This window comes from Emys orbicularis, chromosome 4, assembly GCF_028017835.1.
Source record: "Emys orbicularis isolate rEmyOrb1 chromosome 4, rEmyOrb1.hap1, whole genome shotgun sequence".
Taxonomy (NCBI): Eukaryota; Metazoa; Chordata; order Testudines; family Emydidae; genus Emys; species Emys orbicularis.
Window position 1 is genome coordinate 12,062,757 of NC_088686.1, and position 72,089 is coordinate 12,134,845.

Below are 72,089 nucleotides of genomic sequence, written 5' to 3' on the forward strand. Positions count from 1 at the left end.
AAGGTCTTTTGTTTTTTAAAGGAGAGAATTAATTCTGGTCTTTAAATATTTTTAAAGTTAAATCTAGCCCAGCTTTGCAAATTTTACCAATTCGTTCTGCTGTCTGCAGAACACAGCAATATAAATATTGGTATCACTGTTAAAATGAATTATTGACCATTTTAATACATGTTGCACAGTACATATTAATACAGAAAAATACATGTTATCAGCAATGTAATGTTGACCATGTACTAATCCATTCCACCTGCTCAAATATTAGTGCAAATAATTATATATTTGTAATGCATCATTGCTGTCTAGTTTGACTCTATGCCTCCAGAATAAATGTCTTTTCTGAAGTTGTTTGCTATTATAAGTAAAATGTTATATATTCAGACTCAAATTGACTTTGGATGGATAGGTAAGTAGAATGAGCAGCCTTCAAAAATCCACTTGTCTAAGCCTTAGCAAGTTATTTTAATGAATTGTTTACAATAAAATGAATGTTATAAAAAGGTTTCAGATTAAAGCTCACGTTAACTGGCTTTTCTATGGCTGCACTGTAATATTCAGTATTTTGCTAAGTTCAAAATGACTGCACTAATACTGGCAAGATCATTAGTCTAACCTCGGCTCAATGGAGACCAGCAACGCATTCTCCTCAGTAGGCAACGCCTAACTCATTTTGATTTAGAAACAGTATGATCTTGCCACACTATATATTGACTGACTACACCTTCACCTTCACCTTCAGGTTGGACTACCCACTTTTAGCTGTTGCCATCCTCCTCTGGAGACCACTAAAAAGAACTAATTTCTACAGAACTGCAATTCTTCTAGAGATCACTAAAATACAAAGGCATTTGGAAACAAACGTTTTCTTACAAGCTGCAGAAGCAGGTTTGGGAGTTAATCAAAAGGTGAAATCTACTCCAGTGATTTAAAGCCCAAGAAACTTGACTCTAATGCAAGAGGAGTAAAGAGGGATTGGGAAGTGAAATCCACTCAATAGCAGCATTGCCAACTCTTGCAAATTTACTATTATTTATTAGTATTAGGATAATGCCAACCAAGAGTGAGGAATCATTTACAGAGTAAGAGACAATAGCTCCTGCCGCAAAGAGCTTACAATCTAAACAGGCAAGACAGAGATGGTAGTGGGGAAAAGGGATAAGCAGTGATGGTCTGCAAACGTTAGTCCCACGATTTTTTAATTTATTAAATTCACCTCAGAGAGGTGGATTAACTATGCTGATGGCAGAAGCTCTCCCATCAGCAGAATAGTGTCTTCATTACAGCAGCACAGCTGCACCAGTGTAGCACTATGCATGAAGACAAACCTTTCCAGCGAGGAGAGTGTGTGCTGGACAAATCAGCCTGCAGCTCCACTTCCCGCCTGCAATGCTCAGAAGGGAATTATCCCTGCGAGGTGCAGCCTTACCCACAGGCAGATCAGGAAAGATCATAGCCAAGTGTCGAGTGGTCAGCAGTAACTGAACTCTCAAACTCCCACTCCCTCAGATAAGGTACTTTTGGGGGGGAGGGTTTTCTTGAGGGGGAGAGAGGAAGCGGGGAGGATAGTTGCCTGCTCTTTCTCCTGATATTTGAGGAGGTGAGGGCTATGAAGCTGGTGTCTGTCCCCCAACAGCCTTCATCGGTTCCTCCTGCACTACCGAGTCAACTCAGGGGTCTGATACAGATTGACAAAGCCCTTGCCACAACAGTCCAACGTTATCTCAAAGGTCATCTTTCCTCCAGGAATCCTCCATGGCAGATAAGATCATTCTGCGCACTAGGTTTATTGGCACCCATACACAGACTTGAGGAAGCTGGGGATAGAGCCAGCAGGCCAAACAGGGAACACTTCCAAAGGAGGGCAGGAAGAGCCCTAGCCTCTCGGTAATCAAATAAGATGCACCTCCTTGCCGTTGCATTCCCCACAGAAACAGAATACAATCTAGTGCAGGATGGAAACTGAACATCCACCCAGAGGGGCACCAGTTAGATACAGACGACGTCGAACTGCCTTTGAGGCACCTCTCACTGTATTTGTAAGTTATGTGCAGCACTTAAATAAAACCATGGTAGGTGCTTTATACGCACTTAGAGATAGGTAGAAAAACCAAGTTATTTTACTGATTCCTTGAGACCCACAGTAAACTGACATTTTGCATGTCAGTATCTTGCAGTTCAAACAGTCATGTACCATTCTACAGACCACTGATAGCCTTGAAAAAGAAAACAAGCTTGGCTCTAGAAAAATTTCTTTCACTCCAATTAAACTGCAGATTGCTGGTGTGTTTCCCACTTCTCACAGAATGCAGTATCTCATTTAATAAGGATGGGATCTTGTATAAAGTATTCTGATCACAATCCTGTCTGTTCTCCCATATTGTTGATATATGGGCCCGGTTAAATCATATTTTAGGACTCTAGCATTCCCTTTTCAGGTGCTGGGCTTTTTACTTACAAATTGCTTGTTCTCCAGATCCTTTTAGCTTATGCCATCTTCATGGTCTTTCTACTATCTTCTGTTTCTAACCACCTAGAACTTCCTTTTTTCCCCATCCTCGTCCACCACATCCTCCATTTCCTGATTTTTGTTTTTTCTTTTATATTTGTTGAGTTATATTGTTATGAAGAGCCTGCTTTTTTCTGCCCTCTGCACTTATGCAAATACAATACAATACCAAGTCATGTTAATAAATTGTAGGACTTGTAAAAACACAGCTTATTTTCCAACCTACAATAATTTACTGCAAAACCATTTTAACCAATTGGAGACAGCATAATTACATGCAGATACACATACCTCCTCTTCAACATTCACTTGGCTGCCAGCCTGTTAAAAGCCAATGTTCCAAGAGTGAACATTAGAAAAGTAGTACTTTTAACTCATTACATACACATAAAAAAGCATATTTGTATTTTTGATAGTACTGCTATTATATTCAGAAACTCCTGGAAATATTTTCCTAAATTACATGCTATAAAAGCTATAAACTTCAAAATGTATAAAAATTATAGCTCCCCCGCATCCCAACCCAAAATTTATTTTTACAGTAAACTTCATCGTAATAATAGTCTCTTATATAAAAGGTTTGTGTTATGTTTTTTATTTTGTTGTTTAAAAGTGGGAAGGGAAGGCCCACACTATCGATAAATGTGATCACTAAAATTACTTTTGATTTTTTTTAATAAAGGGGATTTATACAATTGCATATAAAGATAAGAATATGGAAATGGAATGGAATGAAAAAGGCATATGGAGGGAATATTTTTTATTGAGTGTTTACATGTCTAAGTATTCACCTATTGTTATCTCATCATTATTTTAATAGACATAATAGAGAATATTGCACTGAACTTATGCATGGAAAACACCACAGTTAAAGTAAACAATATGGTGAGTACATTTTATATAATTTTAAAATATAATTCAAAACAAGAAATTTACAACACAAGACATTTTGAAGCACTTCTGTAATTTGCAGTCTTAAAATGATGCCTAGTGGTTTTGTTTACTGTTCTGAAGTGTTTACAAATTGACACTTTTTGTACAAAGATTTTATATTGGTTAGTAAAGCCACTATCTTAAAATTGTTGGCTTTAAGTTACAGAGGTAACAGAGAGGTATAATTTGAATTCACATCAGAGCTTTCTAAAAATGGCAACAGTACAAGCATGTGCCTCCTCCAGCATCCAGAACTCTTTGTGATTCTGCCATGGCCAAGGAATAGAGCTATACATCTGGACAAAGCAGCCACAGTTTCCCAGAATGCTTTGGAGGAAAACCTGGCATACTTGATTTCTCTTGTTTACCAATATAATTCTCTGCTCCATATAAAATAAAGGGGAAAAAATCAATTTTGACTGAGCCTGGGAAGTTTTAAAAAATTTGGCAGAGGATAGCTGTAACTGAGAGACAAAGTAGATTTTAGGAAAACCTACTCTGAAGAAGGGAGAGAAAGTTCTGCAGAAAATATGCCAAGCCTGCAGAGTAGAATTAAGACAGAGCGCTACAGATGATCCGCACAGTGATAATGAGTGGAACTTAGAACACGGAAACAATGCAGTTCATACCTGGTTTCCACAGGAGCTCTCTGGCTCTAAAATGTCACCACTTACTACAGAATTTTCAACTGTTGGGAAATATTACCCCAAATATTTCATCATCCCCATTACTTCACTTCAGCTACTGTACCCAACATGGATCCATCTCAGAGGCACCTTGAGTAAGTTCCTATTGTTTAAACACATACAATAATAGTTATCCCCAGCATTAGATATATAAAGGGGAAGAGAAGTTTCTGCACTTTCAACTATTTTATGTTGCTCAGGTATTGAGAATAGTTTAACTTTAGGACAGGAAGTTTCAGCTTTGGATTTTGGCTAGATTGAATACAAATTCTTCCCATCTACAGACGAATGTGTGGGCTATACCTCATCCTTTCACTTCCGTTACAATCTCAATTTGTTTATGTACAGAATAAAAAACAAACAAGTTTCTATTATGTTAAACCGACAACAAGCATCTTCACCTCACAGTAATGAAATCTAAAACAAGGTGGTTGCATTCATTTAGGAACATATTCAAAACTAAAAGTGCCATTATCAGACAGATAATAAACAGAGTGCCATGAGTTCATACGAAGTTGATACATTCCAGTGGGCTCCAACAACAACAACAAAAACCCCTCTCCAATTTAGCTTAGCTTAAAGTTCTATACAATGAATAAATTACATCTTTCTTGGGATAGTGTTTCTGTTACTCCTACATCTCAGAGAAATTCAAAGCTAATTAATTAAAGCAAGAAATTGTATAGCATAGGATAACATTTTGAAAGAATGAAATGATTTAGAAACACCAATCAGCAAAGATAATTTGATTATGATTAGCTGTGCTGAAGTTTAAGTCATTAAAATTGATGAATGTTTTTACACAGTTTTATTCTATGTAATCCATTACCTACGCTATGCTCTGTAGTTAAAGTCTAACAAATGGTATCAGATAATTCAGGATTGAGGACTAAAATACTTTCAATTTATCGCTTGCCTTCCTTCACCAACGTTTTTCCAATGGAAAATTAGTGGCAAGTAGTTTTGCAGAAATTCATATCTGGGGGAACTGTAGTTTAAGGAATATGAATTAAGGATTATATCTGCTCACGTTCTTCAAATAAATTCTGGTTTAAATATGGCTGCTGTTTTGTTCTGAACAGTCATTGTCCCACAAAAATGACAACTGCTGTTTAATAAGAAATTATTCCCTGTGCTTTCTAACACCCCCGGCCTGGCAATGGTACAACGTGTTTGTCTGCACGCTCAGCTGAAGTGGCGAGCAAGGCGAGCAGATCTATAATCAGCTCGCAGCTGAACAAAGGAGTGAAGGATGTTCTTGTCCAGATTAGCAAGTTGTTCTCCTGAGCAGACCTGCTTTAAGTTATCTGGTGCTACAACCAAAAGATTGCAGAGTGCATGCAGGGTGTCAAAAAGCTGTAACACCAATGGAATCTGTTTGAAAGAGAGAGAGAGAGAGAGAGAGAGAAAAAAAAACAGTAAAAATGCTCAAAGTAAGTGTAAGTCTTATAATGAAATAGCTGCTGCAAAGTTCATCTAGAATGTCAGTGCTATTTTCCACACAGGAGACTCATTTGTGTCCTCTGTAAAAAACAGACTAAAGCAATTTTCAAAAGCCAGATTTAATTTTTTAAAATGTATATGAATTTGGGTACTTTTGTTTTAGAACAAATGTGAGATGTGACCATTCAGAGAATTTGAAAATTGTTTGAAAATTGTTCAAAAAACAAACAAAAAAACCCACCCGCAACAAACTACCACTACCACTCACCAATATTATAGTTACACTACTTATGACTGAGGTGGTATTTTTATAATACCCAATTACATGCAATTATAGCTTTCTGGAAGAAGTTACCCGCTTATTTCTTATTTTTGGTAAAGTTCGGTTTTATTTTTGTTATCCCACCATGAAAAAATAGTTTGCACAAAGAATTTTTTCAGATTTTTTGTGTGCTCTAAAATGACATGGCCTTGATTCATTAAAGCTTCAAAATTGCCATGAACTTAACTCTCATTAAGGACAAGTGCTTCTGCTATTTGAAGAAGCTTAGTTTGGAAATAATAAAAATGAGCCAGCTTCATAACACTTTAAAAGCATATAACATAATGAATGATATGGAGACGGCTGGGAGCTTCTGTTTGGTCTCATAAACACAAGAATGAGCGGGTGTTCAGTTAAATTAAATATGGCAAATTCAAATCCAGGAGGAGGAAATTACTTACATGTTGTATGAAAGTAAACTGTGGAACTCATTGCCACAGGAAGTTGTGTCCAAAAAGTTAGCACAATTCAAAAAGGGATGGGATGTTTAGGATAAAAAGAATATCCAGAGTTATAATAGTGGATGGTAACAAATTTTACAAGAGACTAATCCTTAGATGTCTGTGGTCTTAAATCTCTAACTAAAAGGGATTAGGAGGACACCTAATATGCAGGGCAGATTATATTACATCTGTCTAATGCAGGGTTTCTTGCACCTGCCTCTGACTACTATTGAAGACAGAATACTGGACTAGATGGACCACAGGTCTTATCTTGTCTGGCAGTGCGTACATTCCTAACTTATTTCAATGTGCAATCCTACATACACATGGAAACACTCAGTGTGTTTTTGAATTACATTCAAAATAATGCATGTTGGTGTGTAGCAGGCATTTGCTAATCCCTGTTGAAATCCCCACCACCACCTTGACCCACTCCACCTGAATATGTCTGTGAGAAAAAAAGCAGCAAGTCTGAACCTGCAAGAACTGTTTAGAGGCCATTCAAGGTCAGCTGCTTGCAGCACCAATAAGGATTAGTTCTCCAGCAGCTAGAAGGGCTGGAAGCAGACAGAAGCCAATCAAGGCCCAGTAGGCAAGATAAAATGGGCTGACTGCTTCTTCCAAAGGCCAGTTCTGGTTGAAGCTGGAACAAGGAGGAAGGATTTCCCCTGCTTTAACCAAGCCTGGCTTGGTCAGGGACCTAACTCTGACTACACCATTTGGTTAAGCCACCAAAGGACTTTTATGTTTTGGAATTTTAAATCCCAGGTGGCTATTATGATTTATAAAATCAGGACAAGCTTGCTTTGTGAGATGCTCACCTGACTCAGGTAAGCTCATGACACAAAGCAAGTGAATTTAGGAGATAGATATGAGGACTATTCGGAAAAGATGGTCTTGCTGGCGTCATTTATTAAATGTTTAAAGCTGCTGCCATGGTACTCAGGCAATCTAAAGTCTAAAATTTATGGTAGGTTGTGAATAGAAGGCAAAAGTTGTGAAATGTGGCTATATGAAGGACGACATTTTCCAACAAAAATATTGTTTTGCTATCCAGGCATTTTATGTATGCCTCTATAACACCATACATATTAAGTATACATACACTAACCTTAAAGTCTTTGGCACACTTCCTGTATTCAGCCACATCACAAATGGCTAACATGCCTCCCATGCAACTGTAGGAATATTGCTGTAGATGTTCATAAATAAGTCGATGAAAACGAACTCCAAGCTCCATCAGAACTGTGTCCACATTCTTACCATCCATAGACTTTCTAATCTTTTCCACTTGCTTTCTGACATAGCCACATACTTTGACACAGGCCTATAAAAAGATTGCTTGTAAGTTAACTGATTAGAGAGAAGCTTCCCCTCTTAAAAAACATTTGGAAAGCAAAGTCTCAGATTAATGATGAGCAACGTATAGAGCACTGGCTCACACATAATGGTCTGTGGATCACCAGCTGACCATTTGCTGCTGGCGTTCCTCATTTTCAGCAGAAAAATTGCATTGAAAGACATCCATAAATTCATTAAATACTGCCCTAATATTACTTTTCTGGGTAAGCAATTGTTGCCATTGTCCCTGGAAAGACCTGCAAATGGGAAGGCAGATCCATGACAAACTCTCTATTAAGTTTTGGTCCATGTTAATTTAGATGGTATTTTGGGGGAGGGGGAGTTTGTGTTTGTACGGCACCTCGTCCAGTCTGACTGGGGCTGTTGGACACTACTATTATACAACAAAACTGAGAATACGCCCACCAAGTTTAGGGTCCACATTGTGAAGGAGTTTGAGAATCCTTGGCATAGAGTGAAACAAGCCTGAATGTTAATCAGATGTACATGTAATTGGACATACACTATCAAAATGCCAACACTGCTCAAATTATCTTCAAAATGCTACTGTCTATTACTGACAAATCTCTATTTGTTTACTCACATTAGTATACTGAATCAAAACACTGTTTTCATCTTCTGGTTTAAAATCTGTCTTCTTTTGTTCTGCAGCCAAGATGTGCTTCATCTGACCAATCATACAATTCAGTGTCCTTTAAAGTTAAAATATACATGTGTTTTAAAATAAAAGTTTTCATTTACTTGGTTTTAACATTTAAAAATTCTGAAGTGATCCCACAAAAAATATAAGTGATTAGTGCACAGTGAAGTAGAAATCCATTATCCACCACTTCTACAAATTCATGAACATTAAATGAGTTTCACCATTTAATATAAAAAGACGTTCACGCTAAAATGAACTGCAAAGACCAAAAATATTTTTGAAGCTGCTATACAATACAATTTTAGTACACAAGACAAGTCTGATTTTCTGAAGGTGGTAGGGGCATGAGTGTTAGATAGACGCCTTTGAGAAGTCTCTGCTCCAAAGTTCTCTTTATCCTGGAATGCAATACAGTATGTGCTGGCCAGCTGATTTTAAAGGAGAATTGAATTGAAACATAACCCATTTAAAGCCAGCTCTTCAGAATAGCCAGGCACTCTTCTTTGCTGGGGAAAACCAGAAAGACTCTGAAGGGAACTTTCTAGACCTAGTTCAGTAACTTCATAAAGAATAATACACAGTTCAAGTGAAACAGCATCACAAAACACTTGTAACAAGAAAGAATCTGGTCACTTGTCTTGAAAGATCCAGTGCAATTTTACTTGCATCTTCCCCCTAGCAGTTATCCTTCCTGAACATTATCTAAAGTCAGAAATGGTTTATTTTACAGTCAGTCCCAAAGCTGATCCAGGGAGTGCTTGAAGAGCAAAGCAGCTGCAATACATAGAGCTCATTCTCCCAAGTGACTCTCCCTGGAACACTCATTTTTTCAGAACAGATTCTCTCACTGTTTTCTAGGGACCGTAATCAGCAAAAATGAAGCTACATAGCTTGGACTATGAAAGCGCCACATGATTTGAGGGAGGGAAAAATACACCTAATCCCAAAACAGGGAATCAAATTAATTATTTTCCATGCCTATGAAGCTCAGACTCCCATTCTGGCTGTACTTCACTCTACAACCTTGCCCCAGTCAATAACGGAAGAGCAGGGGGATGTAACTCTGATTTCTAACTCCCATTTTTAATATACATGCATGTAAGGCAATCTATATCGATATATAGAACAGCAATGCTAGTTCATTAGGATGGTCCCATGGACTAAAATCAGTTCTGCTAATCATTACCGGGGAAGAAACCATCACTGTGAATACCCTTCAAGGGTCTGCTATCAGACAATGTCAGATTCTGGAGAATATTGAAACCAACAGTGCCTGGGAATCTACCTTTCTTCGTTACCAGACGATGCCCAAGTCCAGCATGATCTGTTCTTGGGGTTCTTTCTGGTATTTTGGTGCTCATGTAGACAAAATGGTGTGCAAGTAACCACATTCTTATATAAGTGATTTGTCTCAAAACTGGTCTCTCTTTTGCAGAGCCACCACAAACATGTAGTTGTCTGCAACACATAGGGGCTTGTGAAAATCCCACCCTAGGTGACTTGGGAACACAGTACCATTGACTTCCAACTGGACTTGTGCTTCTCCATCACTTAGGCACTTTTGAAAATCCCCACACAGCTTTAGAGATTATTTATTGTACACAGAACTTAATTCATCTACTCCGACACTGAGGGCTCAGGCAATCCTGTCTAGGTTTGAACCAGTGGCTCCAGAGAGTCTAAGTATTTCAGACTTGATGTTTAAACTACTACGGCATTTCCAGCAGCAGAGGCTAAAATCTCCATTGTTATCTCTGTACTTTCTCCCATTTTTCCTTTCCTTCCATCGCCACAGCAAAGATTTTTACCAAACCACCCCTCAATTCCTTTGCAATTTACACACTTTGAGACTCTTCCTCACCGATCAGAAGGTAACAGAGCTAGGATACAAGGAGCAATGCTTGTTTTCTCTTGTACGGTTCTGTTCTTTGCTCCTTCAGGATGGAGTGGACACCTAATAATTAATGCTTATATGTCACTTTTCAAGGCAGTACAGACATTAATTTTCAATTCCCATTGGGATGTATTATTTACATTAAGAAGGGGAAACCGAGGCACAGAGGTTAAGCGACTGGTCCAAGGTCAACCAACAAATCATTTGGAGATATGGGAATAATACAAATTTCCTTGGTACAAGTAAACATATACATACTCTGTAAGTAGAGTACTTACATTGTGGCTCTGCTCCCTAACATTAAGCATGACCTCTTACTTGTGTTTTCCCCACTGCAAAATGACAATAATACTTTGCATTTATAATGCTTTTTCCATCCATAAAAATCACACCATTTTATATAGGAGGTAACTGAGGGACGGAGATTAAATGAATCACTCAGGGCTTGTCTATACTTACCGCACTGGTTCGGCGGCAGGCAATCAAACTTCTGGGTTCGATTTATCGCGTCTTGTCTGGACGCGATAAATCGAACCCAGAAGTGCTCGCCGTCGACTCTGGTAATCCTGCTCGGCGCGAGGAGTACGCGGAGTCGACGGGGGAGCCTGCCTGCCGCGTCTGGACCGCGGTAAGTTCGAACTAAGGTACGTCGACTTCAGCTACGTTATTCACGTAGCTGAAGTTGCGTACCTTAGTTCGAATTGGGGGGTTAGTGTAGACCAGGCCTCAGTCTCAGAGCAAGTCAATGTCAAACCCAGAATTACACTCAATTCTCTTGACTCCCAAGATATGCATTACACCACAGTCCCACTCAAACAAGTCAGTTAATCTCTTTCAGTCTATCACAAAGACTGCTCTTTAAATACTTTAAAATTTCAAGTTTCAACATTCTGTATGTGAGCTTTTCCGCCGCAGCCCAAAGCAGGAAGTGTTTTGGGGTTTTTTTTTGTTTGTTTGTTTTTTAGAGAGACAGAGGAAAATTGTGAATTATCTCATTCCCTCAACACAAAAGTAGATGAAAGATTTTGCTCACTCTTCCCAAAAATATTAATTTCAGGTAAAAAAAAATCAAGCATGGAAAAATTTCAGCCTCCCAAAATTAGTTTTTTCTTGACAAAAGTTCAGTGTGATCTCTGATTTTCTGTCTGGATTTCAAAGGAAATAAATTCTGTGATTCTAAATGATTACTTCCCAGCAGGAAAAACAAGCTAAGGCAAAACTTCTTTGTGTTAAAAATGGTAAGTAGAGCAGTGATTGATGGAAAGTTTAAAACTTCACTTGCCTATCAATGCCCACGTCCAGTTTCATCTCCATTTGCTCTATTATATCCTTTTTCTTCTGAAGACATTCAGATAACTTAGGAGAAGAGCTAGAAAACAATAGGGAAAAAATCATAACATAGTCAAAATAATGCAAATCAAATCCATTTGCTTTGGTTGCTAGCGAGAACAGGAGTACTTCAGGATTCCCCACCTGTCCTCTCCCAGAAAGTACCAGACTGGATGCAGTTATCTGTCTTTGTAATCAAGGACGGATGGATGGAGCTACTTCAAAAAGCAGAAGACCCCCCACAACTGTATTTGCTGACCCAGAGGTGGGTGACACTCTGCTGTAGTTCAGAGGGAGTTGCCCCTGGACTGAGCACTCTGCTCCCATATTGCTGCCAGTCCCCAGTGGACCAAAGAGTGAGCCAAGACTGCTGTGCATGCCAATATGCTGCACATCAGCATAACAGACTAAAAGACTCCTCTTCCAAATTTACTGATTAGAAGTCAGATTTAAATAAACACTAAACTTTCTACAACTTCCATCATCAATCACTTGAATTAATTTTTAAAGCAAATTTCTTTTAATAAAAATATTTAACTATATTAATAGTAACAAAAATGAAATTCATAATTTCTAGCAATGATGACCATACATATTCACAGAAGAAATGCAAAACAGAACACCTGACATACCTGATTAATGGCATCAGATGATCATTAAACTGCTTGTCAAACAAGTGGAAAATAGTATTGGCCTGGTGTACAACATCCAGGAAATAAAGGTTTGCACTTTTAGAGTCAGGAGAAGGAATGCCTAAGGTGGAAACACTTATTTAGGATCATAAAAAAATATAGTGCATGTAATCTGTATCACTATCCTTTCTAAGGATAAGGGTAAAATTTTCAAAAGTACTTAAGTTAAAATCAATGGGATGTAGGCCCCTAAGAACTTCAGTCACTTTGAAAACAGGAGTTAGGCATCTAGGAGCACGTCTACACTAGAACCATAAGTCGACCTATGTTAGGGCGACTTACACCCACCGCAGTGGTTCATGTCCACACTACCCTCCTCTGTCAGTGGTGCACATCCTCACTAGGAGCGCTTCCACCGACTTAAGAGAGGCAGTGTGGAGGGCTGAGAGCCTGGGCTCTCAGTTCCACACGTAGTTCCCCGCCGGGAGCCCGGCTGCACCCCTGGCTCTCAGTTCCTTGCCGCTGGGCAGCACCAGGGCTCCCCACGGGGAGCCAGGCAGGCACAGGGGGAGCAGGGAGCCTGGGGGCAGCCAGGCTCTGAGCGGGACAGGTGCAGACCAGCTGGAAGTGGGGAGCCTGGGAACAGCTGGGCTCTAGCTGGAGCCCCTCTACTCGCCCCAGCTTTCTTATCAATTTCATGGCTCCAGCATGGAGCCATGAAATTGACAAGAATGACAGCCAACAGCCAAGGTAAGTAATCCTAGCTACACCAACATAAACCCTACACCTCTTGCAGAGGTGGAGTTATGTCGTCGGTGTAATAGGGAACTTATATCGGGGGGAACAAGGATGTAGTATGTACACTGACATAATTAGGTGAGCAGAAGCTGCCTTATGTTGACCTAATTCTGTTATGTAGACCAAGCCTAAATCACAGGAGTTTTTTTCATAATTACCCTAAAAGTCTATATACAATATTCCTTGTATGCAGATAGTACAAAGGGTACCTTCAATGGACTCCTACTAATATTAACAGGAATTCTGCTGATCAATGAAAGGCAGCAAATTGTACGAAAGACTTATAACTCTGTAACTACATCTAGTTTATTCTTCAAAACAGTTGAAACATAGAAAAAAATCTTACTTTGAGACGTTTCCCTAAAATATTAAAATATGCACACACAAACAAAAGAGGTTTTTTTAAACAGTAAATACAATGAGAAAAGTCTTTCTATATAAGAAGTGTTCCTCTATGTAACATATACATGTAAAACCACACACACTCTAAATAAACGTACTCTATAAAAGCCTTATTCTCTTTTTATGGAGAAGGTGAAAGAGGTAGGAAGGGAATGATTATACTCAGATTCTTATGATGCAGGAAATAAAGCCTCCAGATATTTCTGAATAATCATTGTCTTTCAATCTGTACTGATTTCCCATATGTAAGGTGTGCTTCAGAAGCTTATTTATGGCTTCCAAATAAATGAGATAAATTAATTCCCTTAATCAACACACCTTGCACAACATTAACTTGCATAGATCTCAAGGCCAATCACTGAAGAGTATAAAGTGCTCTGAATGCATTGACCAATGAAATTAGAAACATTAGTATGTGCTATTTTATAATGAAATACCACACATTTAAGAAAACAAAAGACAGAATTATGCTTACCAGCAAGTCCAGTTTCCAAGGCATAATCAATATGCTCAATACACAAAAACTCCACAAGCATAGAAAAAATTCTGAATGCATTCTTCGGTAAATCAGAATGATCAGAGAGCTTTAAAAAGAACAACAAATATTTTGATACTTAGTGTTAGAACTTGTTGTCTATACTTGGAAGTTTATTTGAATTAGGGTAGGATGTGAATTTAAAGCACACAAGACATTTCAGAATAACTCCATATGTGGACACACTTATTCCAGAATAACAATGTGACCACGTACAGAGCTATTCGTGAATAACTTCATGTGTAGACAATCCTTTGCACATGCTTTTTAAAAATATATAAACAGTGATCGCAGAAGACTTAAAATTACAGCGCACTTTCAAAATAATAAAACAGATCCTCAGACGGTGTCAACTGTTATAGTTCCATTGAAGTCAATAAAGTGAGACTGTTTACTCTGGCCGAGGATCTGCCCCATATATCAATATATAATATAGGACTATAGACAATCATCACATGTTGAAATTTTCATGCATCCGTTTGAGTAGGCAGTTGTGCTCAGATTTTTTAGAGTTGCATGTTTGAGTAATTGATACATAGTTACTATGACTGTATGCAGTGTCAAGGTAACAGTACACCTCTAACTCCTCTTTTGCATGGTCAGTTATCATGCGCACAAATACAATTTCAGTAACTGCATGGTGAGAGTACATTTTTATATGCATATAATTCTAAAATCTTGTCCTAGATATTTATATAGCAAAATCCGATGCTCTGCCTTTTCTTTTTCATAAAAAAATAAACAAAAAAACCCAACACTATTTGGGCTTTTAGAACTTAAAAAAGATGGCTCTTAAAGTTCTCTGAACAGCAACTGGACTTTGGTCCTTTGTAGTTTAGAATATCTGCAAAAGTAAGACTATAGACCTTTGCAGCACAGGAGATTTGGACCACTGGCATTTGGAGTCAAATGTATGCTTAGTTTAGGTGTCCAAATAAAATAAAAACTACACATTCTAATTCTTCAAATGCATTCCCATGAAGTTACTAATTTCGAATATTCTTTACCTTTAGAAGTTTTTATTTTACGTCTCCCTGATAAATTGTGCTTTAAAGTTTCTAGTTTCATCTGTTTTGGTTATGAAAGTGCAACATTTATTCATGCATGCAGAAATACCTGAATTTATTTTGCTCTAAATTTACAAACAAATCAATCTTGGGCTGAGACCAAACTTGAAAAATTTCATCCCAAAAGGAATGTGTTTGGAAAAAAAAAAAATTATGCACAACTGAAAAGGAAGGTTAGAACAGAAGTTAGAACTGAGTTAGAACTACAGCAGTTTTTACCAATGACCACTATAATGATAACATGACTAATTTGTCTATGCATCATGCCGTCACTTTGACATTCTCAATGCTAAGTCGGCTGTTATGTGAATATTAACCAGTGTTGTATCTATTTCTGCTATAACCATGGTTACACTGTATCCTCTCAATATCTAATATATTAAAAGCTATTAACACACTGAGACGGTTCAGCAAAATATTTGGAGTTCTGTTTTGTTCATTTTAAGGATAAATCTTATAAATAGATGTGTGTATTTGCAAAAAATGGTTTTGGCTTCTCTACGATAAAGTTTGTAATTAAATCTAAGGTTCTTATTAAACCTTTAAAGCACTACATCCACACAGCCAATGAGCCACAGAAAAACCTGTGATTTATATCAATAGTAAAAATTCTATTTTGTATTAGGCACAAACATTTGAAAACAGTAAAGGATTAATAGAAGGTAAACAATGCAACAGCAAAGATTATTCCCCGCAGCCTCTCAACAGTAGTATTAATTAATAATAGAAGATTGATACATGTGACAGTTGAATGTTTGTAGGGAAATTATCTTACCTAAATTAATCTTATTTTTGTAACTTCTTGTTTTAAACTCTGTGACATTTGTACAACATATCAAAGTTGTTATACTAAATGCTAATCAATTATAAGGACTGGTTTAGAAACAAAAACAATGTAAAAAGCTATTTTTATTCCAATTGGTTATAAATAGTGTTTTTAAAACAAATGGTCAGAAGTTTTCTGTAACTCACTTTTGTTAAACAAAAAGTCTATAAACAATGTCTTACGCTACCTCACCATGACCCTGATTTTAAAAAGGTAATTCATTTCATTAAATGGAGACTCAAGTCCTCGCCTCTGCACCAAGTCCACTCACCTCCTATTAGACTTCGACTAATGGTAAAACAAGGTGTGTTCTTAAAATTGAGGGTTTAAACAGTTGCTTCTTCTAGCTCAATTTTGTTTTTGTGTGCCATTCAAATTATATCTACTTATAGAAGTCACAGAAAGCAGACTTACTCTATGACATCTTTCAAAAGCTTGCTTGGTTTCTTGTAAAAGGTTAACCACCACTTCTTGGGAGAGGAAGGTTTCTCCATGGGTATCAATACTTGGGCCCAATGGCAAGTTTGTACGTTGTCTTATTCTCTCTTTGAGATCTTGAATACTAGAATTCAATACACCAGAGGGAAATCTCACCGAGTGGAAATTTTAATGTTCAAGTTTAACAATACATTGGGAATATTATAATAGTTAACATGGTAAACAGAAGCCTAAAACATAACTTAATAGGTGCACATCTGTATTTTGAATAAAACTTAAATAAATAAAACCTTGCAAAGTGGTCAAGAAAAACGTACTAAAGCAGACAAAAACCTACTGACCTTACCAAACATGTTAGCATGCACAACCCACTCTTCAAGTCCCACAACCACGACCACACCCACACTACTCTGCCATGCCCCTCCACACCCTGGGGACTAGGTACTCCCCACTGCATGACACAAGTAGTTCCCAGTGAATTCAATGGCGTATATTTATATCCTGTTGTGGGAGTTTAGCCCCCCCGCCCCCCGAGACTCTCACTTCACACACACAACTCCCATTGGACTCTCTTCTCACCAGTTTTTCTGTCTCTTACACCCCCCCATGCACCTGACAATCACACCACCCCAACATTCACTCAATAGGCAGCCCTGGCTGTCTCACATGCTCAGGCTCACCTCCATGCACACTCCCCCCAATTCAGCCAGCACTCCAGTCATCTCAGTCTGTTTATTCTCTCCCCTGCAACATCAGATATCTTCCTGCCAAGGCATTATTTTTCTCTTCCTTCCCTTCCCCCAAATCAGTTCTCTTCTGTGACCCACCAAATCCATTACACCTCAACAGCAGCTCTTCAAAGATTCAGCAGCCTCAGCACCTCTCCCGCAGCTAAGTTTCCAGCATTCTCCTGATGGCAGGCACCTCCCCCCTCCCCCAGCTGCTCCACTTGCAGCACCACAGTTTCCCAGTTCCCGAGGAGGACTATTGGGATAAGATGGTTTGTTTTGATCAGCAACAGATCGAGCCCTCGCAGATACAAAATTTGTATCTGCAGCCGATCAACGATCTGCAAACATGGTCTGGGGATACAAAGAGGATGTCCACAGATTTGCGGGGCTCTAGTAATAGGGATGTGTTATTTGAGAACTGAGCTTAAGAGGACTGAAGTCATCATTGGTCACCACCGGGTGGCACTTTTTGGTCATACAGCCCACTTTGGAGATAAAATCCCTGCATACTGAGCCCTGAAGATCAGACTGGAGACCAGGAGGGGACAATGCCTGGGCACAGACTGGTAGCAGCCACAGGGTCGTCCATGATTAACCCGGCTACACCTAGGGTGACCAGATGTCCCAATTTTATAGGGACAGTCCCGATTTTTGAGTCTTTTTCTTATATAGGCTCCTATTACCCCCACCCCATGTCCCGATTTTTCACACTTGCTGTCTGTTCACCCTAGCTACACCAGATCAGTAATAACCCTGTGGAGCTTTTAGATGCCTGAAATAAAGCTGTACAATGTGGCTATGCACATTCGGTGCTGCAGACCCCCCTCACTGTCTAAGCGTGTGGTTGTTGCTGAGGAGGAGAACCAAGAGCTCAGCTCTAGCCCTCTCTGCTGCTGGATTCTTTGAAGGATTTTATGGAACTCACTCTCTTCTCCTCCCTTTCTTTTGTCTCAGCACGGGACCGCCAGAGCTGGGCAGAAGAATACAGGGCAGAACAGCAGGACGACTCCAACTCCTGCTCCAGCCAGCAGGGATAAAGGAGGGAACAGACATGACCCAGGGGAGGGGGCATTACAACGGATGGTCTTCAATCCCTTTCCCTCTATGTACTCAGAAGAGAGGGAGGCTGAAGGATCCAGCAGGGCCTATTGGAGCTCTCCTTCAGGCCAACAGTGTAACTACAGCAGCTGCACTCACCGCATGGCAACTGAAGTATTAGGTACATTCAGTTTGTTTTTGCAGCCGTGAGGGCTAACAACTAAAGAGAAAACTTAGATCATGCAATTGGTCATACTCGCCCACAAAAGCTTCCTATTTGCCCCAGATGAGTGGGATTTTACAAGACTGTCTTAAAACATACACATTAAAAAAAACCTGATTCCTTCATAAACAAAAGGAAAGAATGCATAACTGCTAACACACTTTCAGCTGTGCACAGAGTCTACACTTCAAAGATCCCACTTTGAGTCTGTTCAATTTGATCACCTTAGGCTCTTCACTATATAATATTTTGCAAAAAAAATTCTGAAGCACCAGAAAAACTACTCCTATCCAACTTTTAGTAGTAAACTGTTGCACAAGTGATAGTGTGATGCCAATTTGTTTCAGGGTCAGTCTTTAGCCTTATTACAGTAATAAGACTCACACTAAGCCTGAGAAAGATATTAGATAAAAGTATTATATTTGGTGAAGAAAGATCTGCTAGACACTAAGGCTTAAGTTTCAACTTACTTGCTCAAGACATTTAGTTTAATTTCATGTGACTATATAATGGATTTATCTAGCATTTCCTTTGTATCCAGGGAAGCAAACCTTTTAGTATATGGTAATATAATGTGACAACACAAGTAATACAGAAAATTATGATGGTTTTGGAAGCGAGCTTTTATGCAGATGATCAATGTACAGTTTAAGTGATGTCCACTGTATTTTTTCCCTTTATTATATTTTCTCCTCTTTAAAAAGAAACTCACCCTCCAGTGCCAATGGACCTCTTCTGGTGGTTTTTGGAATCATAATAGCGTTGCAGAATCATAGCGCTCCTACTTTTCAAATAACCAATTTCCACCTCAATGTAATTCTCCAAGTAGGAAATGAAAATGGATTTGATAAGCTTAGACAAGAAAGTCTGCTTATCAGTACCCAAGTTAAACTCCATCAATTTGCTTGAAAGATTAGTAGTTCTTTATGCAAAGGAAACAGAGAAAAAAAGTGTTGCATTTGTATGAATTACAGTATTACATGTTTGCAACGCACCTAGAACAATGAGGTCCCAATCCTGACTGGGATATCTGAGCACTACCAAATTTAAATGACAAAGAACTCTGTATAATTTATGCACATATGTAATGCTATAAGAAAATGGCAGGCTGTGATTTTGTTGTGGAAACTGCATCTTTCAACACTCACCACAACTTTTTTGCAACACCACTTACTCAGATTTGGCCCATCCACCCCCCCTCCATCATGACATGGGGGAGGTGGATGAGAAGGACAGTGGGGCCTGGGACCTGTGCGGATGAGGGCTGCACAATCCTGGGGGCTCGTCCCACTTGCTGCCTCCCCTTTGCATCAAGTGCTACCACCTGCACTCAGCCGCACCAGCACTGGTGCTGCCAAGTGGAGTGGGCTGGGTCTGCTGACCAGCCATGTCTCCTGTGTGACCTCAAGGATTTTGCCTTCCTCAGCTGCTGGAATGCATTGGGGGACACACTTGGGGAGGACCCAGTGAGTGGCGCCAGGCAGGAGCTTATGCTTCCTACAGGGTGCAGGGCTGGGACGGGGAGGCCCAGCAGTGCCAACCACCCACAGCATCTCTAGGGGTTTCTGAGTTAGGGCCAGCTCTAGGGTGCAGGGGCTTGGGCCCCTTTACCCCACCCCGGGGATGGGAGGAATGGGGAGGTATCCAGCTCCTTGTGGAGGGTGTGCTTCCAACTCAACATCTAGTCAGTTACAAAGCAAGAGTTTCGGTCTTGTAACCCCAGCCACGCACACAGCTGCACCCCAAACCACAACTTCCACAAATTGTGGTCACAACTTTTGGACACCCCCACCCCCCAAAAAATTCACAACTTTCTTACAGCTTTATACATATGGTACAAGTGCAGTCAAATTGTTAATTACACTTTTCATATTACAAGAGTAGGGTGTTATATACTTTGCTAAATAATAATGTCAGTCTCTGATTCCTCAAAAATCTAGATACTTTCTTTAAAAGTACAACAGCTGTTTTCTAAAAGGTCACACAATTTAAAAAGGAAAACCGTCAAGGCAGATGGGCAGCAAAATAGTCATCCAATTTTTAGAGGAAGTTGGAATTTTCGTCCTTTCTTCCCACCTCTTAACAACAAATGAACCTTTCACAAGATGCTACTTACACAACAAAATGTTGATAATCAAATTATAGCTACCTTGTATACAGCTCATAAAGATTCTTAAGATACTGTTCTGCATCTGACTTCCTGTGTTCTTCTAACTGATCCTTTACATTACTCTATAAAATAGAGGCATAATCTCAGTTAATGGAATAAGAAAAGTCAACATTTCATATTATCTACAATAAATAAGGCTCCGTGTTTGTCTTGGAGGTCACGGAAAGTCACGGATTCTGTGACTTTCCATGACCTCCGTGACTTCTGCAGCAGCCCGGTGAGGCTGGCCCAGGAGCCGCCTGAACAGCTCGGGCTGCCCCTGGGCCAGGTGCACCAGCTGCTGCTGGGGCAATCTCGGGCTCCCCCTCGCCCCTCACCAGGAGTTTGGGGGGGGTGTCAGGGCTTGGTATTGGGGTGCGGGGCAGTGCTTACCTGGAGGGGGGGCTTCCCCCTCAGCTCCCCATACTACCTCTGCTGGCAGCCAGGCACCGCCCCCGCAGCTCCCATTGGCCGTGGTTCCCAGGAAATGGGAGCTGCAAAACTGGGGCTTGGGGCAGAGCAGAGGCAGCATGTGGAGCTAGGGTCGCCGCTTCCCAGCAGCTGGGTAGGGAGCCTGCCCCAGCCTCACCAAACCCTCACCCCCTCCCCTGAGCACCTGCACCCCCCTCCACTCCCCAGCACCCGTGCACCCCCCCCCCTTCCCCCAGTTTTAGTCAGGGGTATTTTTAGTAAAAGTCATGGACTGGTCACGGGCAGTGATTTTTTGTTTACTGCCAGTGACCTGTCCATGACTTACTAAAAATACCCCTGACTAAAACTTAGCCTTAACAATAAACCCTCAAGAAAGTACCGCATCTTATATAACACAGTCATACATATTTACTTTTTATCTCAATTTACAGATACCTTACATTTAACTCCAGGGTTTTAGATAAACGTGTTTAGTTTAAGGAAACTAGTTTGGAAATGCAAGATGTCTGCTGTTTATAAGATATAAGAGCCAAAGCATCTGATTTTCAAAGCAAAAAGACTGGCAGTCTACATGCATTCTTAGTACACAAACAGAGTAAATGAACACAACTGATGAACAAGTGAATAATTTAGATCCACTTACAATCATGTAAGTAAACAGATCACTCCTCCTTCAAGGAAAGCCCAAGAATTAAATCTAAGGAAGCTTCAATTTTATGATTAGGCTCTAACAATATTGTTCTAGATAGGAAGAACAAGATCTTCCACACCTACAGAGAAGTAGCTTTACACATGTGAGCAGTCACGCTGACTTTACTCACGTATATAAGTATTTGCAGAATGAGGGACTGTCATTTTCAGCTACAGCAGGTTTTCATATTACTACTATATTAGCTGTGGGACCCGATTCCTTGGCATACATAATTTTAGCATATTCAATGCTAGCCTCACACTGGAAATCTGACTCCAAGAGTGAAAGGATTAAAGATATTTACTAAACATAAATTTTTCTTTTCCCAAATTTTTGATGTTGGGGCTGCAGAGATAAACCAAGTATGTGCCTGACATTGAATGACAATCAGAATAATTAGTGAATACATCTATTCTTCCAGTTTAAGTCTGCGTATATTTGTATTTTATGTATTCTTGCTTACATTGTGCTTATAGTACACAAACAGCTACTTTAACATCCTTAATTGATAGTTTTTGTTGGAATTTTTAAAGAGCAGTCAAATGTGATTTTTCCATTATTAAGGTTACTCAAAATATTACAAACAATATAGATTCTTTGGGATTTTGTTACTAGAAGTACTTAAGGAATCTTCTTATTCATTCTTAACAACCAACTTTAATACGCCAAATTTTAAATACCTGAAGTTTGACTTCAAATATATTTTGAATAAGTTTGGCCAATACAGTCTCTGGACTACTAAAGATATCTCCAACTTGTTTGTTCACTCGCTGACAGAGGATGGCTGTATCTTCAAATATATCAATCCTCAAGTAAGCGCCCTAGAGATTAAAGGCACATTACAATGTAAGATCTCCAAACCAATAGATATCAATAATAATAAAATGCATGCACAAATAATTGACCCAAATATAAAGGTATATCTGGTTTTAAAACACGTTACCTCTTGACATTGTTTTATGTATACATCAACACAGTGGGAATAGCCCTGTGGGATGGGAAAAAAACGGGAATTAATATGTTTTCTATGCTTACAGTATTGTGAAATATCATTACATACAGACAATTCAATAAAGAAAATGCAGCAATTATGGGAAACGGTCTGCTTAGTTTTAATAGAAGATTTATCAAAAGGATAAACTTTCTCAGACCCATTTTCTTCAGAAGTCTAGACCAGCTTCATTACTGTATTCATTCAGAACAGGTACTTAATGCAGCATGTGCTTTTAGAGTTAAAAACTCAGTCTTTACCTTGAAGTGAAGTAAAACAGCTGCTACTTCTCGCATTCTGGAGATTTCCCCCCTTCTCTGTGCATTGGTAAACTCCTGAATCAGTTGCAACTCTAAATCATGGTACTTACCTGAAAAGAAAAAAATATCCATCAGGCTTTGCAAGGAACTTTTTGACAAAGAAATAAAGAGAGTTGAATGTTGTCAATAAAAGCAGATTAAAGAACCAAGCAACACAAGTTAAGATTGAGCAAAATTGGTTGAATGGGGGAGGAAACTTACTTGCTATTTTTGATTTTACTTCAGAAAACCTGTTAAATCAAAAAACGTACTATTAATCAAAACCCACACACACACACAAATTCAAACAAGTATTAACATGTTAATTGAACACTTTTGCTGTCAATTGTAGTTAGGGTTTAACAACATATGGAGCAGGAAGACAATGATATTTCAAGCTTTATCTGTAAGAAATCTATAATAAATTAGTATACAATTTACAAGGAAATAAGTACACTCAAATTAGGTTGTTTCCAGCAAAATGTATCGAGTACTTTGAGGTGTAAGTTCAAAGGTGAACCTAAATACTCAAATACACTCATCATGTCAAAAACTATTAAAGAAATCAGCTGACGCCAGGCACCAAGAAAAAAACTGAAGTTACACAATAAAGTTATAGCTCTTCCAAATATTATTTAAAATGTTTGAATTGGATTTTACCTGTCAAAAGGTAATTCCTGTGCAATCAGATGCAACTTCTGAATAATATCAGCTGCCTCTTTAATCTGTTAGGGGAGAAAAGTCATAGGTTTACTAAAAAAACCCTAAAAGTTATGGCTATAAGATTTCTCTTTCTCTTCACAATTTCCCCCTCTCCACTCTTTTTAAAGTTGCTTGGTATCCACATGGAAAGTAATACCCGCTTCAGGACTCTCAGCATGTTTTTATTATGTCAGATCAATCTTCATTTACATACTAGTAGTTCATACAATTTCATGTAAACACAAGCCTCTTTGTTATAGGATCACAATAAAGCATCTTAAACCTATAAAAACAGCTAGCTCATGTGTCTAGTGCTACTGCAACGTTACAGTGTGCAAGGGATCTGAATTCAAGATTTAGCTCAATCTCCCACTCCTGAACTAGAAAGGTCTGAGAGTAATGCTGTGACGTTCTGCTAAACCCCAGGGTAAAGTGGCTAGTGACCGTTCCAGCCAGGTCAGAAGCAGCACTAATAAATCCCAAGTAAAGCTGCACCCTGACTTTTTTTCAACTAGAAAGGGCAATCATGACACGATGCCTGGAGGGTTAAAGTAGTGCATCTCTAGAGTTTCTAAATTCATGCTAGAGGAGGGGGGTGGGAAAGAAATCAAATACAAATTATTTCCTCTAAGGCAGAGGCTATGTTTCAGATTAAAGGGAATTTAATCCTGGGGCTATAAAATAACGTCTTATAACAAACACCCTTGTCAATATTTAGTTACAAAAAAATACCAAGTGCAGTTAATACAGTGTGCAAACTCCTATTTGCCCATGGGCAGGAAAACTTTTGACAGGTGACTAAGATAATTGTCTTTTCACTGTCAGTCATCATGATAAAGGGCGGCTGTACAGATTTTAGTGACAGTTTTGGCAGGCTGAGTTAAAATTATGAAAATGCAAATCACAGCTTTTGCAACTGTAAATATTACAGCTTGATGTTACTGAAGCCCTTTAAAAGCTGAAGTTTGTTGACAGGCCCAAACAAAATGCCTCCATGATGGTTTTGGAAGCTTTATTATTGCAGCCCTGGGGACTGGAGGGCACCTTGAGTGGGGTAAAGAAAATCCTAGCCACGGTGTTAAAACTAGGGCTGTCAAGCGATTAAAAAAAGTAATCGTGATTAATTTTTTTAATCATGCGATTAATAGCGCTGTTAAAGAATAATAGAATACCATTTATTTAAATATTTTTGGATGTTTTCTATATTTTCAAAAAAATTGATTTCAATTACAGAATACAAAGTGTACAGTGCTCACTTTATATTTATTTTTGATTACAAATATTTGCACTGTAAAAACAAAAGAAATTGTATTTTTCAATGCATCTAATACAAGTATTGTAATGCAATCTCTTTATCGTGAAAGTTGAACTTACAAATGTAGAATTATGTACAAAAGAAACTTGAATTCAAAAATAAAACAATGTAAAACTTTAGCACCTACAAGTCCAATCAGTCCTACTTCTTGTTCAGCCAATCGCTCAAACAAGTTTGTTTACATTTGCTGGAGACAATTCTGCCTGCTTCTTGTTTATAATGTCACCTGAAAGTGAGAACAGGCATTTGCATGGTACTGTTGTAGCCGGTGTCGCAAGATATTTACATGCCAGATGCGCTAAATATTCACATGTCCCTTCATGCTTCAACCACCATTCCAGAGGACATGCGTCCATGCTGATGATGAGTTCTGCTCGATAATGATCCGAAGCAGTGCATGTTCATTTTCATCATCTGAGTCAGATGCCACCAGCAGAAGGTTGATTTTCTTTTTTTGGTGGTTCGGGTTCTGTAGTTTCCACATCAGAGTGTTGCTCTGAAGACTTCTGAAAGCATGCTCCACATCTCGTCCCTGTCAGATTTTGGAAGGCACTTCAGATTCTTAAACCTTGGGTCGAGTGCTGTAGCTTTCTTTTGCATTTTGTCAAATTTGCAGTGAAAGTATTCTTTAAATGAACATATGCTGGATCATCATCCGAGACTGCTATAACATGAAATATATGGCAGAATGCGGATAAAACAGAGCAGGAGAAACACAACTCTCCCCCAAGGAGTTCAGTCACAAACTTAATTAATGCATTGTTTTTTTTAAAACAAGAGTCATCAGCATGGAAGTATGTCCTCTGGAACGATGGCTGAAGCATGAAGAAGTATATGAACCTTTAGTGCACCTGGCATGTAAGTATCTTGCAATGCCAGCTACAACAGTGCCATGTGAATGCCTGTTCTCACTTTCAGGTGACATTGTAATTAAGAAGCGGGCAGCATTATCTCCCGTAAATGTAAACAAACTTGTTTCTCTTAGCGATTGGCTGAACACGCAGGAGAACTGAGTGGACTTGCAGACTCTAAAGTTTTACATTGTTTTGTTTTTGAATGCAATATGTAATAAAAAAAACTACATTTGTAAGTTGCACTTTCATGATAAAGAGATTGCACTAGAGTACTTGTATGAGGTGAATTGAAAAACACTATTTATTTTGTTTATCATTTTTACAGTGCAAATATTTGTAATCAAAAATATAAAGTGAGCACTGTACAGTTTGTACTCTGTGTTGTAATTGAAACTGATATACTTAAAAATGTAAACAAACATCCAAAAATATTTAATAAATTTTAATTGGCATTCTATTGTTTAACAGTGTGATTAACTCAAAAAAAATTAATCGTGATTAATCACGAGTTAACTGTGATTAATTGACAGCCCTAGTTAAAACCACCAACAAAACAATGCTGCTTGATTTGACAGGATTAAGGAGATATGAACATCATGTGGTCTCCCTGCACTTCCTGCTAGTTCTGTTCTTGTGAGCTCGAAGACGGCTTGTAGACACTACAATAATACAAATATTTTTATTTTTTTCACAATTATTAACCAACTTCTTAACTGAAGGTCCAGAATTCAGTAACACCTGTGTACAACAGAAGCCATGACAAATCAATTTTCCATGGTTTCTACTTCAATCCGCACACTTAGTTTTTAATTGAATCAGATCTCAATGAACTGTGTTAAATCAAAATAAATACAGATGCTATTAAAAAACACACACACAAGTTAAAGACTAGAAGTACCTAAAGAATTTAGAAAAATATGGACTGAGATGAACAGGAGGAAGTTTTAATAAAAAATTCAAGGTAATATATTTTAATCCATGCAAAGGACAAAACAGCAAAATGTTGATTACAGAGCAGTAATGCAGAGAAGGATTTGAAGATGACAGCAAACACATTAAACATGAGCACATGCTAAAATGATGTTGCATAAAGAGCAAACACTAATCTGGGTATCACTGATAAAACTAAGAAGGTGATTATTTTAACCATCTTTAGAAAAGTGACATCTGGAGCACTTTGCTCACTTATAGGCTTCTCATTACAGAAAGAGGATTGGTTAACCAGTCCCTCCAAAGCAGGACAACAGAAGTGATGAGGAACAGAAGATATGCCTTCATGAAGAGGCTGAAGAAATTGGATACATACAGTTTGGGGAACAGACTGCAAAGCAGAGATATGATAGTACAGAAATATAAATGTGGGAGAATTATTCAGAGTAGTTAACAAGTGGCAAGATTGAAAGAACAATCCAAAAGTAGAAAAGAGGAAAAAAAATCCAACTAGACTTCAGGAAAGAATTTGCACGCATGAGGTCAATAAGGCAATAACATAGTTTACCCAGGGAAATCATCAAGACACAATCATTAAGTGTCCAAGAAAGAAATTATTTTAACACTGTGGTAAAAATGTTAGAGTAAACCCTGCATTTATGTGGGGATAATGCAAGGGCAACCCAGGAGGTGCCATTAGCCCCCAAAGCAGTGAAATGTACACAGACATTTGGGCTCCAAGATCATATAACTGACAAAGAAATGTTGATATTTTACTTTTAGAGCGCACACAGGATTGCACTTAAATTGTTGTGGGTACAAGGAGATGGTAAAGCACATATCTAAGCAGGTTCTCCCTTATTCCTATAAATACTATCTCTACTTATGATTTGACTTAGGAGGTAATGTTAAAGTTACCGAGCACAATCAATATTCAAGCACCAGACTTACCTGATATCTACATAGGATTACTTATACCTAGAAAATCTAGTTTCTACTCCCAGCTCTGCCACAGGCTTCCTTTGTGGCCTAAAGCAAAGCGTTTGGCCTCTGCCTCATTTCTCTCCTTCACACCCACATCTGTAAGATGTAGATCCTACTTCACTGGGCGGTGCTAGAATTAATTCATGTTCATCAAATCCTTTCTTCACCTTAAAATCTATTCAAACATTTTGGGATCTTCCAGTGGAAAGTGCTACGGAACTTCTAATTATAAATGGCATGAAAATACTAGCTAATTAACAATTACACTGCAGTAGGCTCAAAGTAACTATTCTAACCTGCACTTTACTATTTAAATTTCATGTTACTACATGGGATTTTATATGGAAGTGTATGGTAAGCACTTCTAAAATAAAATGTATGCAAGTTTTATTTGGGTCTAGCTTAGACAGTTACTACAGATAACTTTTATATACAGATCTGGAAAAGGTTTTGTCTGCTTGTGATGCCTTTTTTTTTTTTTTTTTTAATTTAAATCTGTTCTCATTTTTCTTGAAGGACAGAAGCACTTTTTCACACACTCTCACTGACTAATGCAGAGTGCCAAACAGCAATTACTGTATACCCACAGACAATGATCCAAACAACACTGTGCAACTGGCTGCTACGGAGTATGGACATATGAAATGGTTAGCTTCTAATTTCGCTATGATATGTTTTCAGCTAAGCAGTAAGGGGATGGCTATTAACCCTGAGCTATGACACATCTTTCCTATAGGGTGTATTTCAAGTACAGCCAGCCATCCTTAACATTTTTGCCAGGCCTGCAAAATAAATTTTTCCCATCCCAAATGTAGCAATTCCTATCCACCATGCACACCATGTGCAGTACTTTGGGTTAGCGAGCTGATTCTTTGGGATACATCTCAAATGTAACATTCATTTTAAATACTGCATGGAGTTATCGGTGTCCTGTTTCCTGCAGCAGCTGGGCTCCACTTCTGCAGTTTGTTCCTTTCAGTCCCACTAGTCAGTTTATACTGATTTATGCTGTAAGGACAACTAGAAACTTTCTTCTTGACAGTTCTTTTAAGAAGTATCTCAGCTTTCATGCTTAATTCCCCCAAATCTTGGTGAGGGGAGAGAATACACCACCATAGGCTGTACATTCCCCAAAAGCACACTCCAATTATAAGTATCCATGTCCAGTAGACTGGCCCAGCACAACAAAATCTCAGACGTTGTGTTCAAAAACTTTATGGATTATTGGGTGGAACTGAGGTGAGGGAGGGGTTCAAAGAAAAAAGGCAAGAGATTTCTGTGTGCATTCTAAAGCTGCCCTCTCAGCATTTTTCAAATCTCTTATAATTTCATAAAATGAAAAATGCCAACATTGCCAAATTAAGAATCACTGAATACAAATGCTTTATCAGCAATCTGCAGGCTAGTGTTGTTAATTTACATTTCAGAACAATGAAACTTTAAGAAGTCAGTCACTCACTGGTTTGAAGTCTGACCATGGTAAGTCATGGTAGCAGCTTGTAATTAGGGCAGTACTGCTTATTGCTTTGAACTGCTTTTATCCCGCTGACAGCTCTTACCTTTTCAGAGTTTGTAAAAACATCAGACTTCAGCTCTCCATCCAGAAACTCATTAAAGTATTTCATCAGTTTCTGAGCCTCCACAGCCCGTTGCCGTGGCGTGTTTACCCCCTCCAGTTGGTCACCAAGGTGACAGACCTTAGTTGCTACATAGCTGATGTGCTCATCTAGTTCTTGGAAATGTTGGAAGGCAACCTGGGAGAACACAGACATGCCTATAAAATACCCAATTTTTCCACTTACTGTACTTAAAAAAATAAAATAAAAGTAAACTATTGATTCTATCTAGTGTCAGTCACAATGACAAGCAAACCAAACTGGACAACTAAATTACAAGCTCAGCACTCACAGCTAGAGAGAACTCCTGCGATGGGGAAAGAGAGACAGTAACTCCCCACTTAACGTCCTCTCGCTTAACGTTGTTTCACTCTTACGTCCCTGCTCCATTACAGAACATGCTCGTTTAAAGTCGTGCAATGCTCCGCTATAACGTCATTTGGCTGCCTGCTTTGTCCGCAGCTGGCAGCCCCCCTATCAGCTCCCCTATGCCCTCCCAGCGCCTCCCGCCTGCCGGCGGACCACGCGGATCAGCGCCTTCCCCCTGCTCCCCTCGCCTCCTGCCCGCGGCAATCAGCTGCTTTGCGGCATTCAGCATTCTGCAGTGCCAGTGGGCTGTGCCTGTGTGGGGTAAGGCGGGGCACCTCCCATTGCTTCATACTCAGCAATGATGTTCCCACTGCTTCATACTCAGCAATGATGATTGTAGTATTAAATTGCTTGTTTAAAATTGTTTAAAATGTACGTAATGCCTTTTGTCTGGCAAAAAAAAAAAAATCCCTGGAACCTCCCCCCATTTACATTAATTCTTATGGGGAAACTGGATTCGTTTCACTTAAAGTCGCATTTTTCAAGAACATAACTACAACGTTAAGTGAGGAGTTACTGTATATGCTTCATTTAGAGTGTATCCCTAACTACCCAGAGTTCACTTTCTTTCTTTACACTTTTCTGAAGAGCCATATAACCCAGTGGTTCTCAACCCATGGCTGGTTTACGGCCCAATCAGCACACAGCTGCGGCCCATGTGACATCCTCAGGGCCATACAGGTAGTGTGTATATTGTGTGGATGCAGCCCACATAACACAAAGAGCTGCATAAGCAGCCCACAATGGTAAATAGGTTGAGAACCACTGACATAAGCAAACACTGATGATGAAAGGCAATAGTCTATAATCAGACCTGGAATTTTAGTATTTTAAAACTAATAAAACAGGTTAGTGGCCCAATGCTCAGCTGATGTAAATTGATGTAGCTCTACTGAAATCAGTGGAGCTATGTTGATTTACACCAGCTGAGGATCTGGCCCCATATCTTTTAGCAGAGATATTTATGTAAAATACCAAACATAACTTGTAAAGTACCAAAACCAGATGTGACTTTAATTACAAATATGTATTGTACCCTAAACTTTGCCTTTCTCGATGCTAAAAGATATGGGGCCAAATCCACATACAAACATACATACGTCATATGTATATGGTTTAAAATGAACATTTTAAGTTATGCATAAGATACTGCAAATAAGATACATATTTTATAATTTTATTCTTAGTTGACTGATACTCACATCCCAGACTAGCACCCAAAATTTGGATTTGTAACAACATAAGAATGCCCATACTGGGTCAATCTATCTAACACAGTATCCTGTCTTCTGATAATGGTCGTTGCTAGATGATTCAGAGGGAAGTAATTGAACAAGACTGGTAAAACCACCTTCTGGCAATCAGAGGTTTAGGGACACCCAGAGCATGGTAGGGTTGCATCCCTGAACATCTTGGCTAATAGTCATTAATGGACCTATCGAACTTATCTAAATCTTTTGTGAACCCAGTTATGCTTTTGGTCTTCACAACATCCCATGGCAATGAGTTGCACACATTGACGGAAAATTATCCCTAACTTTTGTTCTGCATGTTCCTGAGCAGCTCAATAATAGTGGTCACTCCTGTTCACCACTTCTTACATAATTATGCTCCTAATACTTGACATGGCTGGCTATTGACACCTCGCCCTTGTACTCACTTCACTGTGGAACCATACCAGTCCTCATGCATTCTAGAAAGCAGGGAAGGGTTTGCTACTCAACAAAGCTTCACTCCACTATAAATGGGTTTCACTCTAGTATATAGCCATTAGCAACTACAATTTAAGTACTGCATTTAAAAGATATTATTTCCCTCCCCTTTAATACTCTCCCCTAGCAGATAGTTGCCAACAACTCCCAGGAGAGTGGGGAGGAATTCCTAGCTCTTGGTCTTGTTGCAGGGGCTCCCAGCAAGGAATGAAGAGGAGCTCGTCTTGCTAAAGCTACTCACAGTGACTGAACATACGGCCTTCATGAGAACCACTGCAGATGCCAGTACCTCCCGTAGGGGTTGAAGAGCCCAGCAATCCCTGAAGTAAAGACCTGTTTTACAGATAAGACACCCCGCCCCCTTTTTTTTTTTTTTTTTTATAAAGGGAACTGTTTACAGAGATCTGATTGCAAATTATGGGCCCACTGTATTGAGAATTTTTTTAGAGGATAACACATTTTTCAATAGCTTTTATAATTTAATATTGACTATACACCTTAGTTCTCACCTGGTTGCTTTTCTGCAGCTCTTGTACTTTCTTGGCAAATTCCTTGGCTTCTTTCTGGCAATGCTGTTCCAGCTTCTCCACCTTTCTTTGAATCCTTTCATCCATTACCTGTAGTTCTTGGATATGATTTACAAATTCTTCTAATAATCTGATTTAAAAAATGATGATTTGATAAAGCAGATTTTAATATGAAAAGGTTTATCTTACTACAGTAAAAACGTATTAAAGGCACAGGCCTAAGAAATCCACTCACCTGCAGGAAGCGGGAAGCTTTCTTTGGCTAGTGATTGAACCTAAGGTATCAATCTCTGTAGAATTGAAGCTTCTGGGTTTTTTAAAAATTACATTTATAGCTCTTACACCTGTGCATTTCATATTTTTATATAGATATAGCCGCTTGGAAAAAAACTGCCAGGCACTTACTAGCCCAAGGACTTGTTTCCATTAGGGATTTTTACAATGGTTTACTTATACCAATGCAAAAATTCCTCATGTAGACAAATACTAGGCCTTCTCACCAAGGTAAAAAATGCCAGTGCCAACTCATCCCCTGCAATTTAAGGAATAAAACAGCCACAGGACTAACCCTAATAACAAAAACAAATGAAAGATCAGGGAACTCTGCATCTGGGGAAATGCTGAATTAGCAGAGGAGAAGGTGATGGCATTTCTTCCAGGATGCTGTTCCTGGACCCTGTTTGGAGGATCCATTTTTTCATATTAGCCTCTGGCAAGTAAGTGTCCAAATAATTTAAAGCCCTTCCAACCTGATCCAACTACTAGAAAGGAGAAGGAGCACACACTTTCTGCTCACTACTCCCATCTCAAAGAGTCTCCAGGCAACTGTGAAGTGAAGGGAGAGTGGTATCTCTGCTATTCTACCCCTCCTGTGCCTCCTCCCAGTGAGTAGCTCCAGAGCCTACCTCCTCTGAGGCTTATAGCTTTTCCACCAAGCAGCTGCATGAAACTGACCTGATTTTTGTCAGTTTCACCACTGCTCCTACTGTCAGTGTTTACTGCTGCTAAGACTGACCAGCTTTCACTTAGCTGCAGCTTCGCAAAGCTATGAGCAGCAGCAGTATTGGAGTTGTCTGTGCAGACTGCATTAGTTTATATACTGTTTACATTTCAAAAACCATCTTTCTAACTGTAAGGACTAAAAAAGAATCTTAACTTATTAAATGTTAGATTATGCAGAAGTTAATGAAACTTGCCCATGTAAATTTATTACCCATGGCAAGCAGGAGAGTCATAGAGTCATAGACTTTAAGGTCAGAAGGGACCAATATGATCGTCTAGTCTGACCTCCTGCACAACGCAGGCCACAGAATCTCACCCACCCACTCCCGCAACAAACCCCTAACTTATGTCTGAGCCACTGAAGTCCTCAAATCATGGTTTAAAGACTTCAAGGTGCAGAAAATCCTCCAGCAAGTGACCCGTGCCCCACACTGCAGAGGAAGGCAAAAAAACCCAGGGCCTCTGCCAATCTGCCCTGGAGGAAAATTCCTTCCCAACCCCAAATATGGTGATCAGCTAAACCCTGAGCATGTGGGCAAGACTCACCAGCCAGACACCCGGGAAAGAATTCTCTGTAGTAACTCAGATCCCACCCCATCTAACATCCCATCACAGGCCATTGGACATATTTACCGCTAATAGTCAAAGATCAATTAATTGCCAAAATTAGGCTATCACATCATACCATCCCCTCCATAAACTTATCAAGCTTAGTATTGAAGCCCAGATATGTCTTTTTCCCCCCACTGCTCCCCTTGGAAGGCCGTTCCAGAACTTCACTCCTCTGATGGTTAGAAACCTTCGTCTAATTTCAAGTCTAAACTTCCTGATGGCCAGTTTATATCCATTTGTTTTTGTGTCCACATTGGTACTGAGCTTAAATAATTCCTCTCCCTTCCTGGTATTTATCCCTCTGATATATTTATAGAGAGCAATATGGTAATGCTGCCACATTACTGTTCTTGAGAATCTAAGCTTATGGTTATGAAAGTAATCTTTAAAATGTGGCCTGAATGTAAACTACTGACACAATGACTACTGTTTAAAAATAATGACTCAGAAGTGTGAACCTCTTCCATTCATTTCAATGGGTAACTTCAGTTCTGAAGTCTAATTCCAGGGACAGCATCATTCTAGAAACCCCCATCCCAACTGCTGCAGATGTCACAGAGGACAGGTCTATTACTGGCTTTTAGCCAGGATGGGCAGGGACAGTGTTACTCGCCTCTGTTTGCCAGAAGCTGGAAATGGGCGATGGGGATGATTACCAGTTCTGTTCATTCCCTCAGAAGCACCTCCACTGGCCACTGTCAGAAGACGGGATACTGGGCTAGATGGACCTTGAATCTGACCCAGTATGGCCTTTCTTATGTTATGTCTAAAGGGCTGGGCTTCTCACTAGGGGGTTGTTACTGAACCTTATTAATGAAGCCTCTATCTTTGTCTTTCATATCTACCTCTGGCTAGTATGGGCTTGTCCACATGTGGAGATATCTAATTCCATGTGCGGACATTCTTATTGTGGAATAAGAGTGTCTTGTTCAGCTTGATCTGCTGTAGATTAATGTAAACAGGCACAAGACACTCTTAATCCAGAATGAGGGTATTCACACATGGAATTATTTAGGAATAGCTATTGTGTTTTACATGCACACTCTACCTTAATCCAAGTTAATTTAGGTCTACCCTAAATTTAGTCCTACTGAGCACTCCTAAATTGTGACTAAAAAAGGAAGAAGGGACATCCACCCAGCCCCAAAATACTCATACTCTAGTCAATGACGGCTTTAAGAATAGCACTGGTGAGAGTAAAGTCATAATGAACAGCTCTGATTGAAACACGGATTCTTTTCAACATATCAGAAAATCAAAATTGCTTAAGCCAACATGGCCTCTCTCATGCTAACCAAGATAACAAATGAATATTTTGTGGAAGATGCTGAGATACCACAACAATGCTCCATCCTCTAAAAACCAAAATGGTACAGAATATTTTCACTCCCCTCCCCGCCAAGGGTATTGCTGCATAGAATTTTTACTTAATTGTGTTTACTTGTTGATTAAAGTTATTAAACACATCAAAAAGAAGGCTGGCCTTGTTGCCCAGGGACACTCCTCAAACCAGCTCTCCCTCTTGACCAGAAAAAGTTACCACTGTCAAAGCACGAGGCCAAGTAGAAGCCATTCCCTTTTATTTAAAAAAGGGATTTCCCCGCTCATTTCTTACTGCTGTATTTTTTCCCCTAAATAAAATTGTTCTGAAAGTTCATTAAAAATCTGGCTTGTGGTCACATATTTTAGCAATTCTCCCAGTTGGAGATCTTGGATACATGCCGACACTGCATATAGCTCTGTTACAGATGTAAAAAAAATTGAATAATTAAAGATTGTTAAAACAAATTACACATTTTCATTTACCTTTTGGGATCAAAAGCTTCTGCTCCACCTCTGGAACCTCCTCCAGGAATTCGCCATGCCAGGCGTTCAATGTACTCATCTGCCACAAAAGGCTCCTAGCCATAGAATAAAGACTCTTTACAATGTGCCACAGTGGGTAATTTACTAAGTTGCTGTTTACACATCATTATGAAAGTGGTTAAAAACTTCGTTGCAATAAAGGCCATACACATACGCATTGGCCACTGTCGGTAGACAGGATACTGGGCTGGATGGACCTTTGGTCTGACCCAGACAGCCATTCTTATGATGAAAGGAACATGTCTGAAGATGCAGGATCTTCAGGTAGGTAAACTTTTTTATTTTATATTTCTTTAAGGACTGCCTGTCTTCCTTCTGGACTATTCTTAAATTCTCATGTTTGAGCAAAAAATATAGTTGTTACTCTATGGTACTATAATTTTAGATGCAGTTGTGATAAAAAATAAATAGCTGAAATAGGCAGATCTTTTTACAACTTCACCTTTAAAGTAGTACTGAGTGTCAGTGAATGCAATGAGTAATACTAAATGAGCAGTATGGTAATAATAATTAAATAACTGCACTGACTTATTTTGTTTAGGAGAATCCATCCTCAACATACAGAATTCTTAAGACTATCCACCTTCATTTTCTACAGTTTCAGAGTTATCTGCCAATGATAGTGTTTCAGTCACATCATCTATGTCACATAGCCACAGTATATTGCCTGTAGCAAAAATAAAAAATAAAAATCTCCATCATCCAGAAACAACCATAAATAAGTTTGTGATAAGAACCAGGAGATTACAAGAAGAGGTAATTGATGAAAAAATTGCCCAGTTTGTTTATGCAACAAACTCTCCTTTCCCTATGATTGAGAACTCACACTTCATTAACATGGTTCAGTCATTAAGACCAGGATACAGTCCACACAACAGAGCAGATGTCACAGGCAAATTGCTGGATAAAGTGTATGAAAGAGAAATTGAGCAGCGTGCAAAAGGTCTAGAGGGTGAAATTGTAAACCTGAGTGTTGATGAGTGGAGCAATGTCCATAATGATCCTGTTGTATGTGCTTGCGTGACAACAGAAGAAGGGAATATCTTTCTTACAGAAACAATTGATACATCAGGAAATGCACATGCAGCAGAATACTTACAAGTAGCAGTAAAAGCTATAACACACTGTGAATAAAAAATTCAAATGTCTAGTACGCAGCTTGGTCACAGACAATGCTGCAAATGTATCCAAGATGAGAAGAAATTTAGAAGAGAGTCCCAAGCTAATAACATTCAGTTGCAGTGCTCATATAATGTACCTCCTAGCCAAAGACTTCAATGTTCCAGAAATAAAGGCTAATATTGTTGAAGCTGCAAAATACTTCCGTAACAACCACTTTGCAGCAGCTGATCTGAAAAAAGTGGAGGAATCAAGCTAACTCTCCCACAAGACATGCAATGGAACTCAGTAGTGGACTGTTTTGAGCACTATATCAAGAACTGGCCTAATCTGATGACATTTTGTGAACAAAACCGTGAAAAAAATAGATGGCACTGTCACAGCCAAAGTTCTCAACATTGGGCTTAAGAGAAATGTTGAACACATGCTGAGTACCCTGAAGCCTATTTCTGTAGCCTTGAACAAAATGCAGGGAAATAGCGGTTTTATTGCTGACGCTGTTGAAATTTGGAAGGAACTGAGTGAGATCTTAAAAAGAGAAATATTCAATGACAGAGTTAAATTACAAGCATTAAAAAAACCGAATGGGACAAGCACTATCTCCAGCTCGTTTTCTTGCAAATATTCTCAATACTCGGTACCAGGGTCAAACCTTAACTGCTGAAGAAGAGGAGTTGGCTATGACATGGATATCCAGCAATCATCCCTCCAAAATGCCAACTATAATAAACTTCATATACTCAAGAAATATATGTTTGCTGATGATGTTTTAAAGAAAGTCACACCAGTGAACTGGTGGAAGTCACTCAAGCACTTGGATTCAGTGTTGAAGTGATAATCTCACTTTTAACAACAGTAGCTTCTTCTGCCGGTGTAGAAAGAATATTTTCTCTCTTTGGACTAATTCATTCCAAATTGAGAAATCATTTGGGACCTGAAAAAGCAGGAAAGCTTGTTTTTCTTTTCCAGATTATGAAGAAACAGGAAAATGAAGGTGAAGACGACTGATATTTTAAGTTTCTCACGTTGACCTGGTTGACAGACTTGATTTAATTTTGGGTTTTTGGTTTTTTTTTAATATTTCATTTAACTATTTTAGTTAAAAACAATTTTAACAAAAACAAACCTGATTTTAAAAAACTTGAATGTTTAACTAAATTCAAAAATGCATATGCTTCTTTTGCTAAAATATTATGTGTTTGCTGTTGAAGAAAAAAATCCAGAATACATAACGTTGTTGTTTTAGTTAAATAAAACAATTTAAATGTCTGTCTGGTGATGTTCTCCTCCTAATACAGCATGGCAAGAAAATCCTCCAAATATTAATGATTAACCTGTTGAATTGGAGATCGTTCACCTCCCAATAACTTCAGAAATATCTGCTTCAATTACCTTTGGAAAATGAAATAACCAATCATTCATTTTCTGATATAGCTGTAAAACTAATCTGAAAAGTTTTCAAAATAAATCACTTTTAAAACGTATAGTGTGTACCTTCTAAAAATGAAACCTACATCTATCTCTGAGTTGTAAAGAATATGTACTAAGGTTATAACAACCAACAAAAATGCACTTTTATGTAGAAATCCATGAATAAATCGAGTCTTCCTGACTAGTGATTTAAATCATGATTTATATATAGGTTTCAGTACATTTTACATTTGAGAATATTGCAGGGAATAAAATGCACATCAGTATATAATGTATAATATGACAAGCCCACAAATAGCATTTAATCTGAAATCATTCAATATTGTATGTGTGGGCGTCTTTTGGTTCTTCGGAGCAGCATTTTCAAGGGAAATCAACTTGATATCTAATCACATTTTTGATTTAAGGTAAAACTACATTAATGTAGCAGATGAGTCCTTTTACCTCCTGGCCAATTTTGGTAATTTTACATTCACATTTTCCTCTCCCCATTGTTGTGTGAAAGTTACACACACACAAGGGAAATACAAAGTATTGATCAATGTAAACTTAGAAAATAGGTTTTTTCTCCAATCTTTAAGCTATAGTAATTTTAGAAGTTACAGTAAGTGAATTTGTACATTGATTTGATTGATGTTGCAGTAAGCGATAACTGATTTTGAAATTGATAATGTCACTTTGAGAGTTACGTAGCACATTCAACTGCAAATGTATAAGCTTGATAAGAAGGGAAAACATTTATTGAAAATAGATTAAATTATTACAACTGTATTGAACAATAATCTACTGTAATAGTTTATATCCCAGTTTTTTTGGTGGAATGTGAAACTATACAGTACATGTCAAATTGTGCATCCTTTATAGTATGAAGATGGTTAACATGTACTGAACATAAATATCCCCGTAAAGCATCGCTGTCCAATCTTTCTGCCTCTTTAGAAACAAACAAACAAAAAAAAGAGCTCTTAAACATCATCAACAACAAAAAGAATATTAGTACTGAATTATCTGTTGCTGCTTCTCTTTTGGCAAGAATTAGAATAGTGGAAAGTATTACATAAAAGCTCAAACAGCTGTACAATATAAAAGAGTATCTAGAGCAATCTGATGGTTGAGTAAGCATTTTACATTTCCTTTCCACAGTTGCAGAAAATAACATTTACTGTAAATGTCATTTCTAAGCACCCAATCTGTAAAAGTGATATCATCAGATGAACTCTAACAGGCATTTTCTGTACAGCTTTGAACCTCCCTCTAGCACCAAAGCAATATATGGGACCGTATCTACAGTGCCAAAACAACCGAATTTAATGACAATTGTGGTTGAATTGGGCAATAACGTAGTTTGGTCTGGCCTGGGCAAATGGACCCAAACTGGATCAAACCATGTTAAAATCCAGTTCAGCCATAATCATAGTTGAACTCTATTTTGGCTTAGTAGATAGATCGATTCTTCAAGTCCCCTCTGGCTCATAATTTTTCATTAACTCTCTGTCCACACCAGGGTGCATAATCAGGTTGAAAATATCTCTCAAACATAGTTCTGCCCAAATGAGGCAGTGACACATCTTCCTCTATCTATGTTCAACCCAGTTACCATCATAATACACATCACCTTTCAAATTCAAACACTAGTAGGAGAGGTCCCACAAGCAGCTTATTGACTAACAGTTATTTAAAAAGCTATTACAACTTCTTATTTGCTTAAGTGGACAAAAATAGACTGTATACCTATATTAGGGAACAATGTTTCAAACCTGGTATCTAGGGTAAGGCTTCATCTACACACTACAATTTCAACATGGCTGCTATATAGGTATCAAATTCTGGTACATGATAGATATCAAATTTTGCCATCTGAAATGGAAATTCCACAACACAAAGAAAAAGGAAGCAAAACTTAACAGCGACATCTATTTCCTGGGCAAATGCAAGAAACAAAACATCATCAATAACAATCTGACCACTACATACAACTCCAAATACACTGAACAGCTCTGCAGAAGGACTTCAGAAAAACTGAGGAACCATCTCTTGTACCTTACACAGGGCTGACTCCAGCATTTCTGCCGCCCCAAGCAAAAAAAAAAAAAAAAAAAAGCCGCGATTGGCGGCGGCAGTTCAGCGGCAGGTCCTTCGCTCCTAGAGGAAGTGAGGGACCTGCCGCCCCCGAATTGCCGCAGGTGCCGCCCCTCTCCCTTGGCCGCCCCAAGCACCTGCTTGTTAAGCTGGTGCCTGGAGCCGGCCCTGACCTTACATACTCCAAAAGAGACCATCTCAAACAAGAAATCATCACATACTCCCACACACTGGAAGGAAAAAACAACAACAGGACAACTACCTGGGGATTATGCAAAAAAACTAAAACATCTATCAAAAAACCTGATGACAGCCATCCAACACAAAAACAAAAAGCAAAACCAACTACAACAACTCCACAACCCCAACTCCAGGAGAAACCGTAGCACCAGAGCTCACCATATAGACACTACACAACACCCCATCATCATCATTTATCAAGACCAGTCCTAATCGGAGCTGAATTATCTTTAGTCTCCAAGGAACTGAACTTCTGCCCCACCACAGAAACTGATACCATACTAACATGGAGAATTAGAAGAATTCTTTCGCAGACCCATCCTCAAAGAATTATTTCACAACAAAGACACAACCCACAACTAACACATCTCCACCAATAGTCATAAGAAAAAAGAATTATCTGACTGGATACCCCACAGTGATAAAATCACACACTTTATCATTACATTGATTGCTTTAGGAAAATTGATTGTGAAATCCGTAAACATCACATCTACCACAATCTCTCTACCGCTGAGAGGACAGCTACACAGTCCCTGAAATCATCAAACCAGCAGACAAAGGGGAGACATCGCAGTTCTCAACCGCGATGACTACATTAACAAGGCCAAACAACAACTCTCCGACACCACCTACTATGAAGAAGTCAAAGAAGACCCCATACCACAATTCACACAGGTACTTAAGCCTATCACCAAATCCTTCCACGAACAACTCCAAGAGAAACTCTACAACTTCATTTCCCATTAAGTCACGTGAGGCACCCTCCAAATGCTTCCCAAGATACACAAACAAGGGAACCTATGCAGATCCATCTTATCTGGCCATGGCACTTTTATTGGCAGATGATCAGGACTCAGAAACCATCCTCAAACCACTCACCACACAAAAGGCCAGCTTCCTCCAGGACCCAACTGACTTCCTGCAGAAACTCACAACATTAATAATTTCCCTCAAATCATCATTCTTGCACCATGGATGTCACCTCCCTACACACCAACATCCCTCATAATGACAGCATTGCTGCCTGCCTCAAATATCTACAAGACAATGGACAACACTCAGATAACCACTCCAAACACACCACCAAACTCATCCATTTCATCCTCACCCATAACAATTTCACGTTCAGCAACACTTTGTCCAAACCATGGGAACAGACATAGATACTAGGATGGCTCCCCAATATGTCATTCTCTTCATGGACCACTTTGAGGAAGAATTTGTGGCCAAATATACCACGAAATCAATGATATGCCTGAGATACATCAATGATATTTTCATCTTCTGGGGAGAGTGCAGGTCATCTGTCATAGATTTCCACCACAACTTCAAAAACAACCACTACCCATCCAGCAAACTCTCTCTAGAACACTCCTGCACCAGCATCAACTTCCTGGCCACCACAATCAGCTTCAACAATGGAACTCTACAGACAACTATATAAAATAAACCCACACATCACCACACTTACTTTCACAGATCCTGTAACCACACCAAGAAATCCTTTATTTACAGCCAGGCAACACAGAATATACTTACTCTAAGGATATACACCTTAACATACTTAAAACTGCCTTCGTTGAACAAGGACATTCCACCAGAGAAGTAGATCCCATCATGGAATGGACCACCCAAATACCCAGAGAGAATCTGCTTCAATGCGGGGGGGGGGGGGGGGAAGAGTGGGAAACCACTCCAACTGCACAAACCTAGTTGTCACCTACACCTCACACTGCAACCCATATGGGGTATCATTAAACAGTTACAACCTATACTCAATGGGGACCACATCTTGAAAGAAATTTTCCCCAGCCCACTCTTCTGGCCTTCAAACAACCCAACTTTCCAAGCTCATCATCAGAAGCAACCTCCCCACAGACGAGGACCAACGGAAAGCAGCACCAGACCCTGCCAAAACAGATGCAAAACTGGAAGACATATCTCCACTGGCATGATGATCAATATCCCCCACAAGACATCTTTCAAGATGCCTATCACAACATGTGGAGTAGCTCATCCAGTGCACTAAATGTCTCAACAACAACTATGTGGGTGAAACCAGACAATAACTACACTCTCAAATGAACTCGCACAGAAAAATGATAAAAGATAAAAAACAACAAATCATCCAAGGGGGAACACTTTTCACAAAACCATCACTCCATAGCTGACCTCTCAGTCCTCATCCTCAAAAAAAAAAAACCTGCACAACATGTTCAAAAGATGAGCCTGGTAGCTTAAATTCATAACTTTGCAAGACACTAAAAATCATGAATCCAATAAAAACACTGGATTTATGGCTTATTACAATAATCTAACCACCCCTTTTTTGTCCTATGATTGCAGACATGTTAACAGGCCATTTCCCCTTGAATGGTCTCTGACAATATGTGTTAGCTGCTTATACTAAACAATCTGCTCCACCTTGTATTTAGCTGTGACACTCTGAGTACCTTCCCCACACCTGAAGAAGAGCGCTTCATTGCTCGAAAGCTTGTCTCTCTCACCAACAGAAGTTGGTCCAATAAAAGATACTACCTCACCCACCTTGGCTCTCTAATATCCTGGGACCAACACAGCTGAACCACCACTGCAAACCATGTTTTGTCATGTAACAACCAATTCCATTTTGTAATGCAGAAAAGACCTAGTGTTTTATGCATATCCAACAGCTACACTACAAAATGCAACCATGTTGTCTTCAGGTTGAGGGGCAAACATATTTTTCCAAACACAATTATAAAGTAAAAGGTGTGAATATATGGCTCCTTAATGCAGTTATAACATAGTGTTTTAACATTGCTTTTTTCTTTTGATACAAGCCAGAAAAAACTGTGTTATAACATGGATCGGTCATAATAATTCACAATGTATCTGATTCAAATACAGTAGCAGAATAACTATTCCCTTGGCCAGGGGGAAGGTTTAATGCAAATGTTCCCAAACTGGTCCATGGAACATTTCCAGGTGAGGTATGAAGCATGTGCTGGGTACTTCATTTGCCATTGCATGGAGGCAAGTCAGCATCGAGATGGTCTATAAGAACAATCTCTCTACTACAACAGTGCTCACAGCAGGGAAAAATTATATTATTTATAGCACCTAGAAGCCCTAATCTTGGACCACAGTACTAAGTGCTATACAAACAAATAGCAAAGAGACAATTCCTGGCCCCAAACAGTTTACAATCCAGTATAAAGCAAGACACAATAGGAATGTCTTTCTTGGAGCCCTCATTGAGGGGAACCAGCAGCTGCATGCCCCATTGCACCTAACCCAACACAGCCACCACTATTTCCCCTTTATATCCATTTTCCCATCCCTTCATATCTATTCTTCTCCCAGCACAGCAACCCCTTCTCAGTTCTGCTTTTATTTCTACGTTGTTTCCCATTCCAGCACCTGTGTATGAAGTTGAAAGTCGCCTGCTCTTTAGAGTCGGACGGGAGAATTTAGTGTTGACAACCAAGCCAGCACTGAGTTTAGGCTGAGCTCACAGCATTGGACATCTCCGTCCCTCCAGCAACCAGCGACACCAGGGACGAGCCCAGAAGGAAACCAGCCCCCAGGAACTCAAGTGTCTCGGCTTTCACCCCCACTCCTCTCCTGAGGGCTGCAGCACCCGTCAGCTAGTCTAGCATGGGGCTCAGCTCCGGGGGAGGAAATCCTAACGCTGGGGGAGGAAATCCCACCCACTGTACCCTCTGCTTCCCCTCACCTCGGACACCAAATGTACCTCAGCGAGACCTCCCCCACCGCTGCCTGCCAGCCTGCTGAACCTCACAACATCCCCAGGACCCAGAGACACCTCCCACCCTCCAGGTCCCAGAGAGCCCCGGCCCCACTGCCCCTCCAGCCGTAGGCCCCGAAGGAAGGACGGACGGACACATACACCCTCACCCAGGGCCGCCCCGACCCACCTCGAAGAGCTCGGCAGTGGCGGCCATGTCTGCGGCAGCAGCTGCCCCGAGCTCCTCCTCGCCGAGCCCCTCACACCCCGCCGCCGCCCATTGTGCCCCTGACAGGCCAGCGCCGCGGCACCGCCCCCGTCCGCCCGCCGGAAACGGGCCTGGCCTGCGCAGAGGAGCCGCAGCCCGCGCGGTGCGCAGCGCCCGGGCCGGAAGGGTGGGAACGTCCCGCCCCCTGTTCGCGCTGCGCCATCGCCATCGCCGGGCGGGGCTGCGGCTGCGGCGGCGCCTCAGTCAGTTCTTCCGCAGGGCAGAGAGCGGCGGTGGGGCGCGGGTGCCCCGGGGCCTGCTCTGGCTTGGGGGCTGGGGCTGCGGCTGGGCAGAGGGGGAGGGGCCCGTTCCGGTTGGGGCGGGGGGGCTGCTCTGAGTTGGGGGGCTGGGCAGAGACAGAGAAGGGCTCCGGGTTTGGGTCCGTAGGCTCTTACTGGGGAGCAGAGGAAGAGGGTGTTCCTGGTCTGGGTGGGGAGGGGACAGAGAGATTGTGTGTGTGGGGGGGTAGGCTTCTGCTTTTGGGGGGGCATTTTCCAGCAAAGGGGGTGGTCCCCTGGGTGGCGTGTGGGGGTGCCTGTTGCTGAGGCGGGAGGGCGTGTGCCTGCTTCAGGCTGGGAAGGGACTTGGGGGTGGGGGGGGACAGACAGGAATGTCACTGTTCAATAATGCCCTTAGCAGCCAGTAGGCCTGGGGTGCCAGGCACCTCAGGTAACTGTCCAGCATGATGAACTGAAGTGCAGTGGTCCTGGCCTTCTAGCTGTCTGTGATGGCCCTGAGGGGACTGTGGCTAATCAGCTGCGAACAAGGGGCCTGTGGAGCCGTGCTGTTCTCCAGGTAACACTGCCTGAGTCTGTGTTAATCCGAGTCTCTACTGCTTAAAGTGTGTGCGTGAGGGTGGCTCATGCAGACCTGGCAAAACAAAACATTTTAAAATCAAGCCAGGTCATCGAGTGATTTACTCTAAATACGGTTTTATTAAAATTGCTCCTCCCAGATTATGATAGACCCAATAATATTAACCATTGTGAATCTCATTGCATCAGGGAACCTTGTCAGGGCTAGTAAATATCTCTCATTGGTCTTTGCTTCATCAGAAAATCAGGCCATGTTGGTACATGACCTAGAAGAGGCACGTTAACTGTCACAATGTTGAACATGACTTTGCAGTCAGCATAGATGGGGACAAATAGTGTTTAATGTCCTGTGTACTGATCATGGCCCTAATAGGGATGCCCATGACCAGTGGCTCAATAGTAAATGTGATTTAGCCCAGTTTATACTGATTGCAAAGTCCTGTCTAACATTATATTATTTATCATGACTCCTCAAGGTTATGATCTAACATGATATTCTAGTGAAGACAAGCCCATTGAAACAGCAAAATCATCCATTCTCTAGAGAATAACTGTAACACACATGCACTGCCCTGCAAATCCATCCTCACTTAAGGAAGAGAGAAATGCTGAAAGGTTATTTAGGTCCTAGTTCTACAAGCTAATATGTACAGGCTGGATGGACCCTTGTGCCTTCACGGGGCCTCACTGATTTCACTAGAGCTCCATGCTGGTGCATGGGTCTGCCCATGCAGTGCTTGTTGCAGGGCTGGGTCCATGGATTATAACAAAATGAAATAATTGTTCCCAGTAGCATTTGAGATTTAAAAAAGAGATCAGGATTTATTTTAAAAAAAAAATCTATTTTCCTTTGGGGAGAGAGCTGGTACTTTTTTCCAGAAATGCATGGAAACTCAAATAACTGCTCAAATGATATGGGGCTGATTTGAACAGACAAAAGCAATGAAGTGCTAAACTGAGACTCCCACTCCATCTTTAACCTGAAGCTTGGTAATTCAGTACATATGCATTACATTACCCATTATTTGGTACAATAGAGTGAGAAACAGATCTGAATTTTTCTTTATGTTGGACTCTTTGCATTATTTAAAGTCTAGTATTAATTGCAGAAGAGTATACAAAGCATTAAACAACTTATGTGACTGATCAAATGCCATAGTAAAGCTTGGTAAGTATGAGGACAGGGTTAAAAAGTGAATACCGATAACTAGATGAAATATAGTTGAAATATAGTGATGTGATTGGATACAGTTATGTCAGTAAAATTTTGGTATTACTACATTAGTGAAAAGATATTCGATATTTCTGGGCTGTGGTTGCTTACTTATTCTTTTGTCATAAAAAATAAAGCAAATGCAATAAAATTAATAGTAACTCTTACAAAAAAAATCACCAATTGGCATTGTAAGGACATCAGTATTTTCATAACAGCTTGAATGATGATATATGGAACGTTTCAACTCCTTCCCAAAAATAAACAAATAAAACCAATTGCCATACTGGGATTAAACTGCATGATGCCAATTAAATAATTTTTTATTAATATTGTACTTCAAGTTGACTGTGTCTCTTTGTAATTTTAGAAAATAATTTTTAAAATTTCCGATTTCTGAGAGAGCAGTAAAATAACCCATACTATTTACATTCCTTTTTAAAAATAGTGGTGGTGGTTTTTGTTTTTGTTTTGTTCCTCTGATGTTAATGAGGGTCTTTTCATTAAGAGAAAAACCAACTACAGTGTCTGGTGGCACACAGAAAACCATGAAGATGACTCTCTACAAAATGCTGTCAAATGATCAAAGCAAACAACTGAAAATGTAGAAGAACATTTCTGATAACTTCTTTGAGTTTTAGTACTCTTCTATTTGTAACTGGAGAGTAGGTAAAGTATTTTCAGACAGAAGTGTGATTTTTGCCCAAGTTGATTGTAACCTTCATATAGAGAGAGTTCTTTGGGTACTAAAGGGGTATTTTCCAAGAAGAATTTATTTATTTAGGACTCTTAATCCTTTAGAACTGAATGCACAGAGAGTAGAAAGGCTTCTGACTAGAAAAGCCAGTTGTGTTTTCGTGGGAAGTCTCCTGCCTGTTTGAGAGTAATCTGTATGATTCTAGAGGATTGTTGTTCTCCAGAGAATGAAAGAAGGGAACCTGGACGTATTGAGGATAGGAAAAAATTGTGGGGCCTGAAGAACGGGTAAAAGTGGAAGGCTTCAATCTTATACTCAATTCAACACAATCGAGAGAGAATCCAGAACAAGACAAAAAGAAAGTAGTCCCCTCCAACCTCAGATGAAGACTGCTTTACCCTAGAAGTTCCTCTTCTTATATGTATTAGAGTAGTACTTAGAGGTCTCAGCCAAGGTTGGGGCTCTATTGTACAAACACATAGTAAGAAACAGTCCCTGCTCTGAAAACCTTACAGTCTAAACAGACAAGCTGGACAATGGTGAGAGAGTAAACAGAGAGAGATAGGTGAAGAGCCAGGAAATAGAACTCAGGTTTCCTGAATCCTAGTCCAGTACCCTATTCAGTAGACTATACTGCTTTCTATGAAAACAGTTTGTTTCCCAGTTAACTGCATGGAAGAGGCAAAGAGCATCTTAGACTTCTAGTGATGTCCAGACAAAGATCCTGTCAGTTTTCTAGGGGAACTAATAAACCTGTGGCGCATAGTTGTGTTGGAATACTCAAGTTCATTATCATCAGTGACCTTAACTTCAACATAGATAATACAAAGAATGTCTTAACATCCAGTCTCCTATCTTGCTTAGAAACCCTGGGTTTCAGAAAAGTCATCTCCAGACTCATGCACTCAGCTGGATGCACGCTGGATCTGATGTTCAGCATAAGTGAGGACATTGGAGACATCACAAACATTCCACTCTCTTTGTCTGATCACATCCATGTCCAGGCAAAGATCAGAGCATTCACTCTACAGTATCTTATAAAGATAGGTGCACCACCACAGCTGATTCACTAGTGAAAACTTTTAAATCCATGAAATTGTCAGCATGTCCTTGAAGGGAAAACCACAAGGCTGAGAGACCAGCAAGTCAGTAAAGCAATATAATCATCTGATGGTCAACACCATCAGTGCTTTGAATCCAAGCCTCTACTCCCCATGCATAGAATGAGATCACTGTGGCTTGCCGACAGACTTCAAGCAGATGAAGTGTGCTGGCAGAAGACTGGGATATTAGTGATGCAAAACTTTACACCCCAAGCATTTCCTCTTCCCATATTTTCAAAAAAGCAGCCAAAAACAAGAGGTAATCCCCGAGGCAGAATTTGGTCCCATCATATTCAATTATGTTTAACAAGTCCCGAGAAAAATTCAAGCTGTGAAACAGATCCATGCCCCCTACTGTTCATCATGTATATGAGACCACTTGGAGAGATGATTCTCAAACTTTTTCCTGTGGCCCATGTGTAAATCACACAGTTCTGGCTTCTCTTTTTGTTATGCTTTCTTATCCAGGCATCCAGGCTCTTCACTACAAAGGCCTAGATGCTTGTAAAAAACAGCTGAAATCAACCAGGAGAAGCCAGCCTAGCTGCCTCCAATGAGGGCTTCTGCCAAGAGAGGAACCAAAAGGGACTGGAGCTGTCTGCCAGCCAATGGGAGAAGAACCCTCCAACTAAAGAACAATGACCTGAGGAACAAGGAATCAAAGGGAGAAAGTGAGAAGAACACATGGAAGGCACAGATAAAATGAAGTGCAAAAAGACTGAGAGACTGTCATCCTATCTTTTAAATTTCTGTAGAATCATGTAAATAGTCTGTTTTAATCTATAAAAATAACTTTTGCTCCCCTGTTGCTTAAAGCGGTCTTTTAGGTGAGGCTGAGAACAACACCAAAAAAAAAAGTTTTGGCCCAAATAGGAATCCGTGTCAGGATGATTAGGGGATGGAGTGAACCAAAAAAAAAAAAAAAAATGACAACACTCTTCCTCTTTTGTCAATTGTTAAAAAGTCAAATCCTCAATTGTTCCTGGTGGATATAAATTAGCCTAAGAAGAAAATAGGGATTTCCCTCCCCCTCCTAAAACAAATACATAAATTAATACTGCTTGAGGATAAAATAGCTGGCTTGGTTTCTCTCAAATACTCTCACTAGAAAATCAGAGAAAAATATGCAAAGAATATTGATACAAAATAGAAATTTTAAAATATATAAAATCTTTTAATGCAATATTAAGATTATAACTTTTTAAACAGTCAAGAAATGCATATATGACAGTAAGTTGTTACAGTAGTCTTAAATTACACATACTGTACATAGCAACAGAGGGTCCTGTGGCACCTTTAAGACTAACAGAAGTATTGGGAGCATAAGCTTTCGTGGGGAAGAACCTCACTTCTTCAGATGCACTGTACATACAATTTAGAATCCAATTTTGCCCACATATAAATCCATACAACTCCTGTTGAAAAAAATGGACTTTTTTTTTTTTATTGAAAGGTCTCTGTATATTAAAGTAAAGGTTGCTGACTAACCTTAATATTAGATTAATTTAAGTAATCACCACTCTACAGATTTTATTATGTAAGCTCTTGCCTGTGCAGTTTTGGAATTACAGAATTATGAAAGTCCACAGTGGAATAGCAATGCAAAACTACATGTATGTAAGTAACATTGATATTATGTATTTATGTTCTTCTGTAGTCTTATAAATATTATTATAACAACACTAAAGGCAGCAGAAATTTTGTATTTCACAAATGCAAAACTTATTTTTCATTTTTCCTGGAACATTGTCTGGAAACTAGTCCTCAGTGACTGAGATCTAGCTTCCTGGAACGTTTCAACTTTTAAAGTTCTGTTGCACAGGTGTTATTTATGCTTGTTTTTATTTTAAATAGTCTGCATCTTTTTATAACAGAAAAGATACATATCTTTATTCAAAAATGGGTGAATACTTTTGCTCAGACTTTCCAATAAAAATCCACTTGTTGCTAAAAATCTTCTATATTATTAGCAATGATTTAGGCTCTAATTTGCAAGTTGCTCCGGGTGGGCAGACCCATTCACCCATATGTTTCATTGGGGTGTCATAGGGGTCCGTGAGCACAGCATAATTTGCAGGATGAGGGCCTTCAAATGTTCTGTCTGTGCTTTTATATTTGACTGAACCTCAACCCTGACTATATCCATCTTCCATAGTCCTTTATAATACTCCCTCTCAGAGCAGCAGCGGAATTTCTGCGTTTGGCTAATTAGAAAAGACAAAGTATAGCTCAGACAATAAATATCAGGAAGTGTGTGTGTTTTGTTTTATGGGCAGGGTAAGATGAGTAATGCTAATGAATTTCTGTTTCTGTATTACAGGCGTTACCCCACAGTTGAAAAACGAGCAAAAGCCTTCAATGGAGCAAGCTATGTGACCGTACCAGAGGACAGTGTTTTTCTTAAAGCATTGCTTTTTGAACTTAAGCTGACAGATCCAGACAAGAACTTTGTGGAATATCGAGATAGCTGTTCTCGAATCAACAAGACTTCAGTGTATGCGCTTCCAACAGGAGGAGGGGACCTTTGGCCAGTCCTTGCCTTTCAGAAGAGTGGTTTGATATATGTTTGTCTTCCCCTAGTTGAGCAATCCTTGAAGCCACGCCCACCCCTTATTAGCATTAGTGGAATCTCACAAGCCTTCGCTGTCTTGTCAGGATTGCTGGTCTTCATTAACTCCAGTCAGAAGAATGAAGCTGAGATGAGTGCAAAAGTGGGCCAACTTCCAAGTTTGCTCATGCAGGCCTGTCCACTTGGCACCCCATTAGATACAAACTTGAATGGCTTATTAGATAACATTCATGTTTCTACAAACCACACACAGAAACAACCAGTTTGGAGAATTAGCACATACAAAGGCAAACCTCAGGTTAATGTTTGTATCACTGAAAAAGTCAAGTCCATGCAATATGACAAAAGGGATGTTGCAGATATGTGGCAAGTTTATGGAACTGTGACTTGTAAGGTGAGGATATTTCTGGTACAAATCTGACTGACCTATTTAGCATATGAACGCACTAGGAAAAGTAAAAATTCAGTTCATTTTACCTTGGCATATGGGGCAATCGAACTAAATAGCTTTTATGCCTAAATATATACCAGAGGATATTTATTAGATTAGTGAGCTAAATCAGAATAAAAATGTTGCTTTACTGTTATTTTCTTGCATTCTTCACACATTTTTTTCACTAGCTATTTATGGGAAATAAAACCAACACTCCTCAAGCATCATCCAGATCCAAAGTATTTTACAATGTTCTTATTATTTTTAATGAAATGGTAAGTGTTTGCATTTAAGGACAGGGAATGAGAAATAACAATTATAGTGCTAAATTTACCCCAGCCATCTAATAAATGTCTTGTTTAGTAATGATCAACAAAAATAAAATTCTTAAATGAGAATGATACAAGTGTCTTTGCATTAGCACTTTAAAAATTGCCTGGTGGGTTTCTAGTAAATGAAAGTTTAATTTTATATCTTGCTTTCTTCTATTAAAACAAAACCATGCATCCACACATGCTGTTTATACTGTAATTCCTAATATTGCTAAATCTAAGGACATAGATTCTTATGAAAGAAAACAGTTTTATGATTGTTTTAAATAGCTTCTGTGTGTGTTTCAGGTGTTTATTTTTATTAGTAAAAATGAGGAAGCATGTTGGTTAAGTAGATTAATAATATTTTTATGAAACATGCTAATATTTCTATCTTTAATAGTGAATCCAGTAGCTGTATCAAATGATTTAAAGTTCTTCTTCTTTGTCATAAATTGTGCTAGAGAAGTGTGTGACATTATTATAACTAACCACTTTTTAGCTGCTATTGTTTGATAAGGAGAAAAGAAATTCTGATAAAGTGCATCATGGTAATTTAATTATTAGCAATAAGTGTCAACATGCTCATCTCATAGGGAAGCTGACCAAAGTCTACTGCTCTTGAAGACTGGGTTTTTTCCCCCCAGTTGTGCTGGTGGGGATTATCTTGGTGGAGAGATTCTTGCTCTCAGTAGGGCAGGTTTCTGGGTCACTTCGCAGAGTAGAGAGCCAGCCATAAAAAGAAAGTATTGGCGTAATCACGCACTGCTGAGCTGGCGCACCAAGTGACTAGACAGTGGATAGCACTGCAGGCCATCAGTGTGAGAAAGCTGAAATGGTATCTCAGTGAACATTAATAGCATGTTTGAATCTATTAAACCGATGATGTATGAATAACTGAATTAATTGGACAGACAATTATTGAATATGTCTATCAGATTCTTAATAATGTATCTGTTACTGCATGTGCTTGGTTCATTTGCATCTTTTGCCAAGGAGTGCTTATTAATTAAAAGACTGTTCTATAAAAGAGTCTGTGTTAATACTCCTTAAGATATCAGAAGGTTAAAATTTGGGAAAAAGATGTGGGTTTGAAAGTATATCTGTCAATCTTCACATGCGAGTCGATTTTAAATTCTTTAGTGGGATCGTTTATGTTTTGTTTTATTTTCAAATGTCTAGTTCTGATTTTAGAAATTTTGAGTAATTTCCTGACATTTTGTGTTCCAAGTGTGATTTGGAAGGAGCTACATCAAATGTGACTGTCAGCTTGAACCTCCCTGCCAATGGCTCTCCACTCCAGGATATCCTGGTGCATCCCTGTGTGACTTCCCTTGACTCTGCAATTCTTACTTCCTGTAGCGTTGATGTCATGGATGATTCTGCATTTAGTGGGCCATACAAACTTCCTTTCACTCCTCCTTCTGACTTATTCAATTTGTGCTACTATACTTCCCAGGTAACTACATTCCCTGATGCATATAACTTACCACTCTTTCAAGTGGGTTGGGAGGGGGGAGAAAATCTATATTTTTGAGAAAGTTTAAGTGAGCTTCCTCAGGGATTAGCGAACTTTACTCTGACACAGTAGAGCAAAGATAAGGTGCCAAGAACTGTTCGTGGCACACCACAAATCTATGTAGCATAAGTGACATGAGGAGCCTGGCTTGCAGGGTCATTAAAAATATATAGTTCTCAACATAAATTAAACAACTATTAAGTTACTTATTATTATTAAAGAGCATAACTAACTTCTTGAAGGTATTGCTGAATTATTCCTAAAATTAATGTATTCTCTTCAGGTGCCTGTACCACCAATTTTGGGATTTTACCAGCTGAAGGAAGAAGAATTGCAATTAAAATTAACAGTTAATTTAAAACTTCATGAAAGTGTAAAAAATGCTTTTGAGTATTGTGAAGCTCGTATACCTTTCTTTAACAGGTAAGAGTAAAGAAATCCTAAATAATTTTCTTCACCTCCCTAATAGTCGTCTTAGAATGGGGATCTCATGGATCAACATATCAGGATTTGTTCTCCCTCAAGCTTATGCCCAAGGCTGCTGTCATTGAGAGTTAAGAAATCACCTAAAATGTACTCAAACTCAAATGAGATACTCAGGATATTCACCTGGATCCTGATTCGGGAAGCCTTCTTTTTTTATCAGTGGTACCAACAGTCAGGACAGACGCTTTCTCCAACCAGATTTATGCTACTACTCTGAAAGGATAACTTGGAGCACTTTTGTTGAATATCCTATTTCCCTCTACCATTCTTTGTGCCAAATTCAGCCACCACCCACCTGGTGGAGTAAGTCTTGAGGTTGCTTCCGAACCAGGATCTCCCAGTTGTAGAGACTTCTAATCATAGTCAGAAATCAGCTTATCCAAATATAGTTATTTAAAATTAAAACTACAGTTTTATTAAGCCTATCTGATAATTGCTATGAGTATATTGTCATATAATTATCATTAAATTCTACAAAGCTGCTGACATTGATCATAGCAGTGGTAAAATGCTGTCAGTGAAATAAAATCACCAAAAGCTCTACTGCAGTTAATACGTTAAAACGCTGTAATTTCTTTCCACAAGATAGCAGTATGTTCAGTTCAGTGTGATTTGTCTGTGTACACATAAATAGTGGCATTTGTTTTAATACATTTGTTGCTTTATTCAATAAAATACCTGTCAATAAATAGTTGTATGGTGTTCGTTCCAATGACATTTTACTCCCTTTTCTGCAATAGGGGTGCAGTCACTCATTTGGAGTACAAAGTTAGTTATGGCCAGCTAGATGTATCTCGAGAGAAAAGCTTATTGGTTTGGGTGATAGGTAAGCTGAATAAAATACATCTTTCTTTGTTCTAGAGTCATTTTTGTGTACATTTGTTTATCTAAATTTTTACTGAGGCTGTTTTTGTTTCTAGGACAAAAGTTTCCCAAATCATTAGAAATTTCTCTGACTGGAACTGTGACTTTTGGTTCTATGAGCAAAGAGCAACCAGTTGATCCAATTTGCAGTGGGAGTACTGCATATGTAAAAGTGAGTTGTAGTCTGTATGAGAATTAGTAATCACTTTTTATTAACTAAAATTGGCTATGAAACTACATTGATTTGCATCACACATAATCAATATCTTTGTTCTCTATTTTGTCTAAGATGCTCCTTCCTATCAATTTTATATCTTTGCACACCAAGGGTGACATAACTTAGATTGCCAGCATTTCTGAAGTAAGAATAAAAATATGCATCTGATCATGTTTTCTCCATATTTTTGTAGCTTTATTTTAGGATCCCAGACTACACACTTACTGGATGTTATGCAGACCAGCATTCTGTTCAGGTCTTTTCATCAGGAAAACCAAAAATAAGTACATGTGAGTTCAAAATTATTGATTATTTAGTTGAAACGGTAAAGTGGAGTCGTGAAGTACAAATAACTGGCTGAGTTTTAAAATAAGATTTGTAGATTTTATTAAATACGATTTTCAAAGTTAGTGAATTTCAGTGTAAAAGTCACTAAAGCAAAAAACGTGTCTCTCAACCCTTTATTTTTTTTAAAGTACCTTTTTAATCAAATGATGTGACTGAGCCCGACAAGAATGTAAAAATTTTGTGACATGGTAACTAGAAATATCATACCCGCTCTTACAGTAAATAGTGCAGTCTTTTTGACAAGATACACCATTATGAACTACACTTGGAAACTGAATTATGAACTCCATGTAGAATAGCTACTGTATTCTAGCTCCAACCTAAATTATGTCTGTTTTAAGACTCTCTTATAACAAGTACCTGATAAAAAAGGGTTATAGAAGGAACAATGTGCACGTGGCATAAGTGGATAATCTCTGTATTTTAAATATTTATATGGCCACCATTACCAACGTATCTGAGTGCCTCACAGTCTTTAATATTCTTTAATATATTTATCCTCACTGCACGCCTGTGAGGTAGGAAAGTGCTGTCATCCCCAATTAACAGTGGGCCATTCTTTCTCCGATGTGTTTGAACATGGTGAAGATTCTTGAGTCTTCACCAAAAAAGTACCACTGTTGGGCAAATATTAGACACTCATTAAATGTGAGCAGACAGCGGTGACTAATAAAGTCAGTTTTATTTGCTGCTTCTTTATTTTGTAACTTCTTCCAAGTACCTCAGCAGAAGCCCAGAAATTCCTCATGAGAACTCTAGTGGTGCCAAACCATTCATCACAGCACTTAATTGTCATACCATATATATTTATGTTGAATACGCAGTTTATATTTATTAAAATCCAAACCATACACCTGAATTTGAGTTAACCTCTGTTTGAATTATTAGCTTGTGACCAATGTATTAGTAGAGGTAATTGAAGCTGAGACTTTAAATATCTCCTCTTCAGAAACAATTTTCAAATAATAATTTGGGTATTACATTGTAAAGAGACCATTACATTTTTTCTGTCAATTAGTAAGAATGGATCAATATTTTCTTAAATTGAATAAAGTATTATCTTAATGCAAGACACCATTTAACGTTTATTTTGTCTATCTTTTTTAGCCCGGGAATTGATTTCCTCCGATTATTACATCTGGAATTCCAAAGCCCCAGCACCTGTAGTGTACAGAACATTATTTTTCTAATTTCCCTGTGAAGAATTTTTGTATTTGAACAAAAAAAGACCGCTATCAAAAGTGATGTTAATATATTGTAAAGGGGGGGGGGCAGTATTTTTAATGAATATATTTGTATTTAAGTTCCTGTTTTGGGGGAAGACATATCAATTTATTTCAATTAAATTAAATTTATCTTGTTTGCTTTAAAATTTTTAGTCCTAGATACTATTTGAAAGAATACACTTTAAAATCTGATTCCACCCCTCCATCTCTACCCCACACACATCTTCCCGCTATTATTAACTTTTACAAAATAAAGATCCAATGCTGCAAGTTGGTATGGACGAGCCCTGTTCATATGGAGAATGCCACTGACTTCAGTTTCTGCGTAGGCACCAGTGTCCATCAACACACAGCCTTACAGGCCCACATAAAGTGCCTGATCTTACTCCTATAATGAAGTCAGTTGGAGTCAGATTGGACCCTAAGTTAATAGGGCAGTCCAATAGCAAAGAATCCTTTTTATCTTTGTCTTCATACAGCTGCTCTTCCCAATTTGTTTTGTGTGTGGTTCTGTATGAAGTACATATGAACACTTTAGCTCATTTATATTTTAGTAATGGCAAATGAATTGTATCATGCTTTTAAAGTTGGGAACAATAACCACATAATTACATTGATAGCAATAATCTGGAAATCTACCTTTAGATAGCATTGTTATAGGAGACAGTAGCAAAGATGATACAGAGATGCAAATACAGTTTAAAAAACAAATCACAGAATATTAACAAAATTAGCCAAGTTTGTTAACGTGCTGAAAAGTATCACTAACCCACTTTCGTTGGAAAACTGGGCTTAAAGGCAAGGGAGTGTGAGTTTACAGAGGCAAACCTCTAATTTTGAGAAGAAAATTGGTATCTGCAGGAACACAGGAAATGGACTTTGAGAGATATCAGGAAATGAGCAAATTGTGAAAGGCTGGGGGGAAAAAGATGGGAACCTGGAGAGCAACACAAAAGAAGAGAAGAATGCCGCCTCTAATAACTGAGCACCGTGGCTGCTGCTACCGTACCTCTTGTTTAACTGTACGCTGTGTGATAAATAAGATTAGTGATTATATAAGGAGGAAAGTTTTAAGCTATAATTTAAATATGCTTAGATTGAGATAGTAATCTAATTGGTTGGTTAAACGTTCTAAAGAGTAGATTAATTTATGTGAACCATGCGGCTCAGCTGAAACTGCTATGCAAACTTCTAAAGGACAGCTACAGGATGGTGGAATTAAAATGACCCATTTTACAAAGATGCTGCATTCATTTTTACTACTGGACAAAGAGTGCATTCATAAATTTCCTAGAGTTTTGACCCCCCCCCCCTTGCCCCCCAAAGACCCTGTCATACATACAGACCAACACTGTGCTCAGATTAGGCTAGAGAATGTTTAAAAAAAAAAATTAAGAATTTTTTTTTTTTTAAGTTAGAGCATGGTCTGCCCCCCGCCTCCCTATGTACAAGAAAGCTACAGAAGGGCCATGAATCTGAATTTCACCTTGTGGGGATTGCTTTGCACCATCCCAGTAGAGGGAAAGGGGATTTGTTCAACCTTCATAGCAGGCATTACCTTTGTAATTCACAGATGTCCAAGAATCTCCAGGACAATCTGTGTATCTTGGAGTATCAACAGAGGCTGAGGAATTCATTGTGTGATAGGAGAAGCTCCCTTGTCCATGAAAGCAGGGCTGCTTCACAAGCTATGCTCCTTTTGGTTCGCCTCCTGTCCATGCTTCCAAATCTCCCTAAGTGAGGAGGACTTCAGTGTGCAAGAAGGGAAAGTGATTGGCAGGATTAATTTACATGCGGATGTCAGTGAAGATTTGGAGGGGGATGATAGTGCAGGTGGTGTCTCCTCTCAGGCCATGACCAGCCTCTCTCACCTCCCTGGAAACCATGGACATCCCATGGCAGAAAACTCCTTCATAGTCAGACAAAATGTGGCTCATTGGCCTTCAATGGGATGTTTTGAGAGCATGATTTGGCCCATATGTTGGAAAGCAGCTATGAACTAGTCAGCCTAAAAGACAAACGGAGGTAGACCAAGCATGTCTGAGCTAAACAGCTTTGTTTAATAGCCACAAGACCTCTCTCTGGTGTGGTGATTGTGAGATAGCCACAGCATGAACAATGGGAAACAGTATTGTTGGTTTTTTACTGCTAATTATAACCACCACAATCCCCCATGATACCTAATGGAAATGCTATCTGAAAATGTCATGCCCACAGCTGAGATTACTATACAGGAGAGGTTAGAGAAAAAATCCTCCGTTTTCTCAATTTGTTTACTTTGTGTATTTCATGCTATGTTGTGTCTAGCCAGGTTCGCTGTTTCCCTATCAGTTTTCCTCATTTGTGTGGGTCTTTCAGACACAATAACAGCGAGAGAAACTTTTTTTTATATCAGGAAAATGTGATTGTGAACCCACAAAATAAAAAGTTCCTGCAACTACTACTAACTTGTTCTGATGTTAACTAGACATCAAGTTGATGTCCCTTTAGTTGCTTAATAATGTACCAAGCCTCTTTTTCAAGATAAGGTCATCCATTTAATAATTACTTCAAATAATTACTCAATATTTTCTCTACCAAAGGGCAGTTTTAAGAATCTTTTTTTATACAAAGTGCTCTTTCTCAGAGGAAGGGCCCTGACTCTCATATTCCATATTTGCACCTCTCTCTCAGATACAGCTGCCAAAGCTAGACATTTTTAAATCAGCACGTCCAGATAATTTACATCTAAGAGTTTAAAAGAGCTGGCCAAGGAGCTTTCGGACTATTAATGTTTATTTTCAATAAGTCTTAGAACACTGGGGAAGTTCCAAAGGAAAGGAAGAAAGCTAATGTTGTGCCAATATTTTAAAAAAGCAAATGAGCCAACATGGGTAATTATAGGCCTATCAGCCTGACATCAATCTGGGGCAAAATAATGGAATTGACTTAATCTGTTTTGATTACATACTTTCATTAAACAAGCTTAATAGTGTTTTTGTAATAAACTTTGTACTGCACATTTTGATGAAGAAACTAGAACGATACAAAGTCAAAATGGCACACATTAAATGAACTAAAAATTGGCTAACTGGTACGTCTCAATGTAATTGTAAATGGGCACTTATCGATTGGGTGTGTTCCTAGTGATGTTCTGCTGTGATCAGTTCTTGGGCCCATGTTTAATGTTTTTATCAATGACCTGGAAGAAAACATAAAATCATCACTGCTACAGTTTGCAGATAACACTTAATTTGCACAAGTGGTAAATAATGAAGAGGACAAGTCACTGATACAGAACAACCTGGATGGCTTAGTAAGCAGGGCACAAGCAAACAATATGTGTTTTAATGTGGCCAAATGTAAAGCCATACATCTAGGAACAAAGACTGTAGGCCATACTTACAGGATGGAGGACTCTATCCTGGGAAGCAGTGATTTAGGGAAAACAATAGGACTTTGAAGATGCTAATCTCCCACCGGGGAGCCTTCCTGGGAAGCCTTCCTGAGGACGTTACAAACAGCCTCTGTCTCATGGCTGCTATGGCCCTACAGAGGCATGTGACCAAGTCACCTGGTACTGGACTCCATCATAATACTAGTGTTTTTCCACTGACCAGGCATAGGAATCAAACTGGATGACAAAGGGTTCCCGCCATATGCTAAAGCTATTTAAGGCAAGGGAGTGACATGGTCGTGAGTCATTCTTCACTGACTCCCCACCTGAGATTACTGCTGTAAACACCTAAGAAAAAAAGACTGAACTGGGGGAGAAGGGCTGAACCCAGGCTAGAGAGTTTCCTAGCCTGTGAAAGGAGTACCTGGAGTTTTAAGCTGCAAGCAAGTGTAGCTCGCCCTCAAGAATGTCTGCAACCTGCCTAAAACAACATTTAGGGTGAGAATTTGCTACTTATGTCCAATTTCTTTAGTATATTAAGCTTAGATTGCGTTTTGTTGTATTTGCTAGGTAATCTGCTTTGATTTGTTTGCTATCCCTTATAATCACTCAAAATCTATCTTTTGTAGTTAATAAACTTGTTTTTGTTTTGTCTAACACCAGTGTGTGGAAATCATAACTGGGGGGCAGAAAGCTGTGTATTGAGGGAGGGGGCGAATCTCATGAGCTCACGCTGTACAATTCTCTGTGCAGCGCAAGATGGTATAATGTTGGGTTTAGACTCCAGCAGTGGAGGTGTGCACTTGAGTAACTGGGTTCCTTAGCTGAGCCTTCCCATGCAGAGCTGATCTCAGCATCTGTGTGTCTAGCTGCAGCTGGGTGTGTCCCTACCTGTATGTGTGCTGGTAAAGTGTAGTCTGAAGCCTGGGAAAGGGCTTGTCTGGCTTGCCTCAGCAGCACAGTGTAAAGGGAGCCCAGGCTGGTGGGTCAGGTGGGCTCAGTGGTACCCCAGTTCCAAGTGGCACCCCAGGGGTAAGCCGTCACAGCAGTAACTCCAAACTTCAGCGGAAGAGATGCAGCATTTGCTCTTACAGTCAATAACTGCCACAGAGGGGCTGCATTGCAGCTGCATAGCCTGTTTATGGGTTAGCTCCCCTGGCACCAGCTCTTAATTTGCCACACAGTGTGTAGGGAGGGGATAATGGCGCAATTGGAGCCCAATCTTGCTCCATAGAAGTCAATGGCAAAACTTCAGTTGACTTCAAGAGCAAGTACGGGCTCTTTGTAAACCACTAAGGTATGCACCTAGCAGATTTTCTGCAATTCTCTTGCATTATTTCCATGAAACCACAAATCTGTTTCTGCTCTAAGATCCACCGATTGCAATATCAGGAACAGGACTGTGACTTCAGGTGGGAAAGTGGGAACTGAAGAAATAGATCCTGTTCTCATGTAAATAACTTTATTAATCAATAAACTAAGGAGAGAGAGAGAGATTTCCTCCTGCCTTCGCCCCCTTAAACTGAATGCTCTAAGGTTTTCCAGGGAAGGAATGGCCTTCCATGTGGAATGAGGCATAGCTTGTCGTGGTAGATCTTTGCAATGACAATGAGCAGTTTTTGACAACAAGGGACTGTTGGGCCCTGATTCAGCAAGGTACTTAAGCATGTGCTGGACTTTAAGCATGTGATTAGTCTCATGGATTTCAGCTGAAGTCAATGCTTAAAGTTGGGTATTGCGTAAGTACCTTGCTGAATCTGGGCCTTGGTCATTAAAATCTCCCTGTTGCCTCCACCCACTGTCATTCTTAGTCACCCCGTTTCCCTTCATGATTTCCTAATTCTTGCTGCACACACCTGGGTGCAGAACAGCTGTCTTCATCCCCAGTTGATGTTTATTCCTCCCCTTGATCAACTGCTAGGCAGAGCCAACAAACAATGCTCCTTGGACTTTTCTCTTGGGAAGAGACCTTGAGGGAAACCATTACCCTCAAGCCAATTCTAGCCCCCACTGGTGGAGAAAGACTCCCCCGGAGGTCATTCCTGAACTAGCATCTCTTGTGTGATAGCGCTATCAGCAGAGTCATCTGACAGGGTAGGCTGAAATTTCTCTACCAGCTGAACAATTTTATAGGCATTTCAGTAACATTAAATGAGCCAAGTGCCAAGGTCAGCTATTGATCTTAGAGGTAGTTTGTATTTCACTGACGCAGATCAAGGGCAGTAAGTAAAAATCATCTTTTTCATGTTAAGGCCTTTCCCCATGCCTTAATAGAGCATTCTAGAAAGCTGGGTGAAATCTAGACAATTTTTGTTAATCTTCAGGGTATCTGTAGCCATCCATAACAGTAGAGAACTAAAACCAATTCCAGTTCTCATCCCATTGAGATCAGCTGGTCTCACTGTGCGATGTTTTTTGATTTTGTCTAGAAACCTATCTCTTCAAGATAATTTTTTTTAAGACAAAGTCTGTTTCCCATTTGGTAGGTGACCTGTTTAATGTTTTCCCTGTGTCTGGGAACTCCTTAGTGTAATTAGTGACCTTTGAACTCCACAACTAATCCTGAGCTATTTTGTATTCCTGACTCATCTTTAAGGCTGGACCTTTCTTTTCTTTTGAGTCCGCTGCCACAATTAAAGAAGAAACAGCTGCATTTCAAAGGGATTCCGATTCCAGAAGCTTAATCGTGATTGACATGTTCTTATTCTAAGCTATAAGAAACTCTAAGAGTCCTTTCTTGGGTTAAAACTTCAATCATTTTCTAAAAAATTATCTCAATATGGATTTTCTTCATTTTCTTTGATAACCATTCTTTGCCATTTTTTTAACTTGAAAGATGCTTTGAGTTTGCAATGAATATGAACTGCGTCTATTGAAAGCCTGAATGGTGTCAAACGTATTCTCAATGCAAAAGTGGCTAAATTCCATTTAGTGTCAAAATCTGATTATGAAATCTGACGTCTGCCATGTATCCAAACTTCCCGCCATGTATCCAAAAGGTGAGAGAGGTGGAAAGCGCCTGAAAATGAGCACAGGGAGAGGTTTTTCTTGAGACTGATGATAAAAGCAGTCACAAAAATTGCACCTTTTTCATATTTTTTCCAAAGTTTTCATAGCGCAGACTAAGAATGCCACAGCAGTCTAAAACCAGTTTAGTCTCCTCATCTTCTGTTCCACCACAGTTGAGTTCCCTGCAAACAAACAAAAAAAGACTATTTACTGGCTTTAAAAATCTTTGTATGAATACACATTGAAAGGTAGGTGTCTGAAACTCTTATGAAAATAGTTCCTGGAAAATGCTGGACGCCTGTTGTTTTCATTTATTTAACCCTATCCATCCTGCTTCTATTTGTATGAATTCATTAACTCAGCAACACAAGCTTTAAAATAAAAATCTGAAATTGTATATGTAACCCTACTGGTTTTATAGCTATCCTCCAAAATAAGTCATTAAAAGTAAACGCATATGAAATGATCAGAAAGGACCCTCGGAGGGTGGCAGGTACAGAATAGTAGTTTCTAAGACAAAGGTCAAATAAAAAAAGAAAGGATGTTAATAAACAGCCCTCAGGTTTAAGGGACCTTTTTTAAGGATTACATCTTAAATTCCAACAAATCAGATTTAGGAGTTACTGAAAGTGAAATTGATCCATCCCTCATCCAAACCTTGCAATACTTTCCTGTTCTGACATCATTTAGATAGTTAGCTGTATTATCAGATTAGAAGCCATTGTACAGGGCTGCTGAAAGGAAAAGGAGGCAAAAAGCTAAACACTGGATGAATTCTGAACCTTTTAACCTGGCTGAAGTACGTTGGTCCCTGTTATGCAAATACCTTCAATCCTCTGCTAAGTTCAGTGGAAATAATTTTCTTGAATGACAGGTTTATTCAGCAAGGATTCAGTTGGTGATTAATCCCCCTTTGATCTAGGGTATTTCACTTAACTACCAGTTACCTCGTTCTGACAAAGTGCAACTGAGATTAGGGAGATCACTAGAACGCTACCAGGGTGTGCGTTTATTCTCCATAACCTTTTCAAGCAAGGGCCAAGAATGCAATCTCTTTTCTGCATTTGAAGATGTAAAGTCCTCTCTTCTAAGTTAGAAAGTCAACTGAATACCAAATAAAGTTTGTTTCTTACATAATAGGACAAATAGCTCCTCTTTGCTTTGGACAATAATGATTTTAGGAAATCTAGGCCTTTTCTTCTCCTAAACAAGATGGTCGAACTAACTGTATTTTTGGCTACATGCGCTATTCTGCATTACGTATCTCAAGGGAAGGGCCTTGTCTTATAATGAGAGAAGTGCTTCTGTTCTGCAAAGCTCGTCCTCCAGTTTCCATTTGATTACCGAGCAGCATGTGGTGTGTGTGAAGGATCCACGGTTTTGAAAAAGATATTGCAACACACAATTCTCTATCTTAATCTATTAAGCTTTTCCCCCTTAGAAGTCCAGTGTGGTGTTGACCTCTTGTCTTGGGCTGGAAATCCCTTCTGTATCTACATGGCTATTGTCAGATTCAATACATGCATAGTTCTATATTTTGTGCCATAAAATATTTTTAAAGGAACACATATTGTGACTGATTAGAAAAAAAAAAGTTCATTAGAATCACATATTTCAAACCTAGAGTTGTTGGTGGTCTCTCATCTGAATCTATTTCCCCGCCCTTGCTTACGCATTCTCTAACGTCCCTCTCTCTGTCTTCTCTTCTGACTTATTAAATAACTTTGTACTAATGTAATCTGCAAACTATGAGATATGGATGGTAGTATAAGAATAAGGCCTTGATTCTGTAGCTGCGTCTGCCACTGTGGGTTCTCAGTGCAGGCCAGAGACCTCACGCTGTATCTATTTTTAGTGAAATAAGAAAAGGAAGGCAATATTGTTTATGCCATTTCAGGTAAGGTGGCTGCTAGCATTTTCACTCTACAAGCTCTCATTTTAAGGCTTTACTATTTGCACATAAATGAAGGTTAATCATATAGGTTAGCCCAAGAGAACATTTGATTTATTCCTGATTTAGGCTCTGATCCTGCACCTGCTTAACTTTATGCCTTGCGAGCCATTCCCATTGAGGTCAATAAATTAAGTTAACCCTGGCCCAGATCATCAAAGGTTGATTTCTATGGAAGTTAGGAGCCTGAATACCTTCGAGGGCCTGGGCCGATGTGCTTAAGCCTTTGCAGAATCAGGGCATTAGAAGCTATGTGTGGCTACTTTTAAGTTCATGGCTGAACTTTAAAAAGTTCTTAAAATGCATTTTTTGGCTAGTATTCTATTACTTGAAAAAGCCTGAATTTGTAAACAGCTGCTCTATAGCGTGAGTGTTTTAGGGCACCGGGGAATAAACTTGACTTGGATATTCCATTCGGATTCAGTCCCCCGCCTCAGTTCAGGGAAAATTTCAGACGGATTTCAGAAAGCAGACTTACTGCACATGCCTCACAGCTGAATCAACACAATGGTTCCTAGAAGGCTCCATCACAGTCTATCAGGTCAATAATACACACACTAAGAAGGATTTACACTCTAGACAGTAACAGCTTCTTAAGAGCCATTACAGTGTAGTGGGTTTAAAAAAGAAATCCCTTTTTAAGAAATGCCAAAATCTGGAGTTACATGAGAGTTTGTAAAGGCTGCTGAGGGTGCTGTTAGGGTCGCTGGTAAATAAAATGTTACATGTATTCACTATTCAGTTAAAAACGCGTGTACGTATCAAAGTATTCTATGTATTTACTGTAATGATATCGATTTCATAGCATTTTTGGGAGAGAAGAGAAATTAAACCTAGAAAATAATCCAACAAGAATTTAACCTGCATAATAATTGTGAGACAACAGGGGTGAGGTAATATATTTTACTGGACCAACTTCTGTTGGAGAAAGAGACCAGCTTTCGAGCTCCACAGAGCTCTTCCTCCGCTCTGAGAAAGGAACTCAGAGTGACTTAATAATTGTGACATACTTAAAGAAACAAAAACAAAAAACCAACCCATGAAACCCACGCTGACCTTTCCACAGTCTAGCTGATGTTAGATAATTCATTTCTAAATTAAGATAATTAATTACTAAATCAAACAATTTAGGAAAATTCATTTTATCTATATGAATAATACAAACGGTACCACTCCAAGATGAGCAGGAAGCAAGGGGCAGTGGCTTCATTAGTTTGTACTGTATGTGTAATCAAGAAGCAAAAAATCTGTTACTGAACAGCTGTATTGTGTTTAAGGTACACCTCTACCCCGATATAACGTGGGAGCCAAAAAATCTTACCGCGTTATAGGTGAAACCGCGTTATATTGAAATTGCTTCGATCCACCGGAGTCCGCAGCCCCACCCCCCCGGAGCACTGCTTTACCGTGTTATATCCGAATTCGTGTTTTATCGGGTCGCGTTATATCGGGGTAGAGGTGTATTTGCATGTCAATTCCCTACCAATAGAAATCAATCCAAACAAATAATAACAAACTTCCAGGAAATACGAGGTTAAGGATGATACTCCATCCTTATTAAGTTAAAAGTTTTTATCCCAATTAATGTTAAAACATTTGTTAATTTCTTAAGAAATAAATAGTTCATAACGTTAGAATATCTCTTTGCTGATCAGCTAGTAACACCTCTAGATTATATAGATCGTAAAGCATCATCCTTCACACAGGCCACTGTTTTAACTTTGTAGGATATGGCGGGTCAACACATTCTTTGTAAAAGAGGTAGGGATTACTTAGAAAAGTGGAAAACTTTAGTGTCTTCAGGAATTTTAGTTAGGAGTATGGCTTTCATGGAAAATTACACTCTTTACAGGCCTTTTCTGCCCCCTGGCGGTGGTGAAAAAAACTACTCCTTTAAAAAAAAAAAAAGGTCCACTGCAGAAGTGATGAGAATGATGGAATATTTATTATTGATGAGTATTGCTGTTGTTCCTAAGCGCCTCAGTCATGGATCAGGATACTACTGTGCTAGACACCAGACAAACACAGAACATTTTGTTTTCGTTGCAAGTTTATGATGTCTCTCTGATCACTAAAATGGGCCAACGTATTCTGTCAGGCCAGGTTCAGCTGTTCAGTTCCGCATCCTTAGTTTATTCAGGTATTTATTGCTCTTTCATTTGAAAGGTGCTTGCCTGCAGTATTACAGGCACAGCTTGCTTATCTTTAGAGATAGCGGAGCCTGCAGAAATGCCTCACATCACCACGGTTCTGATCCTGCAGACGCTTGTGCATGCACTTAGCATTACATCTGCCAGGAGCCACAGTGGCTGACGCACACAATTAAGCAAATGTGTGGAGTTCTTGTCGGAGTTTTTTCCAAATCCACTGCCCTCCTCACCCAAAGGGTGGTGATGCCTTAAGGACTTGGGGACAGTTAAGGCAGGGGTAATAATGGGACTAATTGAGCCTAGGTGAATGGGATTTGTTGAAATCAATGGAAATTAGAGAGCTTGGTGTCTTTGAAATCCCACTAGGCATCTATCTGCATCTTGGGGCACCTAAATAACTTTAAAAATCTGGCCCTAAGTGAGTTAGGAGCATAAATTCATTTGATTTTCAATGGGATTTGGGCTCCTAAATAGTTTAGGTGATTTTGCAAATCCCTTGTAGAATTGTTAGTTAAGTACTGTAGGGCCAAATTCTCCCCTTATTTATACCTGTTGCAACTTGCTGAGAGCAAGAGGGGTTTAGATATTTAATTTGAAGACGATGGGGCTCTAAATGTAGGGGAATAAGTCATGGGCTTAATCTGCAACAGGGGAGATTTAGGTTGGATATTAGGGAAAACTTTCTTTCTATAAGGGTAGTTAAGGTCTGGAATAGGCTTCAAAGGTCAGTTGTGGAATCCGCGTCATTGGAGGTTTTGAAGAACAGTTGGGCAAACACCTGTCCAGGATGGTCTAGGTTTACTTGGTCCTGCCTCAGTTTAGGGGCTGGAGTAAATGACCTCTGGAGGTCCCTTCCAGCCTCACATTTCTATGATTAGGCTCAGCAGAATTTTTTTATATATTTTCAATGGATATTTTAAAGCATTGTTTTCTGCATTTATCTATTTGAATTTCACAGTTTAGCAAAATTATGGATTTTAAAATTTTTGTTGGTTTTTTTTTACAATTTTTTTTACAATTTTATCGATTTAAATTTACACAGGTGTGGGAAATTATGGGGGATTCAGACAATAGGCAGGGTCAGGTAGAAATTATTTAATGACCGTAGATGCTGAGATTCAAACAGTTAAAGCTTGCTCACTGTTAAAACACAAATTGTCAACATCACATGTTAAAATATACAAAGTAAAGATCCTTAAATCAACCTCTAAGAAGTTCTCAACCAACATTTTTCTATTTCTTTGCCTGTCTGTACATTTTGATTATTATTGGTAGAAATGTTTCATCGATTTGTGTGTGCATGGTGAAATTAACATTTACCGACATTTACCAACAACAATCTAATCCTTCCAAGCCTATTTATGATGTAGGCAAGGGCAGAATTTGGCTGGTTTAATATAATTACTTGTAGTTCTGTGGAAGCAGGAAGGACTCCAAGATGAGTTTGCAGAGTTGGCAATTGGAAAAAAAAATCTTTGCATTCGTAAACTGGGCAAATTTGACCTAGAATCAAAGAGAGAGAATCAACATGGAATGACATCTTGCCATTTTTACAGAATCACTTCATTATTTAAAGTGCAATTCTACTAAAAATCTAGTCTATTACGTTTCCCTTTTTCATTATGTTTTGTCCAATGAATAGTGCTCTGGTATAATTGATATTACATAGCGTGCAAAACGTAAAACACTGTTTTATTGTATGATCTATTGGAAGAGGAAGGGAGGAACAAGCAACTTAAGATATAGTGCAGAAATGTCTCTAAAACAGTCATTTCCACATTTCTTCACCTTCTCAACAGGTGCAGCGTATCTATTTCTGCGGCAGTGCGGAGCAGGTTTTATATGTGAAACCGTAGAACTGCACACAGGCTACTGGTGGCATTGCTGATTCAATTAACTTACTCAGTGGAACTGCCAAAGAAACTAAATATGACTAGAACAAGAGAAATGACTGGGCCAAATTAATAGAACTAGATCCTTTTACCGGCTCTATAGCAATCCTGATCACAAACCTTGAAAAGCAAATTGGAACAAGCAAATTGCTGTTGAAAAATTCTTTCAGCACTATGCTGTTGCTACTCAGCTAGTCATTGCTGGGAGTCAGAGGTTGAAAAATCCAGGTTTGGCATTAACAATAGAGGCATTATAATGACTAACATTTAAATTCTATTTATTGAAGTGTTGGAAATTTATTAGTTGCATCTTCAAATTCACAGAAGGGGCTGCCTTGTTGTGCAGAACTGCTAACAGAAATGAGCACTTTATTTTGAAAAAAAACCAACAACCCCAAAGCATTCTAATTTTGCTCATATTTCCCGCAGCTAACCAAATGAAAGCAAACTCAGGTCTGAAGATTACACGTTAGAGAGAGCTTGCCCCAGAAATTATTCTTTTCAGGAGTGCGTATTGGGAGGGAAGGAGATTTTTCCAGATAATAAATCAAGTTATTTTGAAAATAAGATAATTTTACACAAGACTTCACACATGCTTCATGTGATTGTCCTGCTGATCTTCAGCATGCATAGCAAACAATCTCTTCAAAGAGAAAAATCAAAGCCTCACAGAAATGCAAACGAATGTGTGTTGTTTAAGTGGATGTGTAATTGAATATAGTGATCAAATATGCGTGGGAAAACATTCATAGTTAGCCTATAGAAAGAATAATTGCATGTTACACTGCAATTTACACTGAACCCTTTTACTGTAAAAGAGCAGTAGAGGGTTGAATTGTGTGGCAGACGAGAGCTAGCATCTCATCTATATGTCCTTCCACCAAATTCATTTCCCAGCTGTTATTTTACATTGCAATAACACTGTTAGCTTGTAGAATAAAAAAAACTATTAAAAACTAGACAAAAAGCATCATATTAAGCGCCCAAACCAATGGCCATTAATAATAATTCTAAAGACTATTCACTAGGTTGTTCGTAATAAAGGTTCTGAATCCTGCATTGGTACTTCTGGCCCTAGAGTAACAATATCTATTCCTCCTGCCCCATTCTCTCCATGATCTTACAATGAGAATCCTCAGCTCTGGTCAAAAGAAAATTATATACGGGCCAGTTCTCCAAATGATAATGATGAGCACATTTCTGCTGATGTCAAGTGGAGCTAGGACAATTTGCACTAGCTCAAGATCTGGCTCACCAACGTTTCAGAAGCCCTGTGTCTTGATGCGTTAGAGCTTGTCCATCCTATGAGATGATGTGATGTGGTTGGTTCTTCATTAGCTGAACCACTTGTCTCTAGTGTGTTTTGCAACAATAGATCAGAGAAATCTATTCCTTTCTCTGGCCTTCCTAGAGTGCTCCATCTTCTCCATTTGTGTCTATTAGATGGCAAGCCCTCTGGGGGCAAGACTGTCTTCGTTTTGCATCTTGTACAGCACTGAGAACATTGTGGGCACTTAACCAACAATAGCAAACACATACATTTCATATATATATATACAGAGAGAGAGAGAGAGAGAGAGAGAGAGAGAGAGAGAAGCGATTTTAATTATGGCCGTGTCTGTATGGATTACCTGGAAAACATGCCATTGGCAAAATCATTCTGTGCCCCTCATTCACAGTTAATTTAGGATGTTCTAAAGCAGTGATACTCAGACCTCAGTGGTTCAGGAGCCAAATAAACGATCAGCATTACCCAAAAGAGCCACAGTAGTATGAAGTCATTGTTTCATTTACTACAGTACTATATAGTTATATTTAAACAGTATGATGGCAAATATTTAGTTTATAGGCGTATGTATGTATGTATATATATATGTATATATATAAAATAAATATTTGCCCTGTCATGCTGTTATATATATATATATATATATATATATATATATATATATATATATATATATATATATATATATATATATATATATATATATAACAGCATGACAGGGCAAATATTTATATATATATAAATAAATATATATATATAATTCTCACAGCAAAATGACTGACCAAGAATTATTATTTTATCAACTACAGTTGGTTAATAACCTAGTAAAAGCATCCTGATTGGTTAATAACTTAGATTAGTTAATAATTCAGTCACACAGTGTTTTAATATCATGTGCTGCAAAGAGCCGCAGGAGACCCATTAAAGAGCCACTTGTAGCTCGCCAGCCTCAGTCTGAGTATCATTGTTCTAAAGATTTAATTAATTAAATAGAATGTTAATTAAATAGAATAGTCTTTGCTAATTGAAATGGGTGGATTCTGACTTGGTCAGTTTCATTTTTGCCCTCTTGATATTTGAACCTGGGCACAGCTGAAATGCAATTGGGGTGGGGGGATGGGGGCAAAAGGGAGCTGGTTGCAGCCCCCTGATCCTTGGACCAGTTGTACACTGGCCTCAGCCCTAGCTCCAGCACAGATTAGAGTAGCCTGAGGGCCAGGGGTTGTAGTATCCTGTCTGACCCCATCTGCCAGCCAGGAATGGCTAGAGCATTTAGCACTCTGGCCCTGCCTTTACTCTGTTTGTCAAGTGCTTTGAATGTGGAAGTGGGAGTGCTGAATATCTCTGATTCGGCACAGGCAGCACAGAGCTTCAATTGCTCTTGCTTGTGCCAGGGGCCGGTTTGGCTCTCAGCCGGCCCTAGGATCAGGGGAGGTAGAAAGGTGGCTTAGGGCCTCCTTTGCCTCCTGCCCCTTAAGTGCACCCAGCCTGAGGCTACTCAGATGAGGAAAGTTACACACTTCACATTTTGCAGGCTCAGGATCCTAGAAGCTGCACTACAGGTGGGATTACCATAATTTTCCCATCAGAGCTGGATACGTGCTGCCAATTGCCCAAATTACATCTTTGCTCAGAGAGAGCTGCTGTTACACTTTAGACAACAGCAACCCTCATGAGCTGTGCATGCTGAAAATCTATCGGCTGCTTCTTTTCTTTTTTTTATTAAACTTGTTATTAAGGGTACAATAAAATGGTACCATACTTCATTGTACATTTCTTATTACTTATTCAGGATCAGGTTAATATTCAAAGAACCTGACTAAAGATTCTGGCTTGCTGGCTGGGGACCCCTCCACCACTGAGTATGCTAGAAAGGGTGACCACATTTCTAAATGCCCATCCTCTTTTTGGCACGTCTCTTGCCTACGTACATGGTGTGAAAGCTTTTCTGTTATAAGGACAGTCCACGTTTTACTATACCACACTTCTGTGTGGAAGTGGGGTCACATTTTTTTAATAATGTGCAATACAGAGTCTTGCTGTTAACAATAAAAAAGAAATGAATTTGTCGTTCTGTTTAAAATGTAGATCCTTTTCTAGAACAATAAGGAAGTAGGTCAGGGGATCTCTGGGAAGCTGGTATTTTGTCATCAGATGAATCTCTTTCATAATTTCCCCCCCAAAATCCATCTTATTCCTGGACACAACCAACATATGTGCAAATACGTCCCCCTTTTCCCTGCAACCCCTCCAACAGAGCACTTCCCTAGTAGCTAAAATACGATGGATCTTAACTGGAGTCAAATGCCACCGCTACAGTAATTTATAAACATTTTTGTTCTGCGCAACACAAATTGAAGATGTGTATCCTCTTTCCCATAGAGAGACCCACTCATCCAGATCAGTTTCTTTGTCTAAATCCCTCTTCCATCTTTTCATCTGGATTCTTTTCT

At 39.2% G+C, this 72,089-nt stretch overlaps 2 protein-coding genes across 2 annotated transcripts; one reads left to right on the forward strand and one right to left on the reverse strand.

Moving 5' to 3' along the window:
• Positions 1 to 3,249: 3,249 nt before the first annotated feature.
• Positions 3,250 to 44,133, reverse strand: EXOC5 (exocyst complex component 5). The gene is made up of 18 exons (XM_065402932.1): positions 44,092 to 44,133; positions 35,240 to 35,334; positions 31,802 to 31,949; positions 29,155 to 29,349; positions 23,471 to 23,535; positions 23,033 to 23,061; positions 22,772 to 22,881; positions 22,464 to 22,508; positions 22,201 to 22,341; positions 20,398 to 20,480; positions 18,961 to 19,170; positions 16,233 to 16,380; positions 13,866 to 13,974; positions 12,191 to 12,311; positions 11,512 to 11,598; positions 8,276 to 8,384; positions 7,442 to 7,657; positions 3,250 to 5,496 (listed from the first exon to the last, which is right to left on the reverse strand). The coding sequence occupies exons 1-18, from the start codon at positions 44,116 to 44,118 to the stop codon at positions 5,308 to 5,310; spliced, it is 2,127 nt and encodes a 708-aa protein (XP_065259004.1). The 5' UTR covers positions 44,119 to 44,133; the 3' UTR covers positions 3,250 to 5,307.
• Positions 44,134 to 44,768: 635 nt separating this feature from the next.
• On the forward strand, positions 44,769 to 56,114 carry AP5M1 (adaptor related protein complex 5 subunit mu 1). The gene is made up of 8 exons (XM_065403253.1): positions 44,769 to 44,964; positions 50,318 to 50,960; positions 52,542 to 52,769; positions 53,113 to 53,252; positions 54,056 to 54,141; positions 54,236 to 54,351; positions 54,590 to 54,686; positions 55,852 to 56,114. Exons 1-8 carry the CDS (start codon positions 44,897 to 44,899, stop codon positions 55,932 to 55,934), a joined length of 1,461 nt encoding a protein of 486 aa, XP_065259325.1. The 5' UTR covers positions 44,769 to 44,896; the 3' UTR covers positions 55,935 to 56,114.
• Positions 56,115 to 72,089: the final 15,975 nt, after the last annotated feature.

Coding starts and splice junctions, on each gene's coding strand:
- AP5M1 (XM_065403253.1), top strand. CDS start 44,897: ATGGCCCTGAGGGGACTGTGGCTAATCAGCTGCGAACAAGGGGCCTGT. Junction 50,961..52,541: donor ATGGAACTGTGACTTGTAAG/GTGAGGATATTT, acceptor TTGTGTTCCAAG/TGTGATTTGGAAGGAGCTAC. Junction 54,687..55,851: donor AAAACCAAAAATAAGTACAT/GTGAGTTCAAAA, acceptor TATCTTTTTTAG/CCCGGGAATTGATTTCCTCC.
- EXOC5 (XM_065402932.1), bottom strand. CDS start 44,118: ATGGCCGCCACTGCCGAGCTCTTCGAG. Junction 29,350..31,801: donor AGCTGCAGAAAAGCAACCAG/GTGAGAACTAAG, acceptor GTGTTCTCCCAG/GTTGCCTTCCAACATTTCCA. Junction 23,536..29,154: donor TTTTTACAAACTCTGAAAAG/GTAAGAGCTGTC, acceptor CTCCCCTAACAG/ATTAAAGAGGCAGCTGATAT.